The 66,056-nt window shown below is 38.1% G+C and overlaps 1 protein-coding gene across 1 annotated transcript; it reads left to right on the forward strand.

The window, feature by feature from the left end:
- Positions 1–22,973: 22,973 nt before the first annotated feature.
- On the forward strand, positions 22,974–53,244 carry DSC1 (desmocollin 1). The gene is given in 14 exon segments (XM_060310119.1): positions 22,974–23,044; positions 28,339–28,401; positions 29,940–30,144; positions 35,852–35,996; positions 37,387–37,589; positions 38,890–39,076; positions 39,079–39,153; positions 39,804–39,945; positions 46,764–46,806; positions 46,808–46,973; positions 47,360–47,509; positions 49,067–49,188; positions 49,912–50,166; positions 51,260–53,244. Coding segments are annotated over 14 exon segments (2,025 nt in total). The 3' UTR covers positions 51,458–53,244.
- The last annotated feature ends 12,812 nt before the right edge of the window (positions 53,245–66,056 follow it).

The raw sequence follows: 66,056 nt of genomic DNA on the forward strand, positions 1-66,056 counted from the left end.
ATGTATTAAAACACTGAGACCCAGTACATTTAAGTGATTTAAGAATTTTCAAAATTAGCAATGAATGAATCTGGATAAAAACCTGGGTCTTCTTACATCTCCTCTTTTCTGTGTGTTGGTTACTTTCAAAAGGTCACCTACTCAAATACATTCAGCCGAAGAGTATTAGTTGTCACTGTGTCAGGCACCTTATACAGAAAGTGCAATAACACTGTTCTTGCCTCAAGGAGTTTATTATCTTGCAAGAACAATAAAATATAGCTACTGAAACTACTTCCCTCAACGGATTGCTCCTCCAATGTGAATAAAACCACTGAATCTTTGGCAAATCCATCAGTGACACAGCAACTTGGCTCAACACACTTTGGTAAAAAGTCAATTATATTGCACAGTGTATAAATACCTTTCACAAAATTCATCTACCTGCATGTCTCTCATGTAAGATATTGTTTCAGGCCCTATGGACACATGGTTAGTCTATGGCTCTTTGCATGGAATTATTGGATGGGACTTCTTGTACGTTCTGACACTGTACCATCTTTTGTCACACAATTCATTGCTCTCCTAATGGCCGCCTTGAGGAAGCAGTGAGAGGGGGGACTGGAATGAACTGTGACTTAAGTTTTCTTTTCTGGGCCCTTAACCAAGGCCTGAATTTGTCTGTCTAATTATCTGAAGAATATACTTGTTAACATAGGGCAGGCAAAAATTTCATGTTGTCAGCAAAACTTTGATGGTATCAAAATAAATGTCATGTAATCTGAGCTTTTGAAGGTGGGGTTTGAGAAACCAGAAAGAAGTCTTTTCTGATAGGCAGGGGGTGAGATGTTAAGGCCTGGTGGGACTGAGTGAGGGATTCCCTCCCCACCACACAGAGTCATTGCTCAGACCGCCACCAGACTGCCTAAGTCTGGTGCATGAAAGCAAAGGAAGAATTTCCTTTTCCTGGTCAATATTTGGATGAATCATGAAACAAACACCTCTGTTGTGAATCCTGCAGTCTCAGACAGATCAAAGATTACAAGAGGAGGTGTTGCTGCTGGACATTTTAATTGCTCAGGGCTAATTATTCATAGGAGAATCCACCCAGGAATGTTGCTAAGCTGGTTTGCTGGTTGTTCGGTGGAGACTTTTTTTTTTTTTTTGCTAATTCATTTCCCTATTTTGAGTTTTATTTTTTTTAACATCTTTATTAGAGTATAATTGCTTTACAATGACGTCAGTTTCTGCTTTATAATGAAGTGAATCAGTTATACATGTACATATGTCCCCATATCTCTTCCCTCTTGCATCTCCCTCCCTCCCACCCTCCCTATCCCACCCCTCTAGGTGGTCACAAAACACCAAGCTGATCTCCCTGTGCTATGCGGCTGCTTCCCACTAGCTATCTATTTTACATTTGGTAGTGCATATATGTCCATGCCACTCTCTCACTTCACCCCACCTTACCCTTCCCCCTCTCCGAGTCCTCAAGTCCATTCTCTATGTCTGCGTCTTCATTCCTGTCCTGACCCTAGGTTCATCAGGAATGTCCTGATGTACTGCCTGCACCTAGGTTTTTGGTTTTTTTTTAGATTCCATGTATATGTGTTAGGATATGGTATTTGTTTCTCCCTTTCTGACTTACTTCACTCTGTATGACAGACTCTAGGTCCATCCACCTCACTACAAATAACTCAATTTCATTTCTATTTATGGCTGAGTAATATCCCATTGTATACATGTAGTACATCTTCTTTATCCATTCATCTGTCGATGGACACTTAGGATGCTTCCATGTCCTGGCTATTGTAAATAGTGCTACAGTGAACATTTTGGTACATGACTCTCTTTGAATTATGGTTTTCTCAGGATATACGCCCAGTAGTGGCATTGCTAGATCATATGGTACTTCTTTTGTTTGTTTGTTTGTTTTGTTTTAGAATCATGGAATTTATTTTTCTCAAACAGGCCTGTAAAGAGAAAGTGAAGACAAAGGGTTTTGTTGCTCTGAAAAGCAAGTGAATTGATGCCACTTACAAAGTGACAGAGTTACAAAACGAAGTTAATGAGGTCAAAGATGGTGAATTTATACACACAGGCACTGTAATGAGTATTATAACCTGGATGATAGACCCAGTTTCTTAAAACAAACATTCTAACAAATGCAGTTTTCTATAACAAACATCGTAAATTCAGTTTCTCACAGCAAACATGAAAAACAGGCTTTGTAATAATCCTGTGTTTGAGGTTAAGTATTATATTCTTTTAGGATATTTCCATTTAAAAGGCAAATTATCACAGCAAACAGACCTATCAGAAACTCAATTTCAGGAAGGTAGTTCTATTTTTAGTTTTTAAGGAACCTCCATACTGTTCTCCATAGAGGATGTATCAATTTACATTCCCACCCACAAGGCAAGAGGGTTCCCTTTTCTCCACAACCTCTCCAGAATTTACTGTTTGTAGATTTTTTTATGATGGTCATTCTGACCAGAGTGAGGTGATACCTCATTGTAGTTTTGATTTGCATTTCTCTAATGATTAGTGATGTTGAGCATCCTTTGTTGGCAATCTGTATATCTTCTTTGGAAAAATGTCTATTAGATCTTCTGCACATTTTTGGATTGGGTTGTTTGTTTTCTTAATACTGACCTGCATGACCTGCTTGTATATTTAGGAGATTAGTCCTTTGTCAGTTGCTTCGATTGCAAATATTTTCTCCCATTCTGAGGGTTGTCTTTCATCTTGTTTATGGTTTCCTTTGTTGTGCAAAAGCTTTTACGTTTCATTACATCCTATTTGTTTATTTTTGTTTTTATTTCCATTTCTCTAGGACGTGGAACAAAAAGGATCTTGCTGTGATTTATGTCAAAGAGTGTTCTTCCTATGTTTTCCTCTGAGTATATTATAGTCTCTGGCCTTACATTTAGGTCTTTAATCCATTTTGAGTTTATTTTTATGTATGGTGTTAGGGAGTGTTCTAATTTCATTCTTTTATATGTAGCTGTCTAGTTTTCCCAGCACCACTTATTGAAGAGGCTGTCTTTTCTCCATTGTATATTCTTGCCTCCTTTACCAAAGATAAGGTAACCATATGCACGTGGGTTTATCTCTGAGCTTTCTATCCTGTTCCATTGATCTATATTTCTGTTTTTGTTCCAGTATCATACTGTCTTGATTGCTGTAGCTTTGTAGTATGGTCTGAAAACAGGGAACCTGATTTCTCCAACTCCGTTTTTCTTTCTCAAGATTGCTTTAGCTATTCGGAGTTTTTTGTGTTTCCATACAAATTGTGAAATTTTTTGTTCTAGTTCTGTGAAAAATGCCATTAGTAGTTTGATGTGCTGTAGGATTCCATTTGCTGGTATTTTGCTGAGGATTTTTGCATCTATGTTCATCAGTGATATTGGCCTGTAGTTTTCTTTCTTTGTGACATCTTTGCCTGGTTTTGGTAGCAGGGTGATGGTGGTCTCACAGAATGTGTTTGGGAGTTTTCCTCCCTCTACTATATTTCAGAAGAGTTTGAGAAAGATAGGTGATATGTCTTCTCTAAATGTTGATAGAATTCGCCTGTGAAGCCATCTGGTCCTCGGCTTTTGTTTGTTGGAGGATTTTTAATCACAGTTTCAATTTCAGTGCTTGTGATTGGTCTGTTTATATATTCGATTTCTTCCTGGTTCAGTCTCGGGAAGTTGTGTTTTTCTAAGAATTTGTCCATTTCTTCCAGGTTATCCACTTTATTGGCATAGAGTTGCTTGTAGTAATCTCTCATGATCCTTTGTATTTCTACAGTGTCCTTTGTTACTTCTCCTTTTTCATTTCGAATTCTGTTGATTTGTCTTCTCCCTTTTTTTCTTGATGAGTCTGGCTAATGGTTTATCAATTTTGTTTATCTTCTCAAAGAACCATATTTTAGTTTTATTGATCTTTGCTATCGTTTCCTTCATTTCTTTTTCATTTATTTCTGATCTGATCTTTATGATTTCTTTCCTTCTGCTAACTTTGGGGTTTTTTTGTTCTTCTTTCTCTAATTGCTTTAGGTGTAAGGTTAGGTTGTTTATTTGGGATATTTCTTGTTTCTTGAGGTAAGATTGTATTGCTATAAACTTCCCTCTTAGAACTGCTTTTGCTACATCCCGTAGGTTTTGGGTTGTTATGATTTCATTGTCATTTGTTTCTAGGTATTTTTTATTTCCTCTTTGATTTCTTCAGTGATCTCTTGGTTATTTAGTAGTGTATTGTTTAGCCTCCATGTGTTTGTATTTTTTAGTTTTTTTCCTGTAATTGATAACTAGTTTCATAGCTGTCATATCAGTTGATATGATTTCAATTTTCTTAAATTTACCAAGGCTTGAGTTGTGATCCAACATATGATCTATCCTGGAGAATGTTCCATCAGCACTTGAGAAGAATGTGTATTCTGTTGTTTTGGAATGGAATGTCCTATAAATATCAGTTAAGTCCATCATCTTTAATGTGTCATTTAAAGCTTGTGTTTCCTTATTTGTTTTCATTTTGGATGATCTGTCCATTGGTGAAAGTGGGGTGTTAATGTCCCCTACCATGATTTTGTTACTGTCGATTTCCCCTTTTATGGCTGTTAGTATTTGCTGTATGTACTGAAGTGCTCCTGTGTTGGGTGCATAAATATTTACAATTGTTATATCTTCTTCTTGGATTGATCCCTCTATCATTATGTAGTGTCCTTCTTTGTCTCTTGTAATAGTCTTTGTTTTAAAGTCTATTTTGTCTGATATGAGAATTGCTACTCCAGCTTTCTTTTGATTTCCATTTGCATGGAATATCTTTTTCAGTCCCCTCACTTTCAGTCTGTATGTGTCCATAGGCCTGAAGTGGGTCTCTTGTAGACAGCATATATATGGGACTTGTTTTTGTATCCATTTAGCCAGTCTATGTCTTTTGATTGGAGCATTTTATCCATTCACACTTAAGGTAATTATCGATATGTATGTTCCTCTTACCAGTTTCTTAATTCTTTTGAGTTTGTTTTGGTAGGTCTTTTCCTTGTCTTGTGTTTCCTGCCTAGAGCAGTTCCTTTAGCATTTGTTGTGAAGCTGCTTTGGTGGTGCTGAATTCACTTAGCTTTTGCTTGTGTGTAAAGTTTTTAATTTCTCCATCGAATCTGAATGAGATCCTTGCTGGGAAAAGTAATCTTCGTTGTAGGTTTTTCCCTTTCATCATTTTTAATATGTCCTCCCACTCTCTTCCAGCTTGCAGAGTTTCTGCTGAAAGGTCAGCTGTTAACCTTATGGGGATCCCTTTGTATGTTATTTGTTGCTTTTCCCTTGCTGCTTTTAATATTTTTTTGTTGTATTTAATTTTTGATAGTTTGATTAATATGTGTCTTGGTATGTTTCTCCTTGGATTTATCCTGTATGGGACTCTCTGAGCTTCCTGGACTTGATTGACTATTTCCTTTCCCATGGTAGGGTAGTTTTCAACTATAATTTCTTCAAATATTTTCTCAGACCCTTTCTTTTTCTTCTCGGACCCCTAGAATTTGAATGTTGGTGCATTTAATATTGTCCTAGAGGTCTCTGAGACTGTCCTCAATTCATTTCATTCTCTTTTCTTTATTCTGCTCTGGGGTAGTAATTTCCACTAATTTATCTTCCAGGTCACTTACCTGATCTTCTGCCTCAGTTATTCTGCTATTGATTCTTTTTTTTTTTGTTTAACATCTTTATTAGAGTATAATTGCTTTACAATGGTGTGTTAGTTTCTGCTTTATAACAAAGTAAATCAGCTATACATATACATATATCCACATATCTCCTCCCTCTTTCATCGCCCTCACACCACCCCTATCCCACCTCTCTAGGTGGTCACAAAGCACCGAGCTGATCTCCCTGTGCTATGCGGCTGCTTCCCCATAGATATCTATTTTACATTTGGTAGTGTATATATGTCCATGCCACTCTCTTACTCCATCCCAGCTTACCCTTCCCCCTCCTCCTGTCCTCAAGTTCATTCTCTACGTCTGCATCTTTATTCCTGTCCTGCCCCTTGGTTCTTCAGAACCTTTTTTTTTTTTTTTTTTTTGGATTCCATATATATGTGTTAGCATACGGTATTTATTTTTCTCTTTCTGACTTACTTCACTCTGTATAACAGTCTCTAGGCCCATCCATCCACCTCACTACAAATAAGTAAATTTTGTTTCTTTTTATGGCTGAGTAATATTCACTGTATATATGTGCTCTGCTATTGATTCTTTCTAGAGAATTTTTAATTTCATTTATTGTGTTGTTCATCAGTGTTTGTTTGCTCTTTAGTTCTTCTAGGTCCTTGTTAAATGTTTCTTGTATTTTCTCCATTCATTTCTAAGATTTTGGATCATCTTTACTATCATAACTCTGAATTCTTTTTCAGGTAGACTGACTATTTCCTCATCATTTGTTTGGTCTGGTGGGTTGTTACCTTGCTCCTTCGTCCACTGCATATTTCTCTGTCTTCTCATTTTGCTTAACTTACTGTGTCTTGGGTCTCCTTTTCGCAGGCTGCAGTTTCATAGTTCCCATTGTTTTTGGTGTCTGCCCCTAGTGGGTATGGTTGGTTCAGTGGTGTGTGTAGGCGTCCTGGTGGAGGGGTCTAGTGCCTGTGTTCTGGTGGATGAGGCTGCATCTTGTCTTTCTGGTGGGCATCCAGTGGTGTGTTTTTGGGGTGTCTGTGAACTTATTATGATTTTAAGTAGCTTCTCTGCTAATGGGTGGGGGTGTGTTCCTGTCTTGCTAGTTGTTTGGTATGGGGCACCCAGCACTGGAGCTTGCTGGCCGTTGGGTGCAGCTGGGTCTTAGTGTTGAGATGTAGATCTCTGGGAGAGCTTTTGCCAATTGATATTATGTGAGGCCACGATGTGTCTGGTGGTCCAACGTCCTGAACTCGACTCTCCCACCTCAGAGGCTCAGGCCTGACACCAGGCTGGAGCACCAAGACCCTGGCAGCCACACAGGTCAGAAGAAAAGGGAGCGAATAAGAAACATAAAAAATAAATAAATAGTAAGATTATTAAAATTTTTAAAAGTAATAATAAAAAAAGAGCAACCAAACCAATAAACAAATCCACCAATGATAACAAGCGCTAAAAACTATACTAAGATAAACATAAAAATCAGAAACAAGTCAATCTCAGACAGCAAACCCCAAGTCCACTATTGCTCCCAAAGTCCACAGCCTCAATTTGGGGTTGATTCATTGTCTATTCAGGTATTCCACAGATGCAGCATACCTCAACTTGATTGTGGGGATTTAACCCACTGCTCCTGAGGCTGCACAGAGAAATTTCCCTTTCTCTTCTTTGTTCACACAGCTCCTGGGGTTCAGCTTTGGTTTTGGCCCCGCCTCTGCGTGTAGGTTGCCCTCAGGCATCTGTTGCTGCCCAGAGAGGAAGGGGTTAAAGCAGCAGCCGATTAGGGCGCTCTGGCTCACTCATGCTGGGGCACGGGGTGGGGGGGTGGTGGTGGTGGCGGTGGTGTGCTGTGGCGGGGAGTGAGGGATACGGTAGTTATAACTGGAATGCGCGGCAAGCCTGCAGTGGCAGAGTCTGGCATGACATTGCAACAGCCTGAGGCATGCCGTGTGTTCTCCCAGGGAAGTTGTCCCTGGATCACGGGACCCTGGCAGTGGCAGGCTGCACAGGCTCCGGCGGGGCTGTGGATAGAGACCTGTGCTTGCACACAGGATTCTTGGTGGCTGCAACAGCAGCGTTAGAGTTTCATGCCCATCTCTGGGGTCCAAGGTGATAGCCGTGGCTTGCGCCAGTCTCGGGATCTCGTTTAGGCGGTGCTCTGCCTTCTGTGGGCAGACAGGGAAAGAATCCCCTCTCCTCACGCACCCCAAAACAGTGGTCTCTTGCCTCTTCGGCAGGTCCAGACTTTTCCCCGGACTCCCTCCCAGCTAGCCGTGGCGCACTAGCCCCTTTCAGGCTGTGTTCACACTGCCAACCCCAGTCCTCTCCCTGGGGTCTAACCTCCAAAGCCCGAGCCTCAGCTTCCAGCTCCCGCCTGTCCCGGTGGGTGAGCAGACAAGCCTCTCGGGCTGGTGAGTGCCGGTCGGCACCGATCCTCTGTGCAGGAATCTCTCCACTTTGCCCTCCGCACCCCTGTTGCTGCGCTCTCCTCCGTGGCCCCGAAGCTCCCCCCTCCGCCACCCGCAGTCTCCGCCCGCAAAGGGGCTTCCTCCTTCACAGCTCCCTCCCACTGGTGCAGGTCCCGTCCCTATCCTTTTGTCTCTGTTTTTTCTTTTTTCTTTTGCCCTACCCAGGTACGTGGGGAGTTTCTTGCCTTTTGAGAGATCTGAGGTCTTCTGCCAGCGTTCAGTAAGTGTTCTATAGGAGCAGTTCCACGTGCAGATGTATTTGTGGGGAGGAAGGTGATCTCCACTTCCTACTCCTCTGCTATCTTGAAGGTCCCGTGGCAGCATCTTTTACAGTAAACTCCAGCCAGTAGAGGACAACCACTGTCCGTCTCAAAGATGCCAGTATCCCTGCACCAGTGCATTCCGTATTTCCTTATTTAAGTAACGTCATCTAGGCCTTCTCAAGAACGTAATCAGATGATGTGTTCTACCATCTCACATAATAAATTTATTAAAATATTCACACCTCCCAAACCATCTAACCCCCAGCTTCAACATTGCCACTTCATTTACATGTCCAAATCCCGAGGAATATTTTCAGCAGCACATTAGGAATGGCTCCAAGTTTTCTTGCTGACATTAAATCCTTAGTTACAAAGAATGTTCTCATATCAAGTAATTCTTCCTTAATATTCTTCCTTTATATTCTACCCTCTAAAGCCCAACACGAAATCCTACCTGTGTTCTCAGAGTTCCTGGCAGTACAAACAGACAAGCTCTTTCAGTTCCTTTGGTGTATAAACTATTTCTCTCCAGAGCAGAGATTGTATTTCTCCATAAAGCTTCATGAGACCTGTGATATTAATCTTATGTGTCAACTTGGCTAGGTTATGGTGCCAGTCTGACAAACACCAGTCTAGATGTTGTTGTGAAGGTATATTTTAGTTGTAAATTGTCAATAGACTTTAAGCAAAGCACATTACACTCCCACAATATGGGTGAACCTCATCTGGTCAATTGAAGGCCTTAAGAGCAAAGACAAAATTTCCCTGAAATGGAAGGAATTCTCCTCAAGACTGCAACATAAAAACCCCCGCCTGTTTCCAGACTGTTCTTCTGCAGAATTTGGACTCAAGACAACATGAACCCTTACCTAAATTTGCAGTTTGCTGGCCTGCCCTATAGATTTCAAAATTGGCAGACTCCACAATCACCTGGGCCAATTCCTTAAAATAAATCTGTTTTTCTCTTTCAATCTGCAGACACACACACACACCTTATTGGGTACATATTTTTTCTGTTGGTTCTGATTCTCTGAAGAACTCTAACACCAGACCCAACTTTGATTATAGGTCTGCAGGCAATGAGAAGAGAATGGGTAGATTTTGAAAGAGAATTCTTGTTCCCAGGAAGGAACATTCATCTTAAAGGTTTGTCTTCTAAGGCTACTTCCAATTGTCTTGGCTTGAGTTGTCCCAGAAGCAGAGCCTGAGGTAACGTAGAGCCTTGAGTGCATGTTGTTTATTTGGGAAGCAACTCCCAACAGAGTAAAGGGCAGGGGAGAGAAAAATGGGGGAGGGAATAGCCAGTACATGGGTACATTACTTAGTTGGTCACCACCGTAGGTGACTTGCGCTCAGTCCCATGTCAACATCTGAGAAGCCTTATGAAACATCCCCCAGAACTTTCTGGCCAGAGAATGAAAGGGAGAATTACTTATCCACTGGTTTGCATCCCCCATTGTTCAAAATCGTGCTGCATATTGTGCATACAGGGGCACCATGTGTATTTAGTACTCCCATAATGAACCTTGAAGCTTGTCACTCAGAACCACTTGAGGGGTGAAATAATAAACTCAAACATTCTGTTCTCTGACCATAACCAATCTTCTGGAATTCAATCCTCTCACTTTCTTTTATTTTACCAGCTTTCCAACTCCTAATCTTTGATTCTTACATTTTGTCCCATTCACAGTGCTCTACTGGTTTCAAGTAGGTTCAAGTCCTGTCTCTACCACTTGCTAGCTCTCTGATCTTAAACTCTCCAGGCCTCAGTTTTCTTGTCTATAAAATGGGATAATAACAGTACCAACTTTATATAGTTGTTATGAGCATGGTTTGAGATAATGCACGTAGAGCATTTGACAGTGTCTGATACATAGAAACCAGTCAATAAATGATAGCTGTTATGACTATGATGGTAATTATAATAACGATGCCAGCTCAGGTACTACAGTTCATCACTTCATTTACTCTCTTACCTTTTGACCCTTGGGTTTCTGCTCGTCCTGACCAATAAACTTCAAACTTGAATTTATGGTCTCTTCATCTCAGTTGAACTGTTCAAGCATAATTACCAAGAAAGGAAGATTAGGGCCCATACCTTATTCATGTTCCCAAGCTTTAGCTAGAGTAACTCTACTATTTTTCTACACAGTGGTTATTACAAAGGCTTACCATTTGCCACTGACTTCCGTTGCTATCTCACTGTTTTTGGAGTGATGTTTTTGCTTATTCTGAGCAGAAATATAAATCAAGACAAGGAATACCTCAAAACCATCCTCTATGGCATCTTTATCCATTCTCTCCTCCTTTCCTTGTCTCTCAGAAGACACTCTGCATCATTATCTAAACCTAAGAATTCAACATTTGTCCTTGCTTCATTGATCAACAAACCTATTGTTACCTAGACGTGCAGGTCAGCATGTGAGACCCTGCCCCCAAAGAGCTCTGTAACCGACTGACTACCTGGCTTTTGATCTTTGCTCTGCCACTTTCTAGTAGTGTAACATCTGGGGAGTCATTTGACTCCTGGAAGTCTCAGCTTAACCTCAGTTAAAATGGAAAGTAATAATACTTATCACATTTGGTGGTTGCGAGGATCAGCTGATGTCTATAAAGTGCTCAGAACAGGACCTAGAACATTATAAGAGTTTTATTGGAAATAGCTGTTATTCTTCTTGATGTAGCGGATACATCTGTTCAGAGTGTTAATGGGAGGCAAAGCAAAAGGGAGGGATCCCGTCTCCCCGCCTTCTGGCATCCTGAGCTAGGAGATTAGATCCCCTCTCCCAGGGATTTGATATTTGAGCAAGGGAAGCAAAGGCTAAGAAGATCTTCCTGGCTGTATCAGGGGCTAACCCTATGAGGGCGGCAATGTCGTGTCCTGTCACTGCAGGTGACATCCTAGGTAGAAGCGTCCTGTGACAGGGCCTTCACTGTGTTTTCTTATGGTGAAGTCTCCTTGGCGCCTCCCAATTTTCTGAGCCTGATTCATCAGCTTTTGTGTTGATTCTGTGATGTATCTCTTATCACTTCATTAAACTCCTTGTCTGTGATGTTAACTCATGTTCATTTCTCTTGTCTGGAGCCAGGAATCCTGACAACACTGCTGAATCTTAAAACTCTCTCTTCCCTGGGAAAGACATCCTTCCTTTATTCCTACCTGAATGCTCCTCGGATTCACATTTCCCTGATTTTTTGTCCAAATTTTTGACTCTATATATTCTCTGTTCCCTTCTGTATTTTCTTTTTCTCTCATTCAGTCAGTACACTTTCTCTGATTGAGCTCATCCATTTCAGGGTAACTTCAGTTTTAATGTAAATGGTTCCTACATCTATCTTTCCACTTAAGCCTTCAGTCCTAAATTCCAAATGCAATTTTTGACTTCCTACTTAGGATATGACCTGGATAGACTGACTATAACATCTTCCACACCTGAATCAGCTCATGTCCCTGTACTCTCTCAGTAAGTAATACATAAGCCAAAACAATGCAACAATCGTCTTTGACTCTTCCCTTTCCTCCTGTTCTCTTCTCCTGTTGCTACTGCTTTATTTGTGATCTCTCTTCATTAGAATGAACAAGTGCAAGCAGTTCTAAACTTGTACCTTTCTAAATGCAAATCTGATATTTGTCCCCTGCTCAACAGTTTCAGACAGTTCTCTGTTTTCCTCATGTCACACAAGGTAATTCTAGTCAAATTATTTCAGTTCAAAACTACTCTACTCAAGGACCGTTTTGGACGCCTCACTATGAGGTATGAAGTACCAGAAATGTGAAGACACATACAAATGGTTCCTTACTCTTAGAGAGCCCAGATTCTACTGGGAGAGATAAATGCAATGCATGGGACACATCTAATATTCCACTTGAGATCTCTCAACCTCACCCAGATCTGTTTCTCTCCCAGATCTGCATGGTTCCTGGTTGACTGAACACAGACACACAGAGAGCCTCTTGCCATTTCCCTTCCATATCGTCATCACACAGGTTTGGAGTGACAGTAAGTCCTGAATAAATTATTGTTCAGAAAATGTCATCTAAATTTTATAATATTTAAAACACACTGGCATTAACTGTAAGCAAAACCTGAGTAAGAACAACTCCATGTTGTGCATGGAGGGTAATTGGGGACTTATAACATATTGTTATATTGTTTTTAATAGACTTCTAGCTTAGGAGGCATCATTTTAAAGGAAATTCTCCCAACAAATCCAGCAGCTACTTTATTAGAATGATTACATTAAATAAATATCCTAAGAACATTGTTTGACTCTATTTATTAATGCGATTCCACTTAAGTTAGTAAGCTGAAACTAAAGTTTAATATCCTCAGTAAAATAAAGTCAAATGATTTTTATTAAAATGTTCTCTCTCATATAAATGAAGAGGTAAAAAAATGAAAACAAAAGTAGAAACTGCAACAGTATATCAGGATGCTGTTTGCTGTGAAATGTACTTACTTTTTAGGATCATCTATGAATATTTGATAAAGACATCAAAATGTCTTGACCATTTTACTTAAGTACTAACAATTCAAATAATGCAAGACATTTTTGTCTATATTTATTGGCTTGGTGATTGATTTTTGAAATCTTTTATTGTAAGACAAATTTACAAAGTGTTATGCACTTTTTATTTACAAGTGTTATGCAGATAATACAGAGAGTCCTCATATATCCTGTACCTAGCTTTCCCTTACAGTAACATCTAACAAAACTATAGAACCATTATCAAAACTAAGAACTTTATCTTGGTACAATAATATTAACTAGATTACAGAATTCATGGGGGTGGTTTCCACCAGTTTCTTTACTAGTGTCCCTTTTCTGTTCCAGGATCCAATTTAAGAAACAATGTTTCATTTAGTTGTCTTACCACCTGACTCCTCTAATCTGTAACAGTTCCTCAGTCTTCCTTCCTCTTTCATTGCCTTAACATTTTGAGGAATACCTGTCAACTATATTTTAGAATGTTCCTCAATTTAAGTTTATCTGCTATTTTCTCATGATTAGACTGAGGTTCTGCATTTTTTGAAGGATGCCACAGAGGTGATATTCCTTTCTCAGTACATTGTATCAAGAAGCTACATGGGGGCTTCCCTGGTGACGCTGTAGTTGAGAGTCTGCCTGCCGATGTAGGGGACACGGGTTCGAGCCCTGGTCTGGGAATATCCCACATGCCGCAGAGCAACTAAGCCCGTGCGCTACAACTACTGAGCCTGCGCGTCTGGAGCCTGTGCTCCGCAACAAAAGAGGACGCGATAGTGAGAGGCCTGTGCACCGCGATGAAGAGTGGCCCCCGCTTGCCGCAACTAGAGAAAGCCCTCGCACAGAAATGAAGACCCAACACAGCCATAAATAAATAAATAAAATTTTAAAAAAGAAGCTACATGGAGCCGATATATATTATTGATGATGTTAATCTTGGTTGTTGTGTGATTAAGGTGGTCTCTGCTAGGATTCTTTATTATAAAGTCATAATTTTTCTTTTTTTTTTTTTTTTGCGGTACGCGGGCCTCTCACTGCTGTGGCCTCTCCCGTTGAGGAGCACAGGCTCGGGACGCGCAGGCTCAGCAGCCATGGCTCACGGGCCCAGCCGCTCCGCGGCATGTGGGATCCTCCCGGACCGGGGCACGAACCCGTGTCCCCTGCATCGGCAGGCGGACTCTCAACCACTGCGCCACCAGGGAAGCCCATAATTTTTCTTTTTTATAAAAACTTTCATCCATACGCTTTAGCATCCATGGGTGGATCTCGCCTGTGGCAGTTACTGTTGTAATAATTGAAAAGTGATTTTTCTATTTCCTTCTTTCCCTCCACATTTATTAGTAGGAGTTCATCTGTAAAACAAGAATTGTCTGTTTACCCCCATTTATATATTTGTCCAGTTATTTATATCAGTATAGGCTTGTAATATTTATTTTATTCTTTGGGTTGTAGTCCAATAATGTGATTATTTTGTTGCTTGGGCTGTTCTAAGGTTGGTCTTTGGGAGCTCTTCCAGGTTGGCTCCTATGCCGCTTTGACCTGCCACCATCCCATTTTCTTTTCTAAACATTTCCTTACTTTCAGCATCTTGAGATCTGACATCTGACATTGACATCTATGCTCATCTTGAATTTTTCTTGCCCAGACCTGCAATCAATCAGTTTTCTAGGATTTCTGGATCTTTTTATTAGAAATTTAGAAATCAAGATCTAGGCACTGGGTGTGCTCATTGCTATTGGGTCATCAAGTTTACAGAAAAAAACCCAGAGGCATACAAAAGAGATGAAACTGACAAAGGAAATTCCCATGATACTATTGAAGAGAAGTCTCTTCAATAGTATCAGCTGTGCTGAAGGCCTAAAACTCTGCAAGGCCAGTTGGGGCAGGATGGAGGTATTCAGGAAGAATGCCTGCAGATATAAATAGAACTGAGCTACTACCTGGTATGTCTGAGCTCATTGGTAGTCATAATAATGTGGAATTGAACATTAATTTAGTCAAAGTTTATGAAGGAAGTTGGCTGGGAGGTAGAGAATTGTGGATGGCTGGGGGGGATGTAAGAGGTAAACACATATTTTCTATAGCAGAAAGTCAATAAATAATAGTCTGAATTTGGAAAATAATTTCTGTATAAGCACATTATTTAGCAATGCGGTAGCAAATAGCAGAAGAAGTAGTTTTAAAAGTTGAATGTAGTTACTTTTAAGGAGTAAGAATTGGGATTTGGGAGGAGAAAGGCAATAAACTATTATATTTTTAGCCAGTATATTTGAATTTACATACCTTCTTGTTATAAATAAAAAATTAAATTTAAAAAAGGGAAAAAAACATGCCCACAAAAATTACAATGGATAAAGATTTATGGAACTGCCTCTGTTCTAGGTGAAATAAATTTTAAAAGACCCACACCTAGAAATATATTGGCAGAATTTTTCTACTTCAGGAACAAAATGCACCCTAAAAGAGTACAGGCAGAAATATAAGAATTAGCAGAAAATGAAACAAAATAAGTTTTAGGGAAAATAAACTAAAATGTGACCAAGAATATTATACCCTAACAAATTGTCTGCCTTGTGTGAAATCAATGGAAATTCAATTTCGAATATTTCCAAGTTCACAAAACATGTACCTAGCCTGAAAAAAAATTATTTTTATATTTAATCCAGTTGACAGCAAATTTCACAGATTAAACAACTTATTTGCAGAGAAGTGTTTTAACTCAAAGTACACAAGTATAAGAGGCAGACCTACCGTTTAAATTCTGACTAAACGACTAAATGGCTAAATGACTTTACCTATTATGCTAAATGGGAGCATTATTCCAGGAGCTTGGCCATATTTCCTCTCCTTCTTCTTTCTTTTTCTTCTCTTTATCTCTCTTCTATTTATCTCAAAAAATAAATTTTTTGAACTCTGTAACAGATTTTTGGGCAAGGAATTCCAAACTCAGAATACAAAAACCTGTTAATTTTTCCTAAAAGGAGGAGAGAAACAATCTAATCATTATATACTTATTTTTTTCCCCCAGGGAAACCACAGCAGCCAGGAAAGGGACAAAATCTGTGTGCTGGACACTGTTGGATTCTGAGGATATGATGATGAACAAGACTGTTGGGGCCCTGCCCTAATGAAGGGCATATTCTAATGGGGAAGATAGACAAAGAGACAAAAAGAAAAATAAGTAAAATACAATGTTAATTTGTAATAACTGCTAAGAAGGAAACAAAGAAGGGTCTGGCAGAGAAAATAATGGGGACCGTGGGATCTGCTTTAAATTAGATGGCCAGGAGAAGCTCTCTGAAAGGAAGATTTAAACTGATTCTTGATAAAGGAGGATGAGCTAGCTGGTGAGGGGGCATTCCAGACAGAGAGATGGGGCACGGCCAAGTCAAGACAAGAATGACTACTGAAGTGTGTGGTCTTATGGGGACAAATTAATTTCTCAATACTTAATCCTGTTATTTTTATTCAACATTTATTTGGTTCCCTCCACGTGGGAGGCATAATTCTAGCCACTGGGAATAAACAGTCCCTGAATAGAAAGAATTTATCATCCAGGGAGGAAAACTTGCCAGTCAACTGGAGATGGCTAATCAGGGTAAAGAAGCTTTATATGAGAAACACACCTAATACCAATTCAGGTGGGGGTAACAGAACCAGGAGAGGTTTGTTACCTTTCCTGGTAACCAATGTCTAAGCAGACACCCGGACATAAGGGGAGTTATATATAACTAACAGGGCATGAAAGCACAGAGGGTGTAATTGTCCTTTTTCATTGGATTGAAAGAGTTGAATAAATGACTTCAACATTGTTATGATTGAATTGTGTTCCCCCCGTATTCATATGTTGAGGTCCTGCCCCCCAGTACCTCAGAATGTGACCTTATTTGGAAACAGGGTCATTGCATATGCCATTAGTTAAGATGAGGCTATTATGAGGGACCCTAATCTAATATGACTGGTATCCTTATAAAAAGGGGAAACTTGAACACATATAAAGGGAAGATAATGTGAAGAGGCATAGGGAAAAGACAGTCATCTATAAGTCCAAGGAGAGAGGACTGGAACAGATTCTTCCATCAGAAAAAAAACACCTTGCTGACATCTTGTGAACAATGAAATAGTAGATTTCTGTTGTTTAAGTCATCCAGTTTGTGATATTTTGTTACAGCAGCCCTAGCAAACTAATACAAACATAAACTAGGAAATACCTACATTATTGTATTAAATGAAAGGAATATACAGAAATGAATATACAGAATGTATATACATTCATTTATAACCCGGCAATGGATCCTAAAAAAACACACACACAAACAAAAATGCTACTCTCTTGGGAGAAAATATTTGCAAAAGATATATCTGATAAAGGACTGTAAGCGTTTTTAGGGCATAATTATTCTCCTCTACAAATTTCGTTTTTCTCACATTCTCAAGCAGTGTGATAGACACATAACAGATATTTATTAAAAAATAGGGAACGTATTCTAATTCACACTATCTGAGAACCTGGCAAAATATTGGGCCAATTCCAATCTGAATCCAAACTCTGCGAATTAAGTCAGGGAGTTCCTAAAGTCAGCACTTTCTAGACTCACTTTCCCTAAATTATTCCATGGCAGGAGAATTGTATGTTACCAATTGACTGCAGAAGCACCTATGATGCAATAATAATTTGAGCCCAGTGGCTAACTGAGGCTATTTCATAAAGGGTGTATGCTTTAAAGGGTGTAGTTTCTTTTGCTTAATGTTAATCACTCTTAGTCCATTTACATAAAGGAAACCTCGGTTAACACAAATTTAAAGTGTAGATGTGTATTTTTAATGTAGTTTAGTCCAAAAACATTCATGAGTTACTATCTTCCCTTTCTCCATCCCATTACTATTTTATACACTATATGAGTTAAAAGTTCTTATATATTCTATTAATGAAAATAACACCACCAGGGCTTCAGCAAAACAGGCCATAATGTGCTTTCCTTTCAGAATAATGGTAAAATGGGACTTCCCTGGCGGTCCAGTGGTTAAACCTCCATGCTTCCACTGCAGGGGGCACAGGTTTGATCCCTGGTTGGGAAACTAATATCCTGCATGTCGCGTGGACCCCTCCCCGCAAAAAAGGTAAAATAGCAAAAGAGTCAGCACAACAGTCTAGGCTAAGTTGAGGTAAACCTGAACTTTTTCACTGTACCTGAGACCTCTGATCTGTCTCAGGAGAAGCACAGTGTGCAGCCATGCACATCTTCAAAGTACAGGCAAACATTCTCAGAAATATTCTAGTTCAAATTTGTATAGGGAAACTTTTATCAAAAGACAAAACAATTTACAAAGTGTTTCTCTCTTCAAACAGGAGAACTTGTTTTGTTTGATCATGTAGAGCAGTTTGTTTCCCATTCTCATTTTTCTAATTATCTTCCATATAAAAGAAAGAGCAGCAGTTCATAGCAACCATTGTAATGACCAGCAATCTAATCCCTCATCTTCACCCTTTGACCGTCGAACAGCAGCAGGACCACTGAGATGACAGTCTGTTTGTTCAATTAAACTTAGGTAAGAACAAATTCTTAGGGGCATTTCATGAAACACTATACAGAATCTGATCAATAGATATTTATTTTTGTTATATCCAAAACAAGCTGCAGGAACCTTGGGGAATGGGTTTTATTTTTAGTTCAAGAGCAAAGAAATTACAAATGGTTCCTCTGAGTATGTATCACATTTGCTATAGATGACAACACATATTTCAATCTAGCCAACAAATCAATTTATAAACCTCTGGGTGAGTTTATGGTTGTTACTTCAGAAAATACCAGTAGTTTCTCAGGGAAGATTAGCATTTCAATAGACTTATAAGGCAAAAATACTTTTGCACAATCATCAGATTCAATCACAAAGTTATAAAAGGCTAGAAGCTAAGTGTAACAACCTTCTCAACTCAAGAAGCTCCATTGGAGAAAGAGTTTTAGTTATTAACTTGTTTGGTTTATTCCAAAATGTGCCAAATTTCCTTACAGTTCCAAATATGTGCCAATATATTAAAAGAGCATATACATAATAAAAAAATACAATTGCTTGGCAGTTGTGAAAAGTGCTAGACATCATCACTAGACAAGTAATTCAGATTAAAATTATAATGTTTTACTGATTAAAATAGCAGGATTTTTAATGAAATGATAACATTTGATCCTGTCTAGGATATTTTATTGTTGTATTCATTGTAAGAATGTACCTTGGTACTCTGCTTTTGTGATGCAAATTGGCTTTATATACCAAGAGCTATTAAGTCCCATTAAATCATTTGACCTAGAACTTTTACTTGTGGGACCCTGTCTCAGAAAGATACTCCTGAATCTAGAGAAGATGGTCTTTATAACGATGAAAAATTGGCAGCAACTTAAATACCCAATATTATGGAGAGGATAAATCAACTGTAAATCATTTATCTGAATAAGCTTAATACAGTTTCTAGCAAATCCATTTAGGGCTTGTCATGACATAAGACAAATATTTGTTTTATATTATTAAGGGGATAGTGCGTGCTACACAATTATATTTATAGCACAGTATAAAAATGTTAAAAGTTCTATACACAGAAACTAGACTGGAAGATATACCCCAGAAAATTACCTTTAGATCATAGGTGAAGTTTCCTCTCCTCATTTTCTATCTTAACAAAGTTTAGATAGGGGATACATACTCTTACGTTTAAAAATCAACATTTAAAAATATGATTTTAATATGTAATATAAATGACAGTAAAATTCCACCTTCATTTAAAAGAAAACACTTTTTAAACATTTAACTTTGAAGGCCACCAAAGAAATTAATAATTGGAGGAAATATCAGGAAATAAATAAAAATCTAAAATATTCATTGTGTTTATTTCACCAGAATTTCAATCCTGATCATATCATATGAAGTACTTTAACTAATTTTCAAAACCGTTAGTAGACTGTAAGCTCCATGAGGGCAGAGATAATGTTTTCTTCAGATTCCAATCAGCAGCACCATTAGTAGTGCTTAGAATATAAAAGATGTTAATGATTGATGGGTAATTCACCAGCGTTATTGAGGTGACAATAAAGAAAATGTCAGTTTACTAGGCTTCGTTTAATTTGCTTGTCTAGCCTCCTTTTTCTGTAAGTAGCTGACAGTTGTTTTCGAGCAAGACCTCCTCACGGCTTTTTGCCCATGTGGTCTGGCCATCCCTTGACTTTAGCCTTTTGCACAAGATTCTCCAGTGAGATTGTGTTTTGCTCCAGCTATTAAAAATGAGACATGCTCTTTCAACTATGCATTACTGAACAGTTGAATGTAATCTTGGAACTTCTGGTGACCATCTTTGCCTCTGCACTGAGAAAAACTGAATGATAATGAAACCAACACAAAGAAAGCCAGAGCTAAGAGATAGAGAGAACCAGTATCTTGGTGACAACATTTGATAACTTGGCTTGAGCTATGCCTGAATCTAGGAGATCCTGGGACTTTCCAATTACATGACCTAACAAATCCCTTTATCCTCAACAATTTTGTTTTGTTTTGTTGTTTCTCTTAAGCCTATTTGAGTTTGGTGTGTGTGCTGAATAGAGTTCTAAATTATACGGATATTTATGCTGACATTTCATAAGTCTGCCAACAATTTTGCTAATAATGGAAAGTAGTCATTTTACGTAAAATTAGTCAGTATTCTATGTAAACAGCCTTAAGAAATCATTGCTAGTAATCCTCAATACCTATGAGTTGCTTCTAAGTTTTAATAAGCTTTTAGCCAGATAAAAGTCCATGAGTTCACTGGAATTGAAGGGGTTTTCCCCTGAGAATTAAACTCCTGAGACCCAGATGTCTTCTATAGTTGACTTCTTTTTAATTTGTTCATACACTTCTAATCTTCTATTTTAAGACCACACACCCTATTTTACCCCTGTAGTTTCTGTTATCTTCAGCCATGTAAACTTAACCCAAAATGCCTTGTTAGGGCCTTATTAATGTATAAAGCATTGCTACCAGTCCAAAGTCTGTTAGAATAAATTGGGTCACCTAACAGATAATAATTTTATGAGTAAGAGGCTATTTTGAGGCCTTGAATTTATTGATAACCAGTAATTTCTGCAAGTTAGCTATGAATAAATATCTTTTATGAAATTTGTCACTGTATTTCTATAAGACACATTCTTTGAAATTTATAGAAAGGCTTATATTCTTGACACCTCTTAAGCTAAAAACTAAAGAACTGCAATGGTCAGGTGGGTCTTTAGATTTAAATCTTTCACCCACATCCCCTGAATTGGAAGGCAGATTCTTAACCACTGGACCATCAGGGAAGTCCCTAATTAAAGAGATTTTATTTTCTCATTGAGAAATCAAATTCCAGTGCAGATTCAAAGTAAATATTTATTGGTGGTTGTACCTTTGGCAATAATATATTACAAGACATCATCTAGTTCTTTTTCCAGAACGTTTTATTTCCCAAGCCTTCTTGGCCTCTAATTCCAAAGAAGCAATTATATTATTATTTCCATTTCTACATTCACAGTCAAAGAAGCAAAAGTAAATCTTCCATTTTTCCTTTCTCAGCAGCATGGGGATTGAGCTGTACCTTTCCTTTTCAGTTAAACATGAGGTAGAAATGTAAGTAACAAGAGCAGGAAGAGTAATTTCAAGTATAAACATTTACAAAGTAAGTAGTCAATCAGCCATTTTACTTGACTACAGTGATGGTCACAAAAGAGGCCAGATGCTCACAGTATTCTAGGATGATTGACTGTAATCAAGAGGTATAGGTTATAACTGCTTCTGAATACATTTCACTGGCCTCAAACAGGCTTATTGCTCAACAAGACAGAATTCTCACATACTCAGTCATCATTTTCTGCTCATTTTTAATATATTGATATACATTTATTGTCAAAATAGCATAAGAGAGTGAAAAGAGTAGCATTTTGGTGGTAGTCAGACCTGGGCTCAAACGTTTACTTCTCCATCATCTCTGCATTAATGGGTTACTTACTTTCTCAAGTTTTCATTATCTGAAAGGAGCCCTCACTGGGATGTTTGGGAGGATTCAGTGAAATGTCTGTCATGGTTTCTGATTCTTAACAGTGGCTCATTAAATAAGAATTTTATTATTTATTTGTTTATTCATTTATTCATTGGCTACATCACGTGGCTTGTGGGGATCTTAGTTACCCGACCAGGGATTGAACTCACATCCTTGGCAGTGAAAGTGTGGAGCCCTAACCACTGGACCGCCAGGGAATTCCCTAAATATGAATTTTAGTTCCCTTTCTTTAACCCAAATTAAACAATTACCATTTGAAAATATCTACCCTCCTTTCCTAAGTTCCATCACTGCTGTTGTGTGAGACTGATATTGAACTCATTGAGTTGTGATAGGAGAAATGATTCTAAAGTCTCCATTGCAAGGGTCATTAGTGTTTACAAAACTTAGCTCGATGGAATAATGTACTTTTACACTAGGATATCCTGCATGCAATGTACAAGTAATTTGGATGAATGGAGTGATTTTAAAAAGAGTTGGTCTTAGATCGTAGGTGTTCTTGAATAAAGATATTCAAGAAAAAAATCTCCTCATGAGTAATAAAAAGAATGCAGTAAGAAAAGAATTAATATTTATATTTCAATAGTATTTTTCACAGAAATAGAACAAACAATCCTAAAATTTGTATGGAACCACAAAAGTCCCAGAATAGCCAAAGCAGTCTTGAGAAAGAACAAAGCTGGAAGCATCATGGTTTCTGCTTTCAAACTCTATTACAAAGCTAGAGTAATTAAAATAGCATGGTATTGCACTCGGGTGATGGTTGCAGGAGCAGAAGCAGAGTGGAGCAGCAGAAGCAGAGCTGAGGACCCACATGTCTGGTCAGCTGAGCCTGGATGCAAAGGATGCAAAGGAAGAGTCCAGTGATGCAATGAGTAAGGCCTGGCAGCTGGAGCAGTGCAGGCCTGTGTGCCTGTGGAGCTACAGGCTGAGAGGGTGCATCCTCAGCCCCTCCTGCCAGGCTTGGAGAGGCCAGAGGCCCGGGTGCACAGGGGCAGACAGAAGCTCCCCAGGCCTTGGGGTTTCCTTAGTGGACTGCTGGGAGGGTGTGCCAAGGGTGGAAAATGTCGGCCAAGGGGCACTACCTCCTCAATGAGGACAAGGAGGGCCCTGACCAGGATGCAGTCTATGAGAAGTACCTCCTAATATCATTTTTTTTTAAAAAAATTCTGGTACCGGCATAAAAACAGACACATAGATCAATGGAACAGAATAAACAGCCCAGAAATAAACCTACACATATATGGTCAGTTAATTTATGACAAAGGAGCCAAAGATGGGGAAAGGAGAGTTTCTTCAATAAATGGTGCTAGAAAAACTGGAGAGCCAAATACAAAAAAATGAGACAGGACCACAGTCTTCATACACAAAAACTCAAAATGAGTAAGACTTAAACATAAGACTTGAAACCATAAAGCCCTAAAAGAAAACTTAGGTGGTAAGCTCCTTGAAATAAATCTTAGCCCTGATTTTTTGAATCTAATCCAAAAGCAAAAACAACAAAAGCAAATACAAGCAAGCGGGACTATATAAATTAAAAAGCTTCTGCGTAGCAAAGGAAACTATCAACAAAATGAAAAGGCAGACTACTGAATGGGAGAAAACAGTTGCAAGTCATATACCTGATAAGGGGCTAATATCCAAAACATATAAAGAATTCATACAACTCAATAGCAGAAAAGCAAACAATCCAATTTAAAAATGGACAGAAGATCTGAATAGACATTTCTCCAAAGAAGATGTGCAGATGGTCAGTAGGTACATGAAAAGATGCTCAATATCACTAATCAACAGGGAAATGCAAATCAAAACCACAATGAGATATCACCTCACACCTGTTAGAGTGGCTACCATCAAAAAGACAAGAAATAACAAATGTTGGTGAGGATGTGGAGAAAAGGAACACTTGTGCACTGTTGGTGGGAATGTAAATTGGTACAACCACTATGGAAAACCGTATGGAGCTTCCTCAAAAAAGTAAAAATAGAACTACCATATCCAGCCATTCCACTTATGGGTATTTATCCAAGGAAAATGAAAACACTAATTTGAAAAGATATATGCACCTCTGTGTCCATTGCAGCATTATTTACAATAACCAAGATATGGAATCAACCTAAGTGCCCATCAGTGAACGAATAGCTGAAGAAACTATGGTATATATATGCAATGGAATATTATTCAGCTATAAAAATAGCTGAAATACCCATGATCTCACTCACAAGTGGAATCTAAGAAAAAATAAATAAATAAAAAGCCAAGCTCAAAGATACAGAGAATAGATTGGTGGTTTAAAAGAAGAAGCAGGGGATGGGAAATGGTGGGAGAAATGGGTGAACTGGGTTTTTCCTTTTTTAGTTTAAGTAAACTGAATTTAAAAAATTTTAAGGACTGCAATAAGAAAATTATCAGTACGCAGGCCTCTCACTGTCGTGGCCTCTTTTTTTTGCAGCTCATGGGCCCAGCCGCTCCACGGCATGTGAGATCTTCCCGGACCGGGGCACGAACCCGTGTCCCCTGCATCGGCAGGCAGACTCTCAACCACTGCGCCATCAGGGAAGCCCCCAGATATTTCTTTATTCACTTACTTGTATAACTTCAATATGCACTGTAGGAAATTCCTGTGACATCTAGAGAATCAAACCACAGCATGCAGACAATAATAAGGAGTAGACACAACACATCTGTGAAGTTGCTGCTGTGGACCAGAGCGCCAGACCTCGGGCAGAACTGCAGTGCTAGGTGTGACAGACTACACCAAAATGCTTAGATGGGGAGATAACTTCTGATAGATGTGACTGCAGGCTGTGTATTCCTGATTTGCCAATGGCAGCTGAGGAGGCATCACTTCTTTGAGTGGAGTTTGTGCACACACAATCTATGTTTGTACCCAGGGCCAAGACAGGTTAACAAGGCCAAGAAGGAGGGGAGGACATGGGAGTGGGTAATAGCCAGGGAGGACTTCAGAGCATTAACATGGGGGGAAGGGAGGAAGGCTGAGGATTGAGGGTGCTGCCTGTTGCTTCTGCCTATGTGTCAAGTGGCAGTAGAAATTTTGAAAGCTGTGAGGAAGAGCTAGTGGTACCCCACCCTCCCCACTTCTAGGAAAACCTCTTTCCATTCCGAGGTAATTGAATTGAAGGAGGAGGACAGACCTGAGAATAGGAGGAAAGCAATTGTTCTGGGGCTCCTCCTCCTGTCATTTTTACCACTTGCCTCCTGACTCTTCTCCAAATCAAGCTCATCCACGTCAAGGTGGCAGCAGAATATCCTGTACAAGTGCCAGCTGTCAGGAATCTGCTGAAGCCACGCTGTGCATCCCAAGCTTCCCTGTTATCCAGCCACCACCCGTGACCATTGGGACTGCTTCTGATGGCTGTGGCCTCCACTGCCCCAGAGAGCATATTCTCTAAGCAGCTCCTTTTCTCTTTTCTGGTGAGTAACAAGCAAAGGATTAGGGAGTTCAAGCATGTTACTGTGCATTTCCCTCCTTTAGTCTGGGCTTGAAAGAGAGTAGAGTGGTAGTGGAAGGCTGAGAAGGCAGACTGGGAGAACAAAAACAGATCTGAGAAAAATTCAAGGAAGAGTTGAGAGACTTGTGACCCGGGATGGCAGGTGTTTGGTTTGCTCTTCAAGTTTCCACTGCCAACCTGTTAGTTTTTCAAGGGAATCCCCTGTTCAGTCTTGCTGTGGTGTTTTTCTAAGGAGTGATGGAATGAATTCACTCCTCAGCCATTTGACCCAGGAAGTTCTGAGGTTTGCTTTTGCTACTAGTAAATAAGCTGTACTTATTTAACATACTTAGTTCCACTGAGCTGCTAGAAGAGGAAAAGGATTCTGGGTGGAGAGGTGAAATATCCAGGACTTTCTTAATTTTACCCAGGAAGAGCTAAAAGAAGGGCAGAGCTCTTAGTTCAAGGTGTTTAACTTGAAAAAAAATGATAAAGAAAAATGTGACAGTCTTGAAAAAATACAGAAACTTGGCTTCCACTTAGGTTTTTAATAACTTTGTAACTGTGTACTTCATTCCCTGGTATTAAGAATGAAAACATTGGGACTTCCCTGGTGGCGCAGTGGTTAAGAATCCGCCTGCCAATGCAGGGGACATGGGTTCAAGCCCTGGTCCAGGATGATCCCATGTGCTGCGGAGCAACCAAGCCCGTGCACCACAACTACTGAGCCTCTGCTCTAGAGCCCACAAGCCACAACTACTGAAGCCTGCGTGCCTAGAGCCCGTGCTCTGCAACGAGAGAAGCCCCGCAATGAGAAGCCTGCACACCGCAACAAAGAGTAGCCCCCGCTAGCCACAACTAGAGAAAGCCCGCGTGCAGCAACGAAGACCCAATGCAGCCAAAAATAAATAAATTTATAATAAAAACAAGTAATCATTTTTTTTAAAAAAGGAATAAAAATATTATAAGTCAAGAAATAAGACTCATTTTTTCTTTTCTTTTTTTTTTTTTTTTTTGCGGTACGCGGGCCTCTCACTGTTGTGGCCTCTCCCATTGCGGAGCACAGGCTCAGTGGCCATGGCTCACGGGCCTAGCTGCTCCACGGCATGTGGGATCTTCCTGGACCAGGGCACGAACCCGCGTCCCCTGCATTGGCAGGCAGACTCTCAACCACTGCGCCACCAGGGAAGCCCAAGACTCATTTTTTAAAAAGTGGTTATTTAAAGTGGAATACAAATGCAACTTTTTAAATTCCAGTTTTTAGTATTATCTGCCTGAGTTATTGTAAAATTACAGACTGTTTAAATAGGCTGACACCATATAGCCAATAAACTTGGATTGAGTTAGAAAAGAAATATACATCCATAATATGGCTGATGGTTTTCTTTCCTTTTCCCAAATAGTGGGTCCCATAACTCTAGAAATATGTCCTCAGAGAGAAATTGGTTATAAAATTGACCTATCTGTTGTAGCTCTATTTTTTTTATTGCATCTTAATTAGTATCTGTATTGGTCAAGACGAGTTTTTTTCTTAATCTTTTCTTTTTTTAATTTATTTATTTTATTTATTTATTTTTGGCTGCATTGGGTCTTCGTTGCTGCACGCGGGCTTTCCCTAGTTGTGGCGAGTGGGGGCTAGTCTTTGCTGCGGTGCGCGAGCTTCTCATTGCGGTGGCTTCTCTTGTTGCGGACACAGGCTCTAGGCACGTGGGCTTCAGTAGTTGTGGCACACGGGCTCAGTAGTTGTGGCTCTGGGGTTCTAGAGCACAGGCTCAGTAGTTGTGGCACACAAGCTTAGTTGCTCCGCAGCATGTGGGATCTTCCTGGACCAGAGCTCGAACCCGTGTCCCCTGCATTGGCAGGCGTATTCTTGACCACTGCGCCACCAAGGAAGCCCTGTCCTAGCTCTGTTTTATATTTAAATAATAATGAAACTGTCGTTTGGAAAAACAGTAGAAGCAGCAAATAAACAGAAAATGCCAAGAAACATAAGTAAAATAGGTTTTGAACTTACATTCACTTTTAAACTGATAGCTTTTCTCTTATTTTTCAGATAGTCTCTGTCTTCTTTCCTTGAGTTAGGTATATAGCTTTTTAAAGCAATATTTGTGTCTTGAATTTAATTAAAAATCTTTACCCTGGGGCTTCCCTGGTGGCACAGTAGTTGAGAGTCCGCCTGCCGATGCATGGGACACGGGTTCGTGCCCTGGTCCAGGAAGATCCCGCATACCACGGAGCGGCTGGGCCCGTGAGCCATGGCCGCTGAGCCTGCGCGTCCGGAGCCTGTGCTCCGCAGCGGGAGAGGTCACAACAGTGAGAGGCCCGCGTACAGCAAAAAAAAAAAAATCTTTACCCTGTTGAAGTCTACTCTCTAAATTTTGAAATGTATTTCTTTTTAGACTAATTTTGTGAATGATATCATTTAGACTTTGAAGTTTATGCAAAGACAGTCTAAGGAGTAATTTGAGATCAGCGAATATTTATGGACGTTGGTCTTCAGGCGGTTAAAAATATCCTCGAATATTTTCTCGATTTAACTACAGGTCAAATTGCTTGGGGCTGTGAAAATGATGATTTGTGTACAAATATGTGATTATTGTATTCCAGAGTTAAGTACTTTCTTCATGCTAAGAAATCAGAATGACATTTACAAATGGTCTTAGAGATGATAAACTCTATATAGAGTCAATGGTTTGTAACACATTTTCTTGAAAGGATGCAATAGAATTCTGGTTCTAAGAACTCTATTCATTTTAATTTTTTCACTGATACTAAATGACTGTTGTGTCCCTAAAGCCACTTTCTTTGCTGTTTCATTTTAAAATGAATATAAAAAATATTGAGGGATTGGAAGATTAATTTGTTTCTGAATTGACAATACTTTTATCAATAAGACAAAACTGTAATGCAAAAGTTTGTGATCAAATGTAATTCCTGATTTTTTTCCTTCTTTTGAGTTTTTAATATTATTTTGCAGTGCCTGTCAGAATATTTCTCTTCAAGTTCCTTCTCATCTTCAGGCTGAAGCACTTGTAGGCAAAGGTGAGAAACCATGTTACGAATTTCATAGTTTTAACTACTACATTTAGCTTCCAGCTGCTCTTGTAAAGTTTGGGATAAAAGCCATATGGTAGCTACTTGCATTAAAATTCGACATGAAATGAAAGATAAACTACTTGTTTTTTGGTAGTGGTTAGAAACAAAGTACCAAGTTAGCTGTACACTTTTCTTGCCAGAAAAATTAGCAAGCATCAGAGGACTAAATTATCTTAGTTTAGTACAAACAAAGAGAGGCACCAAAACCAGAAACATGTTTTAGTTTCCTATGACTGATCTGCTTCCAACATTCTTTAATTGATTACATATAAAACAGATGTGTCAAAATTGAAATGTCCCAAAATAAAATTTATGCTTCAGTTTGATTACAATGACCAAGTAACCATCAAGAATTTATGTGATCTATTTCATAGAATAGCTTCAGAAAGTCAAATAAAAATTTAAGTAGTCTTACTATCACAGCCATACCTGAGGCATGGGTTGGTTGTTCTGAGTCCAGGGGTAACATTCCTTTCATCAGTGTTTTTCATTAGCCTTAAGTTTACATCAAGAAAAACACACCTTGTATACAGAAGTGGTATACTTCTATATACTTTGCCCAGTGCTTTGAGGTTTTGAATTAATCTCTTATATCTTTTTTCTTTTTTTTTTTTTTAATTATTATTTTTGGCTGTGTTGGGTCTTCGTTTCTGTGCGAGGGCTTTCTCCAGTTGTGGCGAGCGGGGGCCACTCTTCATCGTGGTGTGGCGGCCTCTCACTGTCGTGGCCTCTCGTTGCGGAGCACAGGCTCCAGACGCGCAGACTCAGTAGTTGTGGCTCACGGGTCCAGTTGACATGTCAACTGGGCATGTGGGATCTTCCCAGACCAGGGCTCGAACCCGTGTCCCCTGCATTGGCAGACAGACTCTCAACCACTACGCCACCAGGGAAGCCCCTCCTTATATCTTTTAAAAGCACTTAAATGGTACACAGTCTATACTCTAAAGACACATAGTAAATATGGTAAATATATTAAATATGAATCAGTAAAGGAAATATTTTGATACAACCACTAAGCATCATTAAGCTTGGGGTTTATTAAGCCTCCAAAAGCTTTTATGGAATTAATACTTGCAGTATTACTGAGAAATATTACTTAAGTATAGACCAGTTTTCTTATTTTTTGCAAGATAGTTTTAACTATCACAGATTATCGCAAACAAGTTCAAAATCTGACATCATACAGTTTACTACACATAATAGAAAACAACACATTTGTACATATACACGAGTTAAAGTGGAAACAATAAATCCAGTGACATTAAAAATATTTAAATGATGAAAGCAGTGGAAACGGTGACTCCATCAGTTTAATTACTTAATCTTTATGGCCTCTAAGTTTTAGAATAGTAATTATTCCACACATTCCAAGCGTAACCTCCCCCTTTTTGCTTCTCATGCACTAACTGGAGGTTGTCATTCCTGTAAAACTTGTTCTATTCTTGTTTTACTTTACAAATTACAGTGACATTTCTTCCCTGCGGTGAATCTGAAGGAGCGTCTCCGGTCGGCGAGCCTAATTCAGTCAAGTGGTCCTGACTTCAGCATTCTAGAAGACGGCTCCACTTACACAGCACATAACCTCATTTTGTCTTCTGAAAAGAAGAGTTTTTCCATTTTGCTTTCAGACACTCAGAGACAGGAACAGAAGGAGATAGAAATTGTACTGGAAGCAGGAGGAAGGAAGGTATATTAGGCAAGACTTAAGCACAATAATCTGCTCACAAGAGCCCTTCATCTCATCTGTTTCCTTCTGTGCTAAAATTACTGCTCTTGAATGCTCACTTGTTTGTCTATTCCACTTATAATTAACATACATAAAGACTAGACGGTTTTAAGGAATAATAGGGCTATTTACAACTGGTGTAAAAATGAACAACGCAGTAGCCAGGGAGCAAAGTCAGAATATCAGATGTTTTCAGGTGTGGCAATAAGAGCGACCTACCTGCAGAACAAGGCAAGGTGGGTCAGTGAAGATTGATTCTGGCTGGAGATGTGGTGCTCCACCCTGCGTGGCTTTCTCCCAAGTAACTATGGATTTGAGTCTCTCTTTAAAGAGGAGATGAGACCATCTACAGTTTATTCCCATCTTAATAGAACATTCCATGAGGTCCCTCTCTTCAGAGAATGCAGTAGGGCCAGTCCACCGGATTGGTTTGAATGTTCTGACTCTAAGCTCGTCTTCTTGCAGTGAGTGGTGGTAACCAGAGAGTGGGAAGGGAGAAGGTTACTGGAATTCACATAAATCTCACTTTAAGCAAACTCTGCACAGTGAATCTGGTCTTATGAGATGATTTATTAATAAGGGATTCGATTTATAAGAGAGTTTCCCAGCTAAATTTGTTTTGATTACAAGAAGTCTTCATCAAATTTAGAATATGCTTACATATTACATGTATTTTACATTTGTTATACATTTAGAATAAGGCTTACAAAATATTATTTTATGTCCAAATTGTAAAGAGTCTCCATATCACATAAAATAAAATATGCTGGAACACACGCTGACCTGTGTGTCTTCTTTTTTTTTTTTTTTGTGGTACGCGGGCCTCTCACTGTTGTGGCCTCTCCCGTTGCGGAGCACAGGCTCCGGACGCGCAGGCTCAGCGGCCATGGCTCAAGGGCCCAGCCGCTCCGCGGCATGTGGGATCTTCCCGGGGGCACGAACCTGTGTCCCCTGCATTGGCAGGTGGACTCTCAACCACTGCGCCACCAGGGAAGCCCCCCTGTATGTCTTTATATAGGTATACAAGTGCTTTGCACAGTAGCTAGTATTTTAACAAATTTTCATCATCCCACTTCATGTGGAATAAAATCAATTCTTTAATATTTGTAAGTGGGTTATCTCTTTTTAGGCGGGTCAACATTTCTCAAGATAGCATCTTTCACCAAAACCCTATAAAGTTCTGGTTGGTTAAGTGACAAGTGATTAAATCAGGAAATAGGTGAAACTGGTTCTTACTCCGTGTGTGTGTGTGTGCATGTGTGTGTGTGTGTGTGTGTGTGTGTCTTATTGATAAAAAACAGAACTTATGAAAAACAGAAATTGTTTGGGCATTATCCATGATATTGTTATATACAATCGTTACGTATTTTCTTCACGTTACTATGTATGTGAAAATCATAGTATCTAGAATGATAAGCAATGCTATATTTCTTCACTTGAAACATTTTGACCTTTTTATCAAAAAGCCAAATAAATAATTGATAAATATGTATATTTACATACACGCGCATGTAAATATATAAGTTCTCTGCTGCTTTTATAGCTTCTTCATAGGAAGAAAAGCTCTAACACTAGCAGGCATTCTTGTGGAGAAATAGAAAGCTGCCTGCTCTGTACGTTGTGATGTACACTTCATTTCTTATTCTGCTGATAACATACTGCTTATGGATTTTTGAGGTCTTTAGCTGCTTCTCACTGGTCAATCTGCTGTCTCTTTTGGCTTCTTATTAAGATCATTGCAAGAGGGAAGGGAAAGAGAATAGTTTATAATTTAAATAAGCTACTGGGAATTCCCTGGCGGTCCAGTGGTTAGGACACTGCACTTTCGCTGCTGAGGGGATATATATGGTCAGGGAACTAAGATCCCAAGAGCTATACGGTGTGGCCTAAAATAAAATAAAATAAAACAAAATTAAAAAGTTACTTCACAATTTTTTGACGTCTTTTAAAGGACAAAGGAATAAAATAGTTTGGAATTTTTGCGCAAAGTTGGCCTTTTGAGTAATTTTCCTTCAGAATTACTTGTGTTTCTCTAGTTTCCATTAACATGCTTAAGATTGAATTGACATTAAGAAACACCAACTGCAAATCAACAAAATTCATAAAGTATAACAACCAGATGTAAACATGGTGCAAGTTGTAAAATCTCTTGAGACAATGTGGAATAGAAGCCTTCTCTGTCAACGTAGAGGTTAAAATCAAAATAGTATGTCTTTGCTTTTCTATCAGATCAGTTTCATTTACTGTTTTTTACTGGAAAGCTTATTTCTCTGGAAATTAGTGGGTCTTCAGTATCTGCCACTTTTGCTTTTAGTCTTGGACAAGTCACAACTTCAAGAATCTGTTTTCTTTGTGTTATGGGCTGCGAATTGTTGTCTTATCTACCTCAGAGCTGTTGTGATCATTAAATGCCATAATGCTGGCAAAATCACCATATAAACAGTAAAGCTCTCTAAAAATATTCCAATGGCAGAGATCAAATAATGCACATATTCCAGAATTTTGTCCTCAAGACTGGGGCTTTTGATGGGATTTTCCAATTCTTTGCTTTTATCTAACCTATTTGAATGTTAAGTGTTAATAAATTATTGTTGTTCGAAATAATTAGATTTCCTTGATTATTGGGAACAGGGTCTAATTCAATACATATCATTACTGTGCTCCCATTTGCTCTATTGCCACATGTTGTATTGTTTAATTTTGGCGGGTAAAGATTTTTCTGGATGAGTCACACCATTATTGCAGTTGAAGGAATTTGTTTTAAACTATTCAATGCATCTAGTCTTTTAGGGATTTATATAAGGCCCTTTTGCAAGTTTTTTAAAGAAGAGTTGTATAAGAAGTGAATTTTCTTCAGTAATTCCAAGTTATTTTATGAAAGAAAGCAGCTGCAAACACTCTTCCTCTTTGAATTTTGAGGAGAGTCTGTACCTTTTATAAGTTTATAGGGAAAAATCAGTTCAATCTGGTCCCTTCTTACCTATCCAGCCAGAGCCTTACTATCTTGTAACATATGATTTCTTTTCCAGACACACAAGTCTGTCCATTGTCTTTAAATTCATGTTGCTAGTTACCTTCTGTACACACTCAGCTTTGGTGTCACTGCTCTCTCCCTTCCTCTGCCCAGTCTACACTCAATACCCCTCTCTACAAGGGTAAATTCAAGCCCCAACTTCTGTTGACAACTGTTTACACATTCCCAAAGATGAGAGCAATTACAGAGATAAAGGCAAATTATAGGGCAAAAGGGCTAAAAGAGATGAGGTTCTTCAAGCTACAGAAGAATTCAAGGGGGAAATATCACAATAGTAGACACAAGAAATTTAAATAATACTCTTCTAACTTAGCTAAAAATATGAGTAATTCTACTAAAGTATAGTATTCTATTTATAGGTATTGTAACAATATTTAAATATATTATTATTGCTTTTCATATAGAATAATGGGAACTAGACTGCAAAACCATTAGTTGTACTGAGCTTTCTGAAACTGCTGCTTTAGTGACTAATTATGAAAATATTTATAATTAGTTCCTTTATCATATGAATATTAGTGGATTCTCCTAGGGATCCAGGCTGTGGTTTAAAGTTCAGCTGCATTTCTAGTTTAAATCATCTTTACAATAATTATTTGAATTTTTATTTTTTTTGGAGATGCTCAGCACATTAATAGTAAAAAATCAAACTAGTACCTGAAATAGTACCAGAAACAAAATCACTACATCTGAAAATCAGTGGAATGTGGAATAATGATATTTATTTGTAGTTGAGCATCAGGACCTATTTTAAACTACAAGTGATTATACAGCGAGAAGTAGATGATCATTTCCATTGAAGAGAAAAACTAGCAAAAATTAGTGTAAATTACAGCAGGATGGACTTAGGTTAGATAGGGAGATGTTTTAATACCAACGTGATGAAGTAGAAGAATTCATTACAAGTGGTCCCATAGAATGTTTACAACAGTTTTTACAGAGGGCAAACTTAAGGGGTGGTTTATTTTCCTAAGAAAAAAAAGATGGATGGAATTGAATGCAACAAGCTATTTATTGGTGAATTACCCAATGTAAGGCCCTGTGTTAGGTGCTTCAGTCACACAGCTATCCGAAGTCTCAGGCTTCACCCCTGAGGACAATTGGAAACTAATAGGGACATAAAACAATGACATAGTTTTCTCTAGCCAAAACTCTCAAAATGACAGCAGTTAAAGAAAGAAAAAATTACATCAAATATGAGGGGAGAGGGAGAGATTGATAGGAAGGCTGAATAGTGTGGTGGTAGTGGTGATGGTGGTGGTGGTGAAGTAGTGACAATACACTCCTGTATCCCTGAGTGCAGAATTTATTAAGATACAGGGATCAGACTGACAGAAATCAAAGTATAAGTTTTATTACTGAAAAAGCCCAGCTGGAGGTTGTTTGGGGAAAAGTGAAAAAGGGAACAGAGAGAACATGAATGGTTATTTCAAAACCTTCTGTCCTAGAGGTTGGAGTGGAAATTTCTTCCCCTCCAGGTTAGCATGTGAAGATGAAATGTTTCCTTTCCACACAACAGTGAGGATTTTGTGTTACTCTGGTAGATGATAGGAAGATCACTGAAAAGTCTGATTAGCTAATATCATGATTAAAATTGTGCTTTGTGGAAATGAATCTGACTCCTGAGGGCTACATAGTTTAGAGAAGGTCAGTTAGGACAACTGTAGGAAAGTTGGTAGGACACGTGTGTAGGATACAATATGAAAGTTGATAGGATACATTTGGAGTCACATGAGGATAATGGCATTGAGAATAGAAAAGAGAAGTGAACGACAGAGACACAGAAATGCTGTAATCTCTAGAACCTGGCAACTGACTAATATAAGGCTAAAGAGGGGGAGGAGTTAGATACCTGAGACTTTAATCCTGGTTCATTTTAGAAAATGGTTAAGGTAGGGAAATCAGGAAGGCTAGTTGTGGTGAAGAACTGAGTTAACACAGACTTCACTTTGCGCAGGTTTAGTTGTTCCTGTCAGTGAAGAAAATCTGTTTAACTCAACCATTTACCAGAAAACTTCAGAAATATTTTGATGGTATTTAAAGAAAAAGGGCATTAAATCCTCACATTCGGGACCAAGATATATCATTTTGAGATAGAGTTTGGAATATATATATATATATATATATATATATATATATATATATGATTTTATTAGCATTTTTACTACACAAGAAATACATGTTACTGATAGAAAAATGAGAAAATACAGGTAGAGAAAAGAACACAATCAAGTCACCCAGAAATAGTTGATATTTATATGTGTATATAAATCTAAAAATAACTAGAATCATATTTTGTATAAACTTTAGAAAAAAATACTTGTTATTAGCATGACTAGGGGAAGTCTACATGCATTCTAACAAGCAGAACTGCATGCAGTTAATTCAGGGAACAGAGTAGCCTCCTTCAGCTGGAGTGCATGGTACTTGGTGAGAGAATAATGAGAAAGGATTGAAGCCATAGGGCAGGCATAGTCTGTGCTGCTGTGTTGTCTCTCTGTTGCATAAGTTCTTAGTTACATAGGACTTTGCCAATGATTTTTTAAAAATTACATATTTCCCCAACCGCTAGGTTTAATTTTGTGCCTAATTTGTTATTCAAGAATTAGCTGATGGTGTTTGTCTACCTTTCAGATCTACGCCTATGCAACTACTGTGGACGGTTATGCACCTGAGTACACACACCCCTTACTATTCAAAGTTGAAGATGATAACGGTAATGCCTCATATTTTGAAGACAAAGTGACTGTCTTTAGTGTGCCTGAGAATTGCCAAACCGGTAAGTTCACATCTTAGGAAAAACATGAGAATTTTGCTTCAGTTGAATTCTTCATTAATGTTTTAGGCACAGTTACGCAAAACATTTTTAAATGCTTGACTTTCATGGATATTCTACATAAAACTTTGTAGCCTTATGAGATCATAGGCTCTTCAAAGGCAAACCTTTTTGTGCTCATTTTCTAGGCACATGTAGAAAGCAGCTAAGTGATACACAAAGTTACTAGCTTTGTTAGATTAATCCACAATGACAGACAAAGGCTGTTTATATTTTCTATTTTGATCATGTACATATGTGTCCCAGATGTATTTATAAAGCAATAGAGCATTTGAATCTTTATAAAGTCGCAATACATTTTCAAGGACCCAGAAATAGATTATGGTATGGAAATGCTGATCTGGCTTATAACAACGTATGCATTTCTTTTTTTTTTTTTTTTTTTTTTTTTTGCGGTACGCGGGCCTCTTACTGCTGTGGCCTCTCCCGCTGCGGAGCACAGGCTCCGGACGTGCAGGCTCAGCGGCCATGGCTCACGGGCCCAGCCGCTCCGCGTCATGTAGGATCTTCCTGGACCGGGGAACGAACCCGCGTCCCCTGCATCAGCAGGCGGACTCTCGACCACTGCGCCACCAGGGAAGCCCTGCATTTCTTTACTTAGCTTATTTCCCAAACAAACTGAAAAAATTTTAAACTGGTTTGATGCTCTCACCAGCCAAGATTGTGGCCTCATCAAACCAAAGGGCATAGCAAGTCTAGTTCATTCTCAAAAATCGCAAGATATGTTCTTAGTTTCTATGTGCATATTCAATATTATTTTGTGTGCATATTCAATATTATTTTCCCACAGTAAATGGTTTGCTAAAGTAACATTGCCAATAATCTGATTTCTGAGCCATAAAGCTTGTCCAAATGATATTCAGACCGTTGCATAATGTTTGTCTTATATGTATTAACAATTCAACACATTTATTAAAATATAAAAGCATAAAACCTTTGTTATCATATGCAAAGCTGTGCTTTTCCTTTAACACTATCAAGTGGGGTATTAAAGAAACAAGATATACAGAGAAGGTCCCATCAAAAAATGGCCCATGAACTGGATTGAGAGGAAGAATTTGAGAACCTCTGTTACCATCGGTGGGGTGGATGTTCTCACATATGCAGAACACAAATTATGTTATCCACAGTAGCCACCTAATTGAAGTTTCCAGGTTAGGGGAACTTGGAGTTGTGGGAGAGCATTTAGATACTTCTCCACTTATCTGTAAAATCAGTCAACTTGTGGGTTTTTTGGGAGAATATGCCACAGCAATGCCTTGATTTTATTTTTGTTTGTAATTCAATTATATTGCTATTTTAAGTTGTTGACAGTATTGGATTTATTTAACAGGAACTTCAGTGGGAAAAGTGACTGCCATAGACCTCGATGAACCTGATACTCTACATACTTGTCTGAAATATAAAATCTTACAGCAAATTCCAGACAATTCAAAGCATTTCTCCGTACATCCAGACATCATCACCACAACTACATGTTTACTAGATAGAGAAGTAATGAATTGCTTAATTAATTTCTCAGTCACTAAACTATGTGTAAACTGATCATGAACTCCCAAAGAAGTTAGAGTACGTATTTTCTTAGAAGTGATATGCATAAATTTTGCGTTCCTTATAAAATTTTTAGAAACTGTCCTTTAATTATAATATTGCTTATTTTTCCCTTCTCTTTTTAAATTTCTTTTAAAAATATTTTTGGACTTTTTCCTAGATTTCTTTCTTTCTTTTTTTGTTATTTTGATAGATTTTAGTCTCTAGCCATTTATTGTTTTAGGATTCTTTCTAGTTACTCAGTTCATGAACTAACAAATCTGTATATAATATACTTTGAAAAGGTGCTGCTAGATAATATGATTATATCTTTTGACTCAGATACTCAGAGTAACTGCTCCATTATAGCCAAATCTCATGTCCTAGTAGTCTTATCACCGAACCAAGCTCAGGCCCGCTCGCCCGCTGGCAGTAAAGCCAATCTACTGACACCAGGTTGTAGTGAAGGAAAGTATAGCTTTATTGAAAAGGTGCCAATACAAGGAGAACAGGTGGCTTGTGCTCAAAACCTCCAAACTCCCCTAAGGATTTTAGCAAACCATTTGTAAAGGCAAGGTGAGGGAGGGGCATCCCAGAGTATGTGATCAGCTCCTGCACAATTCTCTGATTGGTTGATGGTGAGGTAACAGGGTGGTGTCATAGGGGTTAACATTATCAGTCCTTAGGCCTGTGGGCTATGAGCTCATGGTCATCAAGTAGTTAACATCTTCCATTTGGTGGGGGCTTTTCACATCTTTAAAACAACTCAGGAAGTGTGCATCAGGTACTATTATCTAGGTACTACAGAAAGGAGCTAAAGCAGAGTATATGGGGGAGAAGTCTGCCCTGGGAAGGCCCCGTAGGGTCCTGCTTGGTTACAGTCTATCTAATTATTTTATATACTTAGCTTAGAGGGACTTTTGCTAATTTAGTTATCACTGTTATCGCATTTGATAATAATAAAATAATGAGAAATAGTCCATTTGAATTTATTTAAACACTTATTCTGTATTTCTATTAGTATTTAAACTTGTAATAAAAAAAAAATGAAAGCAGGACCTTTCCAAAGGAAAGTGAGAAGAAAAATTTGTTGAATCTTAAAAATCAACAATTTTGCATTTGATAGTGTTTGTCACTATAGGAAGCTAATTATTCGTCGTTAATACATTAGCAACAACTTTTGGTAACATTTTATACATAAAAATGATTTTCCTTTTCGTGCTAAAACTTGGAATCATAGTTATGTCTTCTATATATATGTATATATAGAGAGAGAGAGACTCATTTTGGTATGTTTATCGAACAGTCATTGAACTATGAAGTACATCGCCAAATGGTTTTGCAAATTGGTGTACTTAACGAAGCACAATTCCCTAAAGCAGCAAACTCACAAACTCCTACTATGTGCATTACAACTGTCACTGTTAAAGTTAAAGACCATGATGAGGGCCCCGAATGCCAACCACCAGTAAAAGTTAATAAGAGTAAAGATGGCCTCCCGTGGGCACAACACTCCTTGGATACGAAGCAGTGGATCCGGACAGCAGCACTGCTGAGGGCTTAAGGTAATGTATTTTCAAAATTTCCTTCTTTTTAATTGTGATGATAATTGATTTCAAATTTGGGAACATTCTATGTATTATTAGGATGACAGATTTTGAGATTATGTCCACTCTTTGGTTTGAGCATTTACATTTGATTTCTAAAAACTATGTATAAGAAGGCAAGCCATAAAAAGAAATGAAATTGAGCTATTTGTAATGAGGTGGATAGACCTAGAGTCTGTCATACAGAATGAAGTAAGTCAGAAAGAGAAAGACAAATACCATATGCTAACACATATATATGGAATTTAAGAAAAATGTCATGAAGAACCTAGGGGTAAGACAGGAATAAAGACACAGACCTACTAGAGAATGGACTTGAGGATACGGGGAGGGGAAGGGTGAGCTGTGACAAAGCGAGAGAGAGGCATGGACATATATACACTACCAAACGTAAGGTAGATAGCTAGTGGGAAGCAGCCGCATAGCACAGGGATATCAGCTCGGTGCTTTGTGACCGCCTGGAGAGGTGGGATAGGGAGGGTGGGAGGGAGGAAGATGCAAGAGGGAAGAGATATGGGAACATACGTATATGTATAACTGATTCACTTTGTTATAAAGCAGAAACTAACACACCATTGTAAAGCAATTATACCCCAATAAAGATGTAAAAAAGAAAAAAACAGAGATGAAGATAACTGGTTTGAAATTAATGAATACACTGGTGACTTGAAAACTGTAAAAGTTCTAGATAGAAAATCAACATTTGTAAAAGACAACCAATACAATGTTTCCGTGATTGCAATGGATGCAGGTGAGTGCAATTTTCTAGAAATAAAATATAAATATAGGACATATTTTAGGAAATCTTGGGGCTAAATTTAAATTTGTTTGTTTCCAGATCAAAATTTAATGCAAAAAATGTTTGCATTATGATTGATTAATTGCTTGGAAAACACCCAGTTTAGGTCCCAGTGCATCACTAATGCAAAACTAGGAGGTGGTGAATGGGCCAAGTCCCAGTTTCGAGGTCCATATTATTTGACTTCTTCCATGGACATAGTGGCATCATCAAGGATCCCTATTTTTCTCAGGAGTACGGATTTAGATTATTCTGATTTGAACTTGCTGGAGGGATTCAGCCCACCTTCAACAGTTGGATTCAGATAGATTTGTTCTGAGTCTCTCTTACTGGGGAATAAAACATTTATCCTATTTCCTAAATAAATGGTCAAACAGTGATTTTTAACGTCTTTTGCTGAGGTTTGCAATCATTCTCCAAGATTAATTCTAGAACCTGTTTTGTGAAGAAATGTCCTTCAAATGTCCTAATGTAGAGATCTCAAAACTCTTTTGAATATATCCTCCAAGCAGTAAATCATTTTTGAATATGAACCTTTGCAGTGTAAGCCCTGTCAGTTGGCTTCTCTTTTTGTAATGCAAGTGCCTGACTTAAGCTTTGATTGATATCTCAAATAAACACATTGCTAACCACAGAACTAGATCAAGAGCCAGGCTGACCCCTACCCCATCTCCCCAGGCTCCTTTGTTTTAGAGATCTTGGTTGATTTCAGTAACTCACCATTTGGGCTGCTGGTTTTATCTCTCCCTGTGCTTTAAACTCCTGCTCTTGTGTTTTAAATTAAGAGTGAGCCTGTGAAACACAAGGCCCCAGCTCCCAGGTGTCACTCCCTTGCCCCACCCCCTCCATTCCCCACAAATTTACAATTGCTCTGTGGCCCCAAGTGTGCCATGTAATTTCCAGGACTTGTAAGTAATAAACTTTTTTTTTTTTTCAATGTTTCCTGATCATTATTACTTAGGGCATCTTGCAATCATAAGAGGAACCATAAGGGCCAGTTCAGCCACAACCTTGGTTATTGATAGGCTGAGACCAGTCCATAACCACTCCCATATATTTACTAGCGTGTTTATTTATACACATATACTACTATGCTAATGTATATATCATAAAAATAGATATTAAAAGAAGATGATAAAAAATATAAATAGAAGTTACAATATGGCGTTCCACCACACCAATTACACACTCACTCATTTGGGGTAAATTTCCATTGATGATAAAGGTGAATGAACTTGGGCTTTTATGACAGAGCCTATGTTTTTGACTATCTGCTTAATCCAAGATGGTTTCCATTATTTTTATGGTTAGCATATTTTTATACCCTAGATGTTCAAAACAAACAAGTTGGCACGGCAATGTTGTGGTCTTTTTCTATAGAATCACTGAATTTCTTTAGAAGGGATGGGCGAGTGTATGAACAAACACATATCAAATCTCATGGAAATAAACAAAAGTTGAAAGTAAGTCATGAAATGTTTCATGTCTATTCATTTTGCCCCTTGATATTTTGATAATAAGATAAAGACAGATGTTTTCTCATATATTATACCCATACTTTTTTCTATAGCTTTACACTAAAAGCCACATCTATGAAAAAAATAGATTCTCTGATGAGAGACAAAGGTTAAGCTAATGAAGATACCGCTGCTTATGATTTATAGAGGAAGGGCAAGCCAGTTCATCTACATGTGTCCCATTCAGGTTTTTTCCTTACTTCCTCTCTCAGCCTTGGTCTATTCCTGTTACCCTGGGATGGAAATGGTCTGCTGCACATCATAATTAGTGAGATGACCAAGCAGTTTGAAAGAACTATGCCCGTAAGCCAAAAATTTTTAGGTTTCAAAACCTGAAAGAAAACCTCAATTTGAATATTATTACTTAATCATGTGCATATGATCTTCCTTTCCTCTTGATAACTCTTACACAATCTTTTAATGTAATTCTTCCAGTATAAGTAGGGAAAAAAATCTACTAAAGAATGGGGAAAACATTAACTGAGAAATATAGTTAACATTGCCACTCCTTTATAATCCTGGTGATTTGCTGCTTCTGTATAAGCAAAAGTGAAATCTGAATGGTTCAGGAACACAATTATGATGTCAAACAAGGATTTATATCTACTCACTTATTCCACAAATGTTGATTGTCTTTTAAGTTCCAAGTACTAGGCCATGAAAATTAGGATTCATAAGACAAGGTCAAATTTTCACACAATATCAGTTGAGGGATTATTATGTTCTCATAACAGATTCCCTGGTATGAAAATTTTCCCCATCAAAGAATGTATGCATATCATGAGAAGTGGAAATCAGTTAAAGAGTTGCCCACCCAGATTAAAGGATAAAGGAAGGAAACTTCACGGAAATGCAGAAGCTTGGTGATAGAAAATGAAGTACTTTTTGGAGAGAAGGAAAATATGGAAAACAGAGATATAAGAAATTAACTTGGTCTTTTGGTGACAAAAGAATGTCTTTAAATACAGTGATCATAGCACAAAGAAATGAAATGTCAAATCTAAACTTTGTGAGTCTATGTGCCAGGCCCATGGATAACCTGGATGTGCTCAAGAAGTAAAGATAAGGGTGCTATAAATGTTAATGGAAGACCGTATGGTGTCATAAAGGATTTTGTTTATTTGAACTTTAATCCATTTAATATATGCTTCCAAGGGCCAAATATATAAGTAAGTACTTATATTTCCAAATGAATGTTTAGTCTTGATACTCATAAATATTTTATGATGATGATCTAGGTATTCCAGCTTTCTTAGAATCCAGTTTATTTCCTTGTATTTTTTGTGTCAATTTTTTTGTCAGTAAGTCTGGTTTCCCTGCTTTCACTCTAGAAAGCACCGTTTTATACACCTTCCTCCTAGAATTAGACTGCCCCTCCTGTTTGAATTTCAGGTCCCTTTGCTTCTTCAAATGAATGGCAGTGACATCTTCTGTGGTAGCTCTCACTAGTCTTTGTTCAGTCTTCACGCGGGCATTCTCTAGTTGGCAGTGAGTGGGAGCTACTCTTTGCTGTGGTGCACGAGCTTCTCATCGCGGTGGCTTCTTTTGTTGCGGAGCACGGACTCTAGGTGTGCAGGCTTCAGTAGTTGCGGCATGCAGGCTCAGTACTTGTGGCGCACGGGCTTAGCTGCTCCGCCGCATATGGGATCCTCCCAGACCAGGGCTCGAATCCATGTCCCCTGCACTGGCAGGCGGACTCTTAACCACTGCACCACCAGGGAAGTCCCTGTTCAGTTCTTCTGTGAACACCTTTTACGCCCTCCTTCCCTGGGAATAATATCGTAATTATCACAGGTGATGTGTCTTCTCTATAAAAGGGTGCTCTCATTGTTTCTCGTGTACATTCTTTTCCTCTAGCTAGACTCTGAACTCATTTTCATACAAGAACCCTTATCATTGCTAAATATCTTTTCTACCAAGCATCTGGCAGAGATCTTGACATGTTTGCTTCATGTACGTACTGATATTTGTCATTCCTCTGTTGTTTGAGAGCCCTGTGAATCTCCAGGTCCAGGTTGTGAATTTCACTACCAAGAGCTTTGCAAGTTCAGGTGCATAACAGGCACCTGGAACAATTAGTTTTCATGTATTATAGAAACTTGAGTTCAAAAGTTTACAAATGCTTTGTTATATTCGGCTGTAAGAAGAATTTTCTTAAAATAAATATTTCAGGGTTGTCATGTGGAAGAGGTAAACATTTTGTGTATAGTCCAAAATAACCCATGAAAAAATTGGAAATGATTAGGAGGTGTATTATAGCTTGATAAGAAAGAACCTGAAAACTTTCTAGTGGTTAATTAAAGAGTTCTGTACATGGAGTGCGCTGATTCATAACAGTGAACTTCCAGTTCCTGGAAACTTAAATAATGGGGAACTCTTGCATTTCAGAGTCCCTATTGTTGACAAGTAAGTTTAGATTTTAGTTAACCCAAGATGTACTTTCTAGCTCCAAGATTATGACATTCCTTACTCACCGATACTTGGCATTTGCTTATGTGCTTAATTTAAAATAAGGTTTAGAAGTAGACAAACATACACACTCAATTACCTTTTCACAATCTTCAACTATTATCAGTAACTACTTATTTTTTGCTGTATTTCCCAGAAGTAAGGAAAAAATTTGCAATCAGTCTTTCATAGTTTTAGAAGGCATCTAGGACTTTGTTTTCAGCTGCGGCTTTGACTACTATCCATTTTAACAATTTCAAGTTTTCCCCTTTTTAACAACATGCTTAAAACAGACTGTGATGGAAAATAATCATTTATGTGATGAATGTTGGTTGAATTTTTTTTTTTTTTTTTTTTTTTTTTTGCTGCACTGCGGCATGCAGAATCTTAGTTCCCCAACCAGGGATCAAACCCGCGTCCCCTGCATTGGAAGCACGGACTCTTATTAACCTCTGGACCTCCAGGGAAGTCCCCCTTATTTCTTTATTAGATTTTTTTTAAGTGTGATTTCTATTGTTCCTTAAAGAGAAATAGTTCTCTGCTTAAATTTTAAAAAGTAAAATCAGAGTACACATGTTGACTCACAGGTAGTATCTGTAACTATTTTTTTTAAATTAAAAAAATAAGTTTCTTTTTTCCCATTATTCACTTCTTTGTTAGGGTTTGAAGTTGTTACTTGTATTCAAATTTATTTACAAATTTATGGCAGTCCCAAATGTTTATATGCTATTGCAGATTTTTTTTTAATAAAAGTTGTATCTCTATTTTTTAATAAATTTATTTATTTTTGGCTGCGTTAGGTCTTCGTTGCTGTGTGAGGGCTTTCTCTAGTTGCGGCAAGTGGGGGCTACCATTGCGGTGGCTTCTCTAGCTGCAGAGCACGGGCTCCAGGCATGCGAGCTTCAGTAGTTGTGACACGTGGGCTCAGTAGTTGTGGCACCCAGGCTTAGTCGTTCCACGGCATGTAAGATCTTCCTGGACCAGGGCTTGAACCCGTGTCCCTTGAATTGGCAGGCGGATTCTTAATCACTGCACCACCAGGGAAGCCCACTGTATCTCTCTTTAATTTCTAGATATTGTAAAACTTGTTCAGATAAAATAGGTATATACTGCAGTTACCTTATGTAAGTGATTAATTTAAAAGTCACTTTGAATAATTTAATTTTTTAGTTATTCAACAGAAAAAGTTTCACTGAAATACACTATCCAATATGGCTTAATTGTTATTTCAACCTAAAAAGAAAAAACAGATTACATTTACACATGATTTATGGTAGTCTTTATGATAAATTCAATATTTATGCACCAAAATTTAGACTAGCATTCAAAGCAAAAAAAATGAGAAATTTCATCAGTTATTTTTTGTTTATTTCAATTTTGAAAGCTTACCATTTATAGCAGTTTGTAATTTTATTACAAATGATAAAATTTGAATATGTTCTTTAAACTTCATTATCTCTTGAACACCAGTAATGGGCGTTATGTTAATTAAAAATATTTATTTAGACTTATGTGCGAAACATTAGGCCAATAATAGTGGAGAGCTGGAGATGAGTAACAGTTCTTATTCTCTCTTTTTAAATAAATTTATTTCATTTATTTATTTTTGGCTGTGTTGGCTCTTTGCTGCTGCGCACGGGCTTTCTCCAGTTGTGGCGAGCGGGGGCTACTCTTCGTTGCCGTGCGTGGGCTTCTCATTGCGGTGGCTTCTCTTGTTGCAGACCATGGGCTCTAGGCGCGTGGGCTTCAGTAGTCATGGCTCATGGACTCAGTAGTTGTGGCTCGTGAGCTCTAGAGCTCAGGCTCAGTAGTTGTGGCGCATGGGCTTAGTTGCTCTGCGACTTGTGAGATCTTCCCAGACCAGGGCTCGAATCTGTGTCCCCTGAATTGGCAGCCGGATTCTTAACCACTGTGCCACCAGGGAAGCCCAACAGTTCTTATTCTTAAAAGCAAATTGATTAAATGGCGGGGGGGTGCAACTTTTTTACAGTTTATTCAATTAATTTTTTTACAAAGTCTAAAAATAGTAAGTGCATTATATTCAATGTGTTAGTATTAAGTTTTAAGTTAGCCAAGAAATACTGTGCCCAGATCACTAGGCACTCAAGATGAATACAACTTAGCCCTTAGGATGAACATGTTCACAGTTCAGTGCGTGAGCCAAAGATGAACCAAGGGTTCTGAGAAATGAAGGAGAATGTGGCTACCATTGTCTGTAGAAGTCGCAGCAGGTTTCATGCGGAGGTGATATTTGAATGGATTCTTAAAGGATAATAAGGTTTTGTCAGGCAGAGAAAAGAAACGTATTCCCAGCAGTGGCAATAGAATGTGTCAAAGCTGCACACAGGAAGGAGCACACCTACTGAGTTTGATGATCAGTTTTACAAAGTTTGAACAAAGAGTAGATGAAGAAAAAGCTCAGGAGAGGAAGTCAAGAAAGTGACTATGACCAAATGTAAAGTGTTTGTATTTGAAGCATGAATGTATGTTCTTCCTAAAGAAAGATGTTCTTCCTAAAGAAATCAATTTTCTTCTTAACTGGTTATTCCTTAGTGACATTACTTATAATCTCATACCTTTTAGTTTTAAAAAGCACCTCAAGATACCATCTGATACAGCTACCAATCTCCAAGGAAGAGTAATGTCCCTATTTTGTACTGGTAGCAATGTTATTTGTGGTTCGGAAAGTGTATGAAATTCCAGTTCAGACAACTAGTAGAAAGCAGATGTCAACTGTACATCATAGAGGTTGTTGAAAATAAACTTTAAGTGAAGAAATATCCTATTTTTTGTTTTTCTTATATAACAGATCTTGCACTGGAACATTAGTAGTTCTTTTGGAAGATGATAATTGATCACTCACCACAAATTGGAAAAGAAGTGACAATTTGTCAGCATGATAAGGATTTTGCTGTTCTCAAACCTGTAGATCAAGATGGACCTGATACTGGGCCACCTTTTCAATTCATTCTCGATAATTCTGCCAGCAAACTTTGGACAATAGAGACATTAACAGATGGTATGTAGTTATGTTAAACCTTCTAATCAATAGGAACTTAAGATGGTGGTCTAGATTTTCACCTTAGTTCATTATAATAAATAAATATTAATTTTAGTAAATTATTTTATTGATCCCAGAAAAAGGATAATACCTTGTTTTTTAAAGCAATGAATAATATACTTACGTTTAGACTCTTGTTCTGGATACAAATCCATTTTAATATAATATTTGAATAATATATTAAATATAGAATAGTATAGGTAAGCATAGAGCAATGTCAGTTAATTTTCCTGGCTTTTCAAGAAATCAAAATCTGTCTTTTTTTCACATACGTAAAACTGCCATTCTTCGTGAACTGCAAAATCTTGATTATAACTATTATTCTGTGCCTCTCCAAATAAAAGATAGACATGGCATTTCTGCAGAACACATGTTATCAGTGAGAGTATGTGACTGTACAATTCCATCGGAATGTAGAGATGCAAGGCAATCAAATGAAAAACTTGGAAGATGGGCTATTCTTGCCATGGTGTTGGGTTCTGCATTGTTGTCATGTAAGTATAATTATCTAGAATGTGTTAGCTGAAATGTTATCTAATATTTTTAAAAACATATGGCAGTTCTTTACATCAATGACATTTATAGCCTTTGATAAATGTGTCCTTTTAAAAATCTTGCGTGGGGCTTCCCTGGTGGCGCAGTGGTTGAGAGTCTTCCTGCCGATGCAGGGGACGCGTGTTCGTGCCCCGGTCTGAGAGGATCCCACGTGCCGCGGAGCGGCTAGGCTAGGCCCGTGAGCCATGGCCACTGAGCCTGCGCGTCCGGAGCCTGTGCTCCGCAACGGGAGAGGCCACAACAGTGAGAGGCCCGCGTACTGCAAAAAAAAAAAAAAAAAAAAAAAAAATTCTTGTGTGAACTCTATGGCTTGGGGTACTGACTCATAGAAGAATAAACCTATCGGTAAGAGCAGATGAAATTTAAAGTAATTTTCAGAACTATAGCCTTAGTTCTTCCAAGAATTAGCTGTGAGACACTGGGTAAATCATTTCCTCTTCTTTAAGTGCTTTTTTCCATGTGTGAAGTGAAATTAATTAATAAAATTAATGTTAAGATTCTCTCCCTTACAAAATATTATAGTCTCTCAACCAGTCACTTTCATGTAGTGAATGCACAAAAAGAGTTAGTGAAAAGAGTAGCTTCAAAATTTACTTAGATGTTTATGCTCAACGTTATTAATGTATATTAATGAAGTGATTTAGCATACATCTTAATAAGGCTCCAACGTGGGGGAAATGGTCATATGGTGAGCCACTGAGGAAAAGTAATGGATGCAAAGAATGCTAAGATTTTGCATTCTGCAAACTGGTTTTTGGAGATGCAAAAGTGATGGAAATCATTACCCAGGCTTCTCCCCTTCCTTCCTCCTTCCCTCTCTTCCTCTCTCTCTTCTTTCCTGTGTTTGCTCCTTTTCCCTTCCTTCCCCCCTTCTTTCTTTTTTTAACAATCTATTTGACTACATACAGCCTATTTGCATTTACAAACTTTTCCCATAGTCTTTACTTTGTCTGTGTTCATTGATTTGTGTTTCAGGTTAAACTGGATATTCCTCTTAGCACTTGATGTACACTTTCAAAGCCAGGCACTGATTTTACATAATTGCCTTTCCTGTTTGATTTATGCCTAATGTTCTTTGTTTTGTGATTCTAAGATCTTTGAGTTGTTCTGTGTGGATTTTAAATACAAATAATACTAGCTTAAATTCCAATCAAATGAAGTTACTATTTCAGTGTGAGGAAATAAGGAAAGCATTTAATTCTGGACCTGGGAAGAGAGCTATTAATAAACTATGTTCACTTCATCTTTCTTCCTTTTTATTGATTTGTATCTTATTTAGCCTAATAACATAACCCCACTAAGACAGAGCTGGTCTGTATACTAATACATTTGTTAATATTCTGTTTAAAATTTTATGACCCAAAGAGATCTCAATTTATGGAACAGATTTTTAAAAGTTCTCTGAAGAAACTTTAAAATAAATCAAATGATTCAAATGATTTAATATATACCAGCATGAAAAAATGCTATTTTACTTATATATTTTTATTTTTTAGGTATTTTGTTTACATGTGTCTGTGTTACTGCTAAGAGTACAGTAAAGAAATGTTTTCCAGAAGATGTAGCCAAGCAAAACTTAATTGTATCAAATACTGAAGCACCCGGAGAAGAAGTGATGGTAAATCAGATTTCACTTTGGTTTGTATGGTGGTTCAATGACGACAGTTGATTATTATGTAAAATAGTAATAATAATAACAGCTAATGCTTACTGCGCACTTATTATGCCAAGCAGAGCTCCAAGTACCCTGCATGTATTAATACACTTAAACTTCATAATTCTATTGTATTAGTTTCCTAGGGCTGCAATAACAAAGTACCGCAAACTGAGTAACTTAAACAATTGAAACTTATTGTCTCACAGTTCTGAAGGCTAGAAATTAAGAGATCAAGGTATTCACAGAACCATCTCCCTCTGAAGGTGCTAGGATTCTGTTCCAGTCCTCTGTCCTAGCTTCTGATAGTTCCTTGGCTTGTGACAGCATAAATCAAGTCTTCATATGGTATTCTGTATGTGTGTGTGTCTGTGTCCAACTTTTCCCTTTTGGATTAGGGACCCACCTTAATTGAGTATGACCTTATCTTAATTTAACTAGTTACATCTATAACGACCCTATCTTCAAATAAGACCACATTCTAGGCACTGAGGGTTAGGACTTCAACATATGAATTTTGTTGGGGGGAAGGGATACAACTTAACCTATAACACCTATGATACGGGTACCATTATTATCCTGATTTCATGCATGGGGAACAGAGAGGCACAGCAGGTAAGTGATTTGCCCATGGTGGGAAATAAATGAAAGAAAATTGTTAGTTTCAATTTGATTTATTCATTTTAGGAAGCAAATATTAGACTCCCCACACAGAAATCCAACATCTGTGACACAAGAATATCTGTTAACACACTTGGTGGCCAGGGAGTCAAAACACATCAAAGTTTTGAGGTGGTCAAAGGCTGCTACACTCTGGACCCCATCAAAGGAGGCAGACATCAGACCTTGGAATCTGTCAAGGGTGTAGGACAAGGAGTGACGAACACCAGCAGATACACATACAACGAATGACACAGCTTCACCCAACCTCGGCTTGGCGAAGTAAGTGCCAGTGTCTTCAAGTTCATATTACATGAAAGTAAACACTACTTATAAATCAGGATTTCCCCAAAGGTTTCCTCCTCATACATCTGGAGCTCATCACCTTTTCCTGTTGAATTATCATAGAGATAGATGGATGATAGGTCCAAATCCAAAGAGAAAAACGATCTTGTAAAGTTCAATTTTTAAAATAAGGTTTGCAAAACTTGATCTAGGAGTGGCATATGTAGGCATTTTATACTTTAGGACGTGTAAAAAGACTGATAGCTTCCTCCCTAAAAGTTGCCAGGAAAATCACCTAGAGTGAAATATTTGTTATGGAGTACTGTGCAGATCACAAATTATAAATATTTTTAGTATGTTGAATCCTCCATGTGGTTATGAAATCCTATCGCCATCAACCAGATAGATTGTTAAGCTTTTATGAGGGGTTTTAGCTCCTTGTTTTATGCTCAGATCAATCAACATAGACTAATATTAGCCAGTTAATGTATTATATTATTATAGGTATATAATAGTGTATAAACATAAGAATCATAGTTTATTTTGGTTTCCCCCAAATATGTGAAAAAGTTGCAGAGATACATTTCAGTTATACAATCTCATGTTTAAATAGGAAATTGTAAACTAGTTGTGTGATGTATGTGGAGCTTTTGTTTTCGTCAATGTCTTCAGTAGGAGCATTTATATATTTGCTATGTTTTAATAATGAATATAATACAGACAAATCATGTGCTTTTTTTTTTTTTTTTGGCGGTACGCGGGCCTCTCACTGTTGTGGCCTCTCCCGTTGCGGAGCACAGGCTCCGGACGTGCAGGCTCAGCGGCCATGGCTCACGGGCCCAGCCACTCCGCGGCATGTGGGATCTTCCCAGACCGGGGCACGAACCCGTGTCCCCTGCATCGGCAGGCGGACTCTCAACCACTGCTCCACCAGGGAAGCTCCCACGTGCATTTTTTATATGTAGGAATCCATTAGAGGACACACTCTGATTAAAAATTAAACAGTAAAATGTAAATCAAAGACATTATTTTTATGCTAATATGTTTAGGTGTTTTTTTAAAAATAATAAAATGTGCTTTTTCAAAACAGAAGGTGTATCTGTGAGGAAAAGACAAGGAGCATAAACATTCTGAAGACTACGTTCACTCCTATAACTATGAAGGAAAAGAGTCTGTGGCTGGCTCTGTTGGCTGCTACAGGGATCCGCAGGAAGAAGAGGGGTTTGAGTTTCTAGATCAACTGGAACCCAAATTTAGGACCCTAGCAAAGACACGTGTAAAGAAATAAGTGTGCCTTTTAATAGAGTAACATCTACGATGCATATGTAGGAGTTTATTGAATGTAAAATGACAGCAGCATCTGCTAAACTGTTTGTTTATTGGAGGTAAACTTCCAGTCATATAGATAAGGATACTATAAATACGAAGCTTCCTCTAATTCTCCTTGTCTGAGATAACTTCCATGTTCTCCAGAAATAAATGTTTCATTTGTTAATTTCCATTTATATGCATTTACATATTGCCCTTTCTAGGACTGTACTATGTGCTGTCTTGCACCTTCTATTTGAAAACTTATGTTACTTGGTATGCTCTGGAAGAGTATATGGGGAGCTAGTGAAAAGTACATTTTTATTTTAGATGAAAATTAAATATTTTCTTCACCGTCTTGGGGACAATTATGCTTTTAGAAGTATTGTCTTTGGTGCAAGAGACTTGCTTCCTCTATCTGCATGGCTCTGTGCTGAAGAATTGTTTAAACATTCTTTGATAGTCTCCAACTGGTGAATAAGGCTCATCTCCCACTATATTTTTCACCCTCCGGAGGTGCTCCCAGCTCGATCCTGAGATCTCTGTCCATGTGGATGCAACATCAGGTTCCTACAGGTTCTAGAATTGTTGGAAAGACATGGACCAGAACAAGCTCACAACAATTTGAGCCTCTGAGATTTTTTTTGAAGGATCACGTGAGAGGATTTCCATTAAAGAATTGCAGCCTTGATGCCCGTGGGTTGATTGAAACCCATAAATTTGTTTTGTTTGCCCACCATGATGTATTATTACTTTTTAAAAATATAAATACCTTGGCAAGGACATGCTCTCTCTAGTGTGACACGCGCCCACCATCTTCAAGCATTTGGGGAACTAGCCCAGCAGGAATTAGGCTTACAACCCTGATACACAGTGCTTAGCCCTTTGAGTATGCTAAAGATTGAATGACTATCCTACCCGGAGCTTAATATTCAGGCTGCGTTGGTAATCACTTTCAGAAAATGTTAAATCAGAAAAAGTGTCTGGCATATATATGTTAAAAAATTGAAATCTATTAATGCAATTCTTACCAAACATTTTTTGAATGGTGGTGGATTAAAAAAATGAGAACATGAGTTAATAAACTATTTTGAATATATAGCATTTTAATAGGACATTATATTTTATTAATTTAGAAAGAAACCATGTGTTTAAATAATATTTTAATAGTGTTTTGTGCCAAACTCTATAGATTTATAAACATTAACGGTATATATCACAAGGATATTTCTCATTCAGACAAAAATAATTTTTTAAATCTATTAGCTAGTTAACCTTTGAAACAAATGAGTATCTGATTTTCTTAAATTTTGTGATTAGTCTCCTTACTGTTAGTCACAGTTTCTAAGTAAAGGGGTTTCTTGATATGAAGTTGGATATTAGAGCAGAAAAAAAAAGTTTTAATAAGTAAGATTATATTTTAAAAGGTGTCCATTTTTATAGCCATTGTCAGTAAAATAATTTTGGAGAGTAATGCAATTTCTGGATCTCTGTTATTTGATGTACATGTTACTCTGACAATGATACCAGTTTTGAAATTTTAAAATATAATATTAAAATTTTGGAAATATATAATAATAACGTGTTACGTTATATTCTTGAATGTAGATGCAGTATGTTTGCTAAGCAATTAAAACTCACTAGTCAAACATTAACTGACATGTTTGTTTATGTCTTCATATTTCTTAAATTTAAGAATGAAAGAGAAAATTTGTATCTGAACATAAAATACAATTAAAGGTCAAAGGCTGATTTCTCAATCGGCAAGAGAAGACACTCTAAAACTATAATCAAAATTATTAGAAGGGCTTCCCTGGTGGCGCAGTGGTTGAGAGTCTGCCTGCCGGTGCAGGGTACACGGGTTCGTGTCCCGGTCTGGGAGGATCCCACATCCCGCGGAGCGACTGGACCCGTGAGCCATGGCCGCTGAGCCTGCGCGTCCGGAGCCTGTGCTCCGCAGCGGGAGAGGCCACAGCAGTGAGAGGCCCGCGTACCGCAAAAAAAAAAATTATTAGAAAGTGTAGGAAATGAATTTGTATTAAGCAGTTTCGACTATTTTAAAATTTTTTCAAAATATCGTTAAAATTTATCTCACAGAGGAACTATGATGCCTTTGGGTTTATTTAGGAAATTCAAAGTCATTCTTTATTTACACTCAAAATTAAATGTTAATTGTATGATTGATGAAATTTATGAAACTCTGCTGAACTGTTTACAAATTTAGTTTGTTAATAGAACATTGTATTTGATGGATTATTTCATGTAAGTTAATTGTCTGTTAATTAATTGTCAGTAAGTTAATCATTCTGAATTGTTTTCAAGAATTAAATCTATAGCTAGGGAAAATGTACAGTTAAACTTTCCTATCTTGATCAAGATCTCAAACTATTTCATGTGAAAAAATTCCATGGAAACACCAAGACAGATGAAAATTGATATAATTGTTATAAATGAGCTTTGTTAAATACTCCCTTAACTTTGCTGAGCTTTTAATTCCTCCTAGGTTTATTAAAAATATTTTGTAAAATTTTTTTTTTTTTTCTTTTTGCGTTACGCGGGCCTCTCACTGTTGTGGCCTCTCCCGTTGCAGAGCACAGGCTCCGGACACGCAGGCTCAGCAGCCATGACTCACGGGCCTAGCCTAGCTGCTCCGCGGCATGTGGGATCTTCCTGGACCGGGGCACGAACCCGTGTCCCCTGCATCGGCAGGCAGACTCTCAACCACTGCGCCACCAGGAAAGCCTTATTTTGTAAAATTTGATATCTATGCATATGTTTACTCGTAGAAAATGGAATATGCTATGTTATTTGGAAAATGTTCACAATAGATGTTCTAGAGTTGAGGATTTTTATTATCATAGAGGAAAAGCTAACTCCATTTTGGTGTGTGTTAGTTATAAAAGTCCTGTACTAGTTGAAAATCCTCAATTAGATTAGGGCAATGAAACAAATTATGTATATTGCTACATGTTTCTGGTCTCTTTTATCTGCTTTTCTAATAAATGTGAAGGAACATTGCATTTGAGCAGAAACTGCCTTTGTCTTTCTACATAATTAGGTTAAAGAAAAGAGTACTACATATAGCAGGAGAAAGCACTACTAAGAATGGATAAAGCAACTACACGCCAATAAAAATTAAAAAAAAAAAAAAAAAAAGAATGGATGGATCCTTGTATACTTTGTAGGGCCCAGTAAATTTAAGTGAGCATAGTTTTAAAAAACTCTTTGAAAGGATAGTGTTGCATAAAAAATAAAAACCACACTTGATCTCAAATCCTTGCCACTACCAATAAAATAATAACCACTTTCAAATATATAGATAGAATAATTGTGTAAGAAATGTTATGTGCAAAGTATATTTATTATATGCATTTCATATGGATAGATCAAATTATTTTAAAATCTTTACTTAAAGTTTTTTGATTGATAGGAATAAAATGTCCTTTATAAAATCAATCTACGGAGTTAGACTTTGTTTATTTACTAACTTTAGAGAAAAAAACAATTAAAAATAAGTGTGACCTTCCTCCATATTTGGTCTGAGATACATAAGATTTCAAATTTTTAAAAATTTAGTTGTCAGAGTGCAACAATGAATACCTGTAATTGTGGAGTGTTTTTATTTGTCCATGTTTAGGGACCATTAAATGCTATAACATGGAATTATTATTAAAAGGAAATTTCAAGGCTTCCTTTGAGATACCTGAATTTTTACCTAAAATTCATACCAAAAATTCACATAGAATTATTTTCTGCCATGTCTAGTTCAAGAAAAACTAAAAGGAACCCTCTAATCCAAAGTGGAAATGAAAGAATTTTCTTATTTTGACTTTGTCTCTCTTAAAATATGTAGAAAGCTTAGGAATTAAGAGTGGATGACATTTATATGGTTCATTTACATAAAATTTAAAATCCAACTTCACAAAGACCTTTCGTCCATAGTAGGCGTTCTGTAAGAGAGCTAGGTTACTATTCTACATCCACCATATTTCTCACCTCTTTGAGATCCATAATGAAATTCTAAATCAGTGGTTCTTGAAGTGTGATTCCTGGACCAGAAGCATCAGCATCACCTGGGAATGTGCCAGAAAGGCTAATTCTTGGGTCTTTTCTCAGACCCACTGAATAAAAAACTCTGTGGGGGAGGCCTTGCAGGTGTTCCCAGTGTACAAGTTCACCTCTGTACTAGGTCTTTGCTACTCAGTGCTGTTCATAACACCTGACAGCAGGTGAAGAAAGTGGATTCAGGCCCCACCCCAGACCTAGTGAATCAGAATCTGCACTTCAACAAGCTGTCCCAGGAGATCCCTTTGTACGTGAAATTTGACAAGCACTGTATAGATGATCCATTGGTTAGAACCTGCAAAAACTAATAGATGAACAACACAATTAGCCAATTAGAGTGAGTAAGCTGGTAGTCTCAGGCAGCAGGTCTACGGCTGCCAAATGGTAAGGAAATTTGTCCCGGCTCACCTGGTGACCCCAATTCAAGGCCACATGTCTTCTGTCCACCCACACAGCAGAATCTCCCACCCTACTCTGTGTTCTTCTGTACCTGAATAACTGTAACTGACTCTCTGTATACTTTGTACCCTATGGTTGCATATATTGGAGGGTATACAGTGGCACATAGGGTAACCAAATTTAGGTACATGGCATACTCACTGCCACTTTACTTAGTGAATATATTTTGCCAACCCATAATTGAGGAAAAAAAAATCACATTTTGACATTATTTTTGGTCAGGGTCTATCCAACAAATGTACTAAATTATGTTTAAAAACCAACCTGAATAACCTGGATAGTTTAAGCAATGCACTCGCAGTATCCTGAGATCATTTTGGCAAATAGATGACTTGATGTATTCTTTTCTTACTGAGCCAGTTCATCACCATGTATGTTTTTAAGCTTTTATTTTTCTGGGTGTAGCTGACTTTGAATATCATAGGTGTGGCTAGGAAGCTGTCAGAACCAGTTGTGTTTTACTGAGTAACCATATTCTGTCACGATTATTTCTTTTCATTTCAGACTGGGAAATCAAGCAGAAGGAAATGAAGACAAATTTTTAGAGTTATTTTAATCTTAATATTTTAATCTAATATTTATGTCATTAATATTAAATAGATAACAAATAATTATTAAAATCAAATATGAATTTGGTATTGATATTTTAATATTAAATACACTTGAAGTTAAGTATCAAGGGGACACTTGCCACTGACAAACACATGTCCCTTGATATTTTGTGACTGTTGTGACAGAGACTTCTGGTTGTTTACCAACTATCCCCTAACCTAACTCTTTCTTAGAGATGGACCTTGATTTCATTCAGAATGGCTATGGGCCTCACTAAGAGACCAGTATTTCCCAATCCCTTGAACTAAGTGTGACGTGTCCTAGATTGTGGTCAACGAGAAGCAAGTGAATTGCTGTGTATGAAATTTCTGAGTAGGTGTTTTAAAGGAGCTGATTCAGCTGGAAGATGTTTTTAGGTTTTTTTGTTTGTTTTTATTTTGTTTTATTTTGTTTTTTGCATCCCTCAATTGAATTTCATGACTTCTAGAACACAGATGTGATGGCTGGTGCTCAAGCAGCCATATTATGATGCTTCAGATTGGAAACCATGAGCCATTTGTTGAGAATGGTGGAGCATCAAGCTAGAAGGAGCCTAAATCCCTTGTGACTTTGTGGAGCCTCCAAACCTGCCCTGGTCTTCCTGCCTCTGGACCTGTCCACTTGAGTGACTAACCTTTCTGTGTTTAAGCAATGAAATTTTAGATTTTCTGTTAAATGTAGCTAGTCTAATCTGATATAGGGAGAGAACAGAGACTGGATGGAAATAATTGTTTTACTTAAGTCATGATTCAATCAACTTAATCTGCCTTGGGAACTCATTTTTTTTTGGCTAAGATTTCAAAAATGGTTGTTCTTGAAGATACTTCTGTGTCCTCTAAACAGTCTCAAGGCAAAATGAAATATTAATTATTTAATGGAAGTCAAAAAGGTGTACGTTTTCTTCACTTGAAAATACTCTTTTCTGTTCTCCCTGAAGTCAGAAGCCTGACTTTGTCAGAAGGCATGGGTCTAGGAGTGAGGCAGTCTGGACTTTGCTGTTAACCTGTTGTATGATCTTTAACAAGTCACTGAAGCTCATTTACTTCAATCCCCTAAACTATAAAAAGGATTTTATTTGTTGGTTTTATAAGCCAAACTGACGTTCTTCAATGCAGCGATTATGTTTCAGTCATCACTGTGCTCTCCCTTACACCTGTGCTTGACAAGAGTTTTTGTTTGTTTGTTTTGTGTGTGTCAATAGTATATATATATATATATATATATATATATATATATATATATATATATGGCATTTAGTATTTAATTGATGCATTAAATTAAAAACTTCTATGAAAACATCTTCCCTAATTTTAAAACACACCTTTTAAGATTTAGCATACTATTTCCACTGCTTCAGTCTCTGTCCCTATAAATTGTGTGATCAAATGGATGTGTTCTTTTAAGTCTGAGGGATTCAATGTTTGGTTGCATTCTAATAGCTTGAGGCATAATCTCATTTTTCAGTTAATTAATATATAGGTAAATAAAAGCAAATACAATTTATTTTCCTATTAATTAATCCAACAAATTACATCATAGTCTAAAATATTTCTTATGCCAATTCAACTAGACTTCAAAATGAGTAAAGGTGATTTTAACAAACACAGGAAGTTGAGGAGGTTTCAGCAGGCGACAAGACACTTTTATGGTTTTGCTGTATGACAAATGGTGATTCCACATGCCTATTAACTTAGTTGGAATTCTGCTCTTACACATTAGAGGCTATATAAAAATGTATTTTAAAAATGATCTCAGGACTTGTATTAGACTACTTGGTAACAGAAATAAAGTGGCTTATTTATTTATTTAGACATCATGAACCACCTGATCCTGCCTGCTCAGGGCACAAAGCCAGTAGCCAAAGCCAGAACCCTGGGCATCACCCTTGACTCTTCCCCCTCTGCCCTCCCCCATCCAACATCCCACATAGAACTACAACCAGTTCGCTCTACCTCTTAATTATCTCTTAATGTAATCAATTTCTTATAAAGTGGTTTAAATAGGCAAAAGTTCATTCTCACTAATGTGAAACAAGTTCAGAGTCTTGGACTTACAGGGGCTTCTTTATTTTTTTTAATTTTTTATTTTTTTCGGTACGCGGGCCTTTCACTGCCGTGGCCTCTCCCGTTGCAGAGCACAGGCTCCGGATGCGCAGGCTCAGCGGCTATGGCTCACTGGCCTAGCCGCTCCGCGGCATGTGGGATCCTCCTGGACCGGGGCACGAACCCGCGTCCCCTGCATCGGCAGGCGGACTCTCAACCACTGTGCCACCAGGGAAGCCCTACAGGGGCTTCTTAATATCATCAATGTCCCAGGAGCCTTCACTTTTTCTGCTCAACCATCCTTTGTACAAATTGCTTCACAGTCACAAGATGGTTCATGCAACTCCAGCTATCACGTCTGAGTCTGAGGCAGAAAAAAAGAGGAAGGAGGAAGACTTTCTTTTTAGGGAGCATTTCCAGAAGCTCCCTCCAACAACTCCTGCCTACATATCCTTGGGAGAACTTAGTCACTTGTCCATCCCTAGCTGCAAGAGAGAGTGAGAAATGTGGTTTATCAGCTGAACAAAATCAGGGCACTGTAACTAAGGAAGACGTTTAATAATGATAGGAGGTAATCTGGGGGCAAATATGCAGGAGAAATATTGTTTCTTATTCTTAACCAGTGTTTCCTGCCCCAGGTCAGTAAGATTCTTAGCAAAATATTTATTCCTTATATAATGATTTGCAGGGCAGGAATAGAGACGCAGACATAGAGAACAGACATGTGGATGGGGGGGGGGCGGGTAGAAGGGGAGGGTGGGATGAATTGGGATATTAGGATTGACATATATACACTACCATGTGTAAAATAAATAGCCAGTGGGAACCTGCTGTATCGCACAGGGAGTCAGCTCAGTGCTCTGTGATGACATAGATGGGTGGGATGGGGGTGGGAGGGAGGGCTAAGAGGGAAGAGATATATGTGTACATATAGCTGATTCACTTCGCTGTACAGCAGAAACTAACACAACATTCTAAAGCAACTACACTCCAATAAAAAAAAATAGTTAGTGGACTATGTAGTAGTTTGAGTGGCTCATACTCTTTCACATGCCAAGTTTTACAAAATACTGCAGAGCTAAAGCTTATTTTAAAAGTGACATAAATAAAACCTCAGGTTTTTTCAGAGATTTAAACCTGATTACTTCCTTAAACCATATGTGGTCTGCAAATTTTGGGGGGTTTGGGGGGAGGAGAGGAGAAGATTTTACAGTTGAAAAAATTATAAATAAACTGCTATATTAAAAATCAGGATATTTCACCCCAAATGCAAATTTGTGACTTTGCTTGAAAAATTGGCGGGTCTGGCAACACGGAGTCCATATTCCCAAAGACCACCAATTGCTTGGAAGTGACAAGTGACTTTCCCAGGGTCTCTGCCAGTGCCAGAGCCCTAGGAGGCTTGCCATTTATGTCTCAGATAAGAAGGCTGTCAATTGCCATTTATCATGACACTTGTACTATTGTTTTCTGAAGGTAGATGTAGGAAGGAAAAGAGATGTATTTTTTGTGCTCTTATCTTCACAAAAGCAGAATAATAAAAAGGACTGCTCTTTTCAACCAACCTAACTTATTTATTTTGATTACTTTCCTGGACCCTGCAGGTGTTAAAGGCTATGACTACTTACACTACATGAATTTTCAATATAAAATGGATTATGTTGCCATTTGGTGTACAATATAATTTGTTTCTTCATTATGTTCATTGTTTTCTCTCCCCTCCCCACATCTGAGTGTAAGCTCCATGAGGGCAGAGATCTTTGTGCTTAAAACAGTGTCTGGAACATGGAGGAAACTCAGTAAATGCTTGTTGAAGACATTTACTGAGCACCTACTATGTGCAAGCATTACAGGATACTATCACAAATGTTATCTCATTGAAAATATTAATAACATACTTCCAAGTTTAGGTGTTTATTATTCCTTTTCCCAGTAAGAAAACTGAGGCTGGGAGAGGTTAGGTGACTTAAACAAGATCAGACTGCTAGGTTTTCATAGGGCAAGGATTTAAAGGTAAGGCTGACCAGTGATTACCCCCTGAATATTTCTCCTGAAATGGCCTTCTCAGGTCCATACTACAATGGAAAGTGTTTTTAGCTTATCAATCCTAAAAGAAAAAATACTTCCTATGAATCTGTGTTAAATATTTTACATACATCCTTCTACAATGTAAATTTCAATCTTCAGCTGGTACATTTCTGTGGGAAGGTGGAAGACACAGAGTCTTCCTCACATTAGAGCCATTCTCTCCACAGCGGAATCAATGGGTTAAACAGATAGATGGCTTTCATTTGGAGTTGCCCTAACTATTCATATCCTGATAATGATCAAGTTTGCGTCTTCAGATTGGATGTCTCTTTTGAATTCCACATCCATATTGCTTACTAATTATTCCAGCCTGATGGCTCACAGAAATCTCAAACTCAGTACCTTCAAAAGCAAATTATTTAACTCCTGCACAAACTAGCACTTTCTTGCTGTTCCTACCTTTGTTACTAACAATACTGTACACTCTTTGTCCAAACATAAATCAAACCCAGAATTCTGCAATTATTTGAGTATATAAAGAATAGAAGGTTAATGCACTCCAGAGGAGAGAGATTTATAAATGAAATAATTACAACACTTTGGTCAGATAACCAATTACAGAGGCAGATATGAAAGCTGCAGAAGACTCAAAGTGTTTCCCCTACATGGGGAAGTAGGGAAGGCTCCCTGAGCAAAGCAGAAGACATTCTAGATGGAGCGGAAGTAAGGCTTCCCAGGCCAAACAAAGCCAAAACAACCAACCAAAAGCAGAACGAAACAAGCAAAAAACAAGATCTACTAAAGTTCCAAACAACACAAATTTAAAACCACTCTTAGGGAGGTTGGATTGGAGGGGTTGTAGAGCTGGAAGACCAGTGAAGGTGGTCCAGATGAGAGATGAGGGATTAAACACAGCAATGAAGCTGGAGACTGATGTGATGTGAAGGTTTATTTTATTTATGTGGCGATGGTTGTTGCTGTTGAGGAGTAGAAAGTGAGAAGTAGGAAAAAGGTACCTTTAAATTTTCGGGAAACAGCAGCAAACTGTATAAAGGGCACTCAGAATGTTAGCCATGGGACGAAAGCATTTTTAAGAAGGTTACTAGGTATTAAGAATACCCCCTGAAAACGCTAGCATCAGGGAGAAGGCAATTTCCACTTCACCCTCTTGAGTTCTTGTGCCAGACTAATAATAAAATTGACACATGGGGCTTCCCTGGTGGCGCAGTGATTGAGAGTCCGCCTGCCAATGCAGGGGACTCGGGTTCGTGCCCCGGTCCGGGAGGATCCCACATGCCGCGGAGTGGCTGGGCCCGTGAGCCATGGCCGCTGAGCCTGCGCGTCCGGAGCCTGTGCTCCGCAACGGGAGAGGCCACAACAGTGAGAGGCCCGCGTACCGCAAAAAAAAAAAAAAAAAAAAAAAATTGACACATGACAGAGTAACAGGAGAAAGAGAAACATATTTTAATTTGTATGCACAGAAGTGTCATAGAAATGGACCTAAGCAGTGGCCAAAGCAGGCAGCTTTTATACTTTTTAGGCAAAGAAACAATAAATTTGTGAGGAATTGACAGGACAAAGAAACTTCGGTTTTGGGTGCTTAATGAGTAAAGAATCTAAACAGAATTTGGGCTTGGGTGGTAAATTAAAGAAGTAGCAAGGTTGGTTTATACAGGATCTCAGCCCGAATTCCCTGTCTCTGGAGATAGGGGTGTCCTTCTACCTCCAGATGCAGGAGGGCACCTTTCACAGGAGATTTATTTCCTGCTTTCAGGGAGACAGAAAGGAGGGTTAGAGCGTCCCTCTCACATGGGCCATTTCTTCAATAACTTTAACTCAAAATAATCACTATGCCATGGTGGCATATTTGGGGATGGCCTGCCCTGAGCCTCAACACTGGAAAAGGTTTGAAGTACTTGAACAGGTTTTCTTTATTTTGGACTGTGTTTCCTAGAAAGCCCACTCTGCTGGGACTGGACCCGGGGCTGGCGTAGGCTAAGAACACTAACATGGTAGCTGGCCAGGTAAATGTTTGGGGAGTGACTGGATTTGTTTTTGTTTTCAGTTTTATTGAGGTATTATTGACAAAACTGATGTGCATAAAGTGTACAATGTGATGATTTAATATTTGTATATTTTATGACATGATTATTAGAATTAAGTTAATTAACACATCCGTCAACTCATATACTTAAGAAGGCTTGCACCCTTTGACCAGATTTCCCTATTTCCCTACCTCCCAGACCCCCTGGTAACCACATTTTAATCTTCATCAAGATATCTATATAGATCTATAGCTCTATGTATCTATCATCTATCTATCTATCTATCTATCTATCTATCTATATTTTTTAGCTGGCTTCCCAAAATTGAATAGATGAAAAAATTACCCACATTTAAATAAATTACTATTACTTTCCTTGCTATTATTTTCTTTGGAGTGAGTTACATAGAATTGTCTCTATGAACTGCAATTACATTTCCATGCCTGTAATTAAAAATCAATGTTGTAGTTAGGAATTTGTTTTGTTTATATACACTTGGGGAAGATAGAGATGGATTAAATGATGACATAGGAGAGAAGGAACAGAATTGCTAGAGCAGTGTTCTCAAGGAGGTGGAAGGAGATGGGAATTAATGCCCAAGTGTACAAGCTGACCTTAGCCATGAACAGAGGCAGTTCTTCTACAGTATAGAAGAAAAGCCCATATATAATAAATATGGCACAGATGCAGACAGGTGGGTAGGTGTGGGGAAGCTTGTAGTATTCCTTGATATTTTGTATGTGAAATTGAAAGCTATTTTGTATGTGAAATTGAAAGCTATTTTGTATGTGAAATTGAAAGCTAAGTCAGTAAAGGAAACTAAGGATAAAGGAGGGTGTTTGGGAGGTTTGAGTAGCAGTTGGGAGGGTGGAGAGTTAATCAGGGAGTCACTTTGACAAGGAAGCATCAGCTTCCTAATTTTTGTCAGTCCAACAGGTGTAAAGGATATTTTATGATTTTAAAATGCACTTCTCTGGTTTCTTAAAATGTGCGTTGTAGGCTTTGGGATTCCTTTATTGTAAAATGCCTGGTCACACCCTTTGCCCATTTTTTTCTATTGTGGTTCCTGTCATGTGTAAGAATTCTTTGCACATTCTAGATATTATTCACTTGTCTGTTTTAGTCATAACTAATGTATTCTCCCAATCTATCACCTATTATCTTTATTCATGGTGTCCTTTGTTGAATAGAAAGCCTGAACTTTAATGTAATCAAATGTATCTTTTAAAATTTTCTTTATGATATATGCTTTTTGGGCGTTATTTTAAAAATCTTTCTCTACCCCGGGTCATATAGATGTTCTATATTGTCTTCCATTAACTTATATCTTTGTCACCACAGGAAGTTTATCCCATCTGGAGTCCACTCTGTACATGATGGTAAGTAGGGAATCGGTTCTGTTTTTCTCTAATAAAGAATCAGTTTTCCTAACGACACCACTAAATAATTTCTTCTTTTTTCAGTGGTGTGTGCTGTCCACACTTTTATCATATATTAAGTTCCTATTTCTGCACTGGTCTCTTTCTGAATTTTAAAACTCTTTAGCCTATTTGTCTGTTCTTGTGCAAAAACCATACTAGAAATTCTTGGTAGGCCCAGCTCACATTTTAACAAATATACTAATACATGTCCATTATGTTTGAGACCAGATTAGGAACACTCACCCTGCTAAATTTGACTCAAGACATCATTTTAGTAGGCCAATAAACATTAAAATTAGAAAAACAAAGAATTACTTACCAAAAAAACCTCCCAGGAGTCATTCATTCATTTATTCATTTACTCACTCATTCAACAATTATTTATTAGGCATCTACGATGTGCCAGGATTCATGCTGGTTAGTGCCAGGGATACAGGGAGAACCAAAAAAGGTCAAGTGCAGTCATGAAAATGTATGGTCTTTGGTGAAAAACAAATATTAATCAAATAATTACTCAAATTTAACATTGTAATTGTGACAAGTGCTCTAAAGAACAGGCAGTTGGGTTTTTTTTTTGGTTTTTTTGCAGTACGCGGGCCTCTCACTGTTGTGGCCTCTCCCGTTGCAGAGCACAGGCTCCAGACGCACAGGCTCAGCAGCCATGGCTCACGGGCCTAGCTGCTCCGCGGCATGTGGGTTCTTCCCGGACCGGTGCACAAACCCGTGTCCCCTGCATGGGCAGGCGGACTCTCAACCACTGCGCCACCAGGGAAGCCCCAGGCAGTTTTTTAATGAGGAAGATTTGACCTGATCAGAGAGGGATTTGACCTGGTGGGAGAGAAAATAAAAGTTGCTATTTTTTGGATGGGCCAGGCCAGAGACAGAAGAAAGTTCCAGGTAAGGGAAGAGCATATACAAAACACCCATGGTAGGAGCCTCTCGAGTACAGATCTGAAAAAGTGCAAACGTGTCTGTGTGTGGCAATATTTAGAAGTCAGGTCAAGCAGAGGAATCCAGGCGAGGAGAATGCACAGACCCAGCCAGCAAGGGAAGAAGAAAGCAGGAAAAACAGGAGACATGACTGTCAAAGAAGCCAAGAGCAAATATGTTCTAAGTGAAGTGATCTCACAAAACAGTGAGTTTCCTGTCCCTAGGTCCGTTTCAGAATTTAACACATGAATTTTAGTTGGTGATTTTTCATCCTTATAGAACACTCTTTATATATCATTTTGCACTTAACTTGAGATTAGTCTTTTCTTTCACAAAAGAGTCCGCATGAGGTGAATAGCAGGTGGAGAGTACTTGTTCAGCCCAATTGTACTTCCTTAGGCGTTTCCTTCCAGCACATGCCCTTTCTGTTTTGCTCACTACAGCATTCCCAGGGCTGAGAAAGTGCCTGAGACATAGTTGATACTGAATAAATACTTGTCAAACTAGTTAGTTAGTAAAGCAAATAATTGAAAATTCTGTGGTTTTAAGGATATATTTGCTCACAGCACTCCAGAGTGGCACATGTCAATGGCATTCTATTAAAGGCAAGAGCAGACATGGTCATGTTCAACACAACTGCCTCAGAATTCATTCATTGGCTTGTTTTTTAATTGAGGGTCTTTTAAGTGAAAGTACTTCGATAAGAACGGACTGATTGTTTATTTCACACTCTACCCCTTATTTATTTCAAAAATATATTTTGAAAGGTAATGGAAGTTGAATTTGATTAGTACACTCTTTTATTGAGGACAATTTTGAAGAGAACTTCAAAGAAATATGGCAGCATTAAAAAATAAATATTTTATTTATCGAACAAGGCAGCACTTAAAAAGCTTTTCTCCCATCATATAAGAATTCTGATGGTCCTTGCCCTAAGAAGCTCACAGTGTAAAATGAGAAATAGAAAAAGTGAACAGAATTTCTATTCAGTATGTTAA

This window comes from Globicephala melas, chromosome 13 (genome assembly GCF_963455315.2).
Source record: "Globicephala melas chromosome 13, mGloMel1.2, whole genome shotgun sequence".
Classification (NCBI taxonomy): Eukaryota; Metazoa; Chordata; class Mammalia; order Artiodactyla; family Delphinidae; genus Globicephala; species Globicephala melas.